Genomic DNA, 72,089 nt, shown 5'->3' on the forward strand with positions numbered 1-72,089 from the left:
GAAGGGACCCCATTTGCGATGAATAGAGTTGAAGACTGAAGAGTGAAGCTTCCAGTCGCTGTAATCGGAAAGATGGCGAGAATACCAGTCTGCAACTGAGTTGAGAGAACCTGGCAAGTATTCTGCTTGAACTGAAATTTTTAGATGAAGGCAGAATTCCCCAAAGTTTTTTGCTAGTTCTGCTAGGGGTTTGGATTTGGTACCACCGAGGTGATTGATGTATTTTACCGCTGTGAGATTGTCCATACGAAGGAGTACGGAACAAGAGACTCTGTTTTTGGTGAAGGTTTTGATTGCAAAGGAGCCTGCAAGCATCTCTAAATAGTTGATGTGCAATGAAGACTCCTGTCGAGACCATGTGCCTCCAGTCGATATCTGCCCACACCTTGCGCCCCAGCCTGTTAGGCTTGCGTCGGATTCTAATACAAGATCTGGGGCTGAGGCAAAGATGGTCCTGCCATTCCAGGCTTCAAGATGGTCGAGCCACCATTGGAGTTCTGTGCGGGATTCGAGGTCGAGGGGGATGAAATCTGAATAAGCAAGACCTTTGCGTAAGTGTCGAATTTTCAATCTCTGAAGAGCCCGATAGTGAAGAGGACCTGGGAAAATTGCCTCAATCGAGGAAGAAAGAAGACCTACAATTCTTGCAAGAGACCTGAGGGAGAGAGAAGTCTGCTGTAAAGATAGGTTTATCTCTGATTTGACACTTTTTATTTTTGAGGCCGGGAGTTGTAGGAGGCCTTGAGAGGAATTGATTAGGAATCCTAGGAATTCCATTGTCTGTGTCGGGGTAAACATAGATTTCTCGTTGTTGATTAGAAAGCCTAGATCTGAAAGGAGTGAGATTGTGTAAGAGAGTTGAGACCGGAGGGCAGAAATGTCTTGATGCATTAGAAGGATATCGTCCAGATAGATTATCATTCTGAATCCTTGAGATCGGAGAAGAGCTACAATAGGTTTCATTAACTTGGTGAAGCACCAGGGGGCCGAGGAAAGACCGAAGGGTAGGCAAGTGAACTGGTAGGTGTGATAATTCCATTGGAATTGAAGAAACTTTCTGTGAGAGTGATGTATAGGAACTGTTAAGTAAGCGTCTTGAAGATCTAGACGGACCATCCAGTCGTTGAGGAGAAGCAAATCTCTTAGATGGAGAATCGTTTCCATCTTGAAGTGTCGGTAGACAAAGAACTGATTGAATTGCCTGAGATTGATGACTGGTCTGATTTTCTTGTTTTTTCTGATTACTAAAAACAGGGGGCTTATGAAGCCTGAGTGAAGGGGACGAGCTGGTTGGATAGTACGTTTTTGAAGGAGATCTTGGATTTCTGTAGAGATAAGGTTTGACATTTGTTTTGAAAATCTGAGGGGAAGAAGGGGGGAAGGCTGAAAGGGAGTTTCGTAAAGTTCTATTAAATAGCCTTTGACGGTATTGAGAACCCAGGGGTCTGAGGTAATCTCTTTCCATTTGTGGAGAATTTTTTTTAGATGACCCCCTATAGAAAGATGGCCAGAAGGTTGGCTTACCTGAATTGTTATAGGACCTGCGTTGGTTCCTTCCTCTGAACCCTCTGGAACGCTGGGGATAGAATTGTGGACGAAAGTCTTGTTGCTGTTGGTAATTATAGGAGCCTCTGAAGCCTTGGTTCCTGAAGGACAGGCCGGTGGAGCGGCTTCTTCCTCTACCGGCCCTGGCAAAAACCCGTGAGCTAAATACTTTTTTGAGTGACTGCTGGGCTTTGTCAAGCGAAGCAAAGGTGGTAACGTATTTACTTAGTTCTTTGATAAAGTTCTCTCCAAAGAGTAAGCCATCGGCTTTAGCTCCTGGATCCATAGCTGCCAGATTCGCGAGCTTAGGATCTAGCTTGAGCAGTAGTCCTTTTCGACGCTCGTGCGTCATGGCTGAGTTCGCATTACCCAGCAAACAAAATGCTTTCTGAATCCAGAGGGACAGTTCTTCAGGATCAATTGATTCTTCGTTGATTCTAGCGGATTCTGCGAGGTCAAAAATGCGGGATAAGGGACCGACCAAATCAAGGACTTTATCCTGACACAGGGCCCAGGCTCTGTCCACCCCTTTACGGGGATCTTTCCCGAATTTGGAGAAAAAGGTTAGAAGGGACGGATCTATAGAAGGGGTAGCAGTAATGTGTAAGGGAAGGGAGGGTCTGGGACATTCTGAACGTAGCTTTGCTCGTACCTGTTTGTCTAGGGGAAGACGTCATTTTGCAAGAATATAGCTTGCAACATGGTCAGAAGGTAACCATTCAGTGGAATTGGGATGGTGGATTGAGCCAGGATCAAACATGGGGTTACCATCTGAATCTAATAGAGGGGCGTGGGTTTGTTCAGCTGATATTGTCTTAGATTTTTTAGGGGGGGGACCAATCCAAAAATTTGAGGTGTTGTCGTCCTCATTGTCTGAGGAAAAAACATTGATGTCACCATCATCATCAGTGTCTCTAATGTCCGCAATCACAATTTTATGGGTCTTAGACACATTTTTTGTTTTATTTTTACTTTTAGTACCCATAACTTTGTTCCCCTCTGTAGAAGGAGACCTTTGAGGAGCTTCGTCCTCCATCCTGTGTGAGTTTGACTCACCATCCATTAGCGCAGACGAGGCGTTAGCCTGATTAAAAGAAGCCTCCGAGGCTTTGCGCTTTCTGCTTTCCCCCGCAGAATGGGCCACTTGTGATTGGGATAAACAGGACGATACAGTAGATTGGATTTGTTTGGAAATCTTTCCCATAGAAGCAGAAACTGCTTTTTTAACTGAAGATTGAATACAATTATTTAGATTATAGGAAAAATTCTCTTCAGAATCATCATTTGCTGTGAAAAAATCTGAAAAATCAATTTTGCTATTGAAAGAAAAAGGAAAACTGGTAAGTAAGGGGTTAACTAAGAAGGGCAGGCTTTAAAACTAAGAGGCGTGTGACTCACCAGGAAGTGAAGGGATGAAAGGCTGTAACACGAAGCCAAGCCTCACTAAATAGTAATTAAAACAGCCGTCGACTGCTGAGAAAGACTCTGGTAAGGAAAGCTTCGTATAAAAACGTTGAAAGCGGCAGAAATAACACGAGCGCTTCACTAGGAATGCGCTCAGGAATGAAAACAATGAGCGTTTGAAGCTTGCGTCAGCCGGCGTTCAAGATAGAACGTTCACGGAGACGCAGCTGAACTGAGAAATGAAGGGAGTTCTCTCCGCGCGTGAGAGATAATGGCTAAATGCAGCCAGTGAGAATGAAAGCACGCGCATTCAAAGCAACAACATTAACGTTAGTAGTAGCTACACGTGAAATAATAAAACACATTAAAAATACATTAAAATTACATTAAAATTAACTAAATGTATGGAGCAACGAAAGATATATTTATCTTGACTGCGAGCAGCAAGAAAAGAGGGCTGCCTGCAGTCAGGATTGGTATATGTTACGTGCTATAATATACTGATTGGTTAACGTTAATAGTCTTATCCCCCATTGGCTGCTTGTTTCGCAAACCTCTGGGATTGGTGTTTTTCTCTTGGCTGCTGTTAAAATAAAGCAGGAAAAGAAAGCATAATAGGAGCCTCCAGTCTTGTCATAAAATTAGCGGTCGAATGGTAAGGCTGGACTCCAATTGGTTCTTACCCCATGTCATGACATTTCCTACCTTTGAAGGGTGCCTGAGCCTGCCATTGGTTAAAGGATCTGTGGATATGCAGTGTGGTCAAATTAATTACTTATTCTGGGTAGAGGAGGGGATGAAGTCAGTGAGCCTCATTTCCTGAACGCAGGTACACCACAAACAATCTTTAGTTCAGTGGTAGCAGCACTGCCATAATCATCAGACCTGTAGTGACTCGGACCGCGTTGTGTGCGTAGGCTGGGCTAAGAGAGAGGGCTCCTTCTAGGGAAGGCAACAGGAGCAGAGGTGCTTGAGGTCAGGGTGGCCTGACTATAACTTCACCGCACTGCTCTTTGGCTCACACCCTGCACCCATTCTATGTCTGATCTCAGGGACTCGACTTCAGTCTGATGGCCTCCTACAGTCCTCCTGTCCTGACCAACAAAGAACTGTGTCACTTGAGCACTGTTGTTAATTTGAGCAGGTAGGTGACAGTGATCCCCACAGGCACTTATTGGGAAGTAAGAGGGGCCTCCACCACCATCCAGGGTTCTGACCTCTCACTCCCTGGGAGAAAAGCGAGTGGAGGCTCTACTGCAGGTCTTCTTTCGTATATCATGTGAATGCGTCCACACGTGGCAGTCAAGAGAGTAAAACCTCCATGTAGCAATATGACATTTGATTCAAGGACCGTCCCTAATACCCACACCAAGAATGAAGAAGCCTCCACTGCAGTTCTATCCTTGAACTCACACTTAAAGAATTTTATCTAAGATAGGATGTTTAGTACCATATTCTTATCAAAGCATTATGATACCATACAAAAGGTACCTCCATAATCTGGAACAAGATTCCGTATGACGTTAGAACAGCAGCAACCCTTCTACAGTTCAGAAAGAAACTGAAAACTCACTTCTTCAACGTACACCATCTCAGGGAGGCTGACTTCCTACACCTTCCATTAGCTCTTCTGCTTCTCTCTGTCTCCTTCCCCATTATCCATCCCCACTGGGGCCTGAACCTGTAGAGACCTCACTTGCTAGCTTCAAAATATCAGAACTTACAAACATGAGTATGATGCATAAACAATGATAACATTTTGCAGCAAGCCTTTCTCAGCAGTGTCTCCTCTAGGGGTGAGATGGAGGCGCAATGTGTTTTTCCTTGGTCTTGCGGTGTGTGTTGTGGGGTAAAGGTAGTTCATCTGCAAGCGAGGGGAAGTTTGACATCTCTGCCCATTATATATGCATGACTACGAATGGTCACCTACAGCAGCAAAGTGAAAGATTGTGTATAATGATTGATTAACATTGATTTAAAATTACCTAGTTGAAAGCATTACCTTGACAAAAAGCCTGACTGCAGAAAACATCTGCAGTGGAAGCATTTATTCACTGGCTTTATATCAACCTCGTGCCCCAACCCCATTGCAATCTGGGGTGCTTGGACTGTCCCTAGAATGGTGACATCTCACATATATAGTGAGAGTGAGGGCACACACTGATGGGCTGCATGCTTGTACACTACTTCCCGTGTCATGTAGCAGTAAGTACTTAAGATCCGCAATGTATGTGGATGGACTAATGGTCTGTGCTAAACTGGGCTAGACAGGTCAGGCCTTGACTGTATTGTTTTTGCAGCTCTGATCTTTTTCTTGAGTTTTGTTCCGTTGCCCAGTGCCAGGCAATGTCCAAGGCTGTTCTGTGGTAGCTAATTCACAGTCTTTCCTGGCACGCTGAGGTCATTCTTCCTGCAAATCTGACTATATGCAGGTAATATGCTTGTTTCCTGCATTCTTGGTGCTATGGTGTAGGACTGGGAACATGGCAGACTTGAGCGATCTCGATTTTGAATAAAGGCTTTTAATTGCAACTGTTGTATTTCTGTGGCAAGATCTTGGTTTTACACACTGTATGTAGTTCAGTATTTATGATGCAAATCTGTGTGGTTGGCACACGGGGGCCAAGGCCCATAAAACTATGTGGAAATAGCAGAGAAAATTACGTGGTGTGGTGTACTAAATTATTCACGAAGAGAAGGCTAATTATGTGACATTCTGTGGCACATTTTTTGTGGCAGTATTATTTCACTTGTCATCTTAACACACATTAATACTGCCTGGGAAAATGTTTTATCTCATCAGTACTGGTTTGTTATGCCTTGTTATGAGCTGTGTGGTAGAAGCGGGCTTCGAAGGTAATACACCAATCTCCACCAAGTAGGGAACGTGCGAAGAGGAATAGGAAATCTGCAAAATACAGATTCATAATAGGGAAAAATGGAGAATGGACAGGAGAAGAAAAACACATTGGAATAGGTGACTCGTCTCACAGCAGGTGGGGTGTGTGACTCTTGCTCATGCTTTCTCCCACAGATGTTTTAAAGGGACCACAAGCATCACTGGTACAGCTAAGTCTGTTTGACGCTCCGTAGTAATGGCAGGCAATGACTCCAGGAGGTACCTGGAGACCTTCCCTGAGCTTGGGAGCACCAGGAGATGCTGAGACGTGGTGGTCACATTGAATTGCACAAAACAGGTGTACATCAAGTTGGAAGTTGATCTACAAAGCCATACGAACAACAGAAGAGGGACATACCGGGGAGAAGAAGAACAAAACAAAGGTGCAAGGAAACTCCAAATACAGAGGAGGAACTGAGCAAGTAGGAACCATACAACTAAGAAGTTGTGAGACAACTTGTTCCTGACACCACGTTGCTTAAATTACTTGGGATATAGTCCTTCTGTTAATCACATTGGCTGGCTTTCTCTGTTACATCTGGAAGATCTGGCTCCTGCATCTCAGCCCCGACCACCCATCTCTCCACAGTATCTATGACTCCAGCATTAAACTGCAGATGATGGATTATGTGGCTGATGTATATAGAATTATAGATGGGTTACAGTGAATTACGGGGATGTCTTTCACTGACTGGTTGTAAAGAAATGGCTCCCTGTTGCAGTTACCCCCCACTTTTTGCCTGATACTGATGCTGACTTGACTGAGAAGTGTGCTGGGACCCTGCTAACCAGGCCCCAGCACCAGTGTTCTTTCACCTAAAATGTGCTTTTGATTCCACAATTGGCACACCCTCGCATCCAGGTAAGTCCCTTGTAACTGGTACCCCTGGTACCAAGGGCCCTGATGCCAGGGAAGGTCTCTAAGGGCTGCAGCATATCTTATGCCACCCTGGGGACCCCTCACTCAGCACAGACACACTGCTTGCCAACTTGTGTGTGCTGATGAGAACAAAACGAGTAAGTCGACATGGCACTCCCCTCAGGGTGCCATGCCAACCTCACACTGCCTATGCAGTATAGATAAGTCACCCCTCTAGTAGGCCTTACAGCCCTAAGGCAGGGTGCACTATACCATAGGTGAGGGCATATGTGCATGAGCACTATGCCCCTACAGTGTCTAAGCAAAACCTTAGACATTGTAAGTGCAGGGTAGCCATAAGAGTATATGGTCTGGGAGTCTGTCAAAAACGAACTCCACAGCTCCATAATGGCTAACCTGAATACTGGGAAGTTTGGTATCAAACTTCTCAGAATAATAAACCCACACTGATGCCAGTGTTGGATTTATTAAAAAATGCACACAGAGGGCATCTTAGAGATACCCCCTGTATTTTACCCAATTGTTCAGTGCAGGACTGACTGGTCTGTGCCAGCCTGCTGCTGAGAGACGAGTGTCTGACCTCATGCGGTGAGAGCCTTTGTGCTCTCTGAGGACAGAAACAAAGCCTGCTCTGGGTGGAGGTGCTTCACACCTCCCCCCTGCAGGAACTGTAACACCTAGCAGTGAGCTTCAAAGGCTCAAGCTTCGTGTTACAATGCCCCAGGGCACTCCAGCTAGTGGAGATGCCCGCCCCCTGGACACAGCCCCCACTTTTGGCGGCAAGTCCAGGAGAGATAATGAGAAAAACAAGGAGGAGTCACTGGCCAGTCAGGACAGCCCCTAAGGTGTCCTGAGCTGAGGTGACTCTGACTTTTAGAAATCCTCCATCTTGTAGAAGGAGGATTCCCCCAATAGGATTAGGGATGTGACCCCCTCCCCTTGGGAGGAGGCACAAAGAGGGTGTACCCACCCTCAGGGCTAGTAGCCATTGGCTACTAACCCCCCAGACCTAAACACGCCCTTAAATTTAGTATTTAAGGGCTCCCCTGAACCTAAGAATTTAGATTCCTGAAACTACAAGAAGAAGAGGACTGCTGAGCTGAAAAACCCCTGCAGAGGAAGACCAGAAGACACCAACTGCTTTGGCCCCAGACTTACCGGCCTGTCTCCTGCCTTCCAAAGAAACCTGCTCCAGCGACGCTTTCCAAGGGACCAATGACCTCTGAATCCTCTGAGGACTGCCCTGCTTCAAGAAAGACAAGAAACTCCTGAGGACAGTGGCACTGCTCCAAAAGAACTGCGACTTTGTTTCAAGGAGCAGATTTAAAGACCCCTGCAACTCCCCGCAAGAAGCGTGAGACTTGCAACACTGCACCCAGCGACCCCGACTCGACTGGTGGAGAACCAACACCTCAGGGAGGACCCTCCGGTGACTCCGAGACCGTGAGTAACCAAAGTTGTCCCCCCTGAGCCCCCACAGTGACGCCTGCAGAGGGAATCCCGAGGCTCCCCCTGACCGCGACTGCCTGAACTCCATTTCCCGACGGCTGGAAAAGACCCTGCAACCGCAGCCCCCAGCACCTAAAGGAACGGAACTCCTGTGCAGGAGTGACCCCCAGGAGGCCCTCTCCCTTGCCCAGGTGGTGGCTACCCCGAGGAGCCCCCCCCTGGCCTGCCTGCAACGCTGAAGAGATCCCTTGATCTCTCATTGAAAACCATTGTAAACCCGACGCGTGTTTGCACACTGCACCCGGCCGCCCCCGCGCTGCTGAGGGTGTACTTTTTGTGCTGACTTGTGTCCCCCCCGGTGCCCTACAAAACCCCCCTGGTCTGCCCTCCGAAGACGCGGGTACTTACCTGCTGGCAGACTGGAACCGGGGCACCCCTTTCTCTCCATTTTAGCCTATGTGTTTTGGGCACCTCTTTGACCTTTGCACCTGACCGGCCCTGAGCTGCTGGTGTGATAACTTTGGGGTTGCTCTGAACCCCCAACGGTGGGCTACCTTGGACCCAAAACTGAAACCTGTAAGTGATTTACTTACCTGACAAAACTAACAATACTTTACCTCCCCCAGGAACTGTGAAAATTGCAGTGTCCACTTTTAAAACAGCTTATTGTGTTTTATGTGAAAAGTATACATGCTAATGTAATGATTCAAAGTTCCTAAAGTACTTACCTGCAATACCTTTCAAATGAGATATTCCATGTAGAATTTGAACCTGTGGTTCTTAAACTAAACTAAGAAAAGATATTTTTCTATAACAAAACCTATTGGCCTGGATTTGTCTCTGAGTGTGTGTTCCTCATTTATTGCCTGTGTGTATGTACAACAAATGCTTAACACTACTCCTTTGATAAGCCTACTGCTCGACCACACTACCACAAAATAGAGCATTAGTATTATCTCTTTTTGCCACTATCTTACCTCTAAGGGGAACCCTTGGACTCTGTGCATACTATTCCTTACTTTGAAATAGTGCATACAGAGCCAACCTCCTACATTGGTGGATCAGCGGTGGGGTACAAGACTTTGCATTTTCTGGACTACTCAGCCAATACCTGATCACACGACAAATTCCAAAAATTGTCATTAGAAATTGATTTTTGCAATTTGAAATTTTTCTAAATTCTTAAAAGTCCTGCTAGGGCCTTGTGTTAGTCCCTGTTAGCATTTCCTTTTAGAGTTTAAAAGTTTGGTAAAAGTTTGAATTAGAACCTAGAACTAGTTTTAGATTCTTAAAAAGTATTCCAACTTTTAGAAGCATAATGTCTAGTACAGATATGAATGTGGTGGAACTCGACACCACACCTTACCTCCATCTTAAGATGAGGGAGCTAAGGTCACTCTGTAAAGTAAAGAAAATAGCAATGGGCTCCAGACCTTCCAAACTACAGCTCCAGGAGCTGTTGGCAGAGTTTGAAAGAGCCAACCCCTCTGAGGATGGCAACTCAGAGGATGATGATAGTGACTTGGAGGGTGATTCCCCCCCACCAGTCCTATCTAGGGAGAACAGGGCCTCTCAAGCCCTGACTCCAAGCATAATAGTCAGAGATGCTGGCTCCCTCACAGGAGGGACCAACCTCTCTGAAATCACTGAGGATAACTCCAGTGAAGAGGACATCCAGTTAGCCAGGATGGCCAAAAGATTGGCTTTGGAAAGACAGATCCTAGCCATAGAAAGGGAAAGACAAGAGATGGGCCTAGGACCCACCAATGGTGGCAGCAACATAAATAGGGTCAGAGATTCTCCTGACATGTTGAAAATCCCTAAAGGGATTGTAACTAAATATGAAGATGGTGATGACATCACCAAATGGTTCACAGCTTTTGAGAGGGCTTGTGTAACCAGAAAAGTGAACAAATCTCTCTGGGGTGCTCTCCTTTGGGAAATGTTCACAGGAAAGTGTAGGGATAGACTCCTCACACTCTCTGGAAAAGATGCAGAATCTTATGACCTCATGAAGGGTACCCTGATTGAGGGCTTTGGATTCTCCACTGAGGAGTATAGAATTAGATTCAGGGGGGCTCAAAAATCCTCGAGCCAGAGCTGGGTTGATTTTGTAGACTACTCAGTGAAAACACTGGATGGTTGGGTAACTGGAAATGAAGTGCATGACTATGTTGGGCTTTATAATTTGTTTATGAAAGAACACATTTTAAGTAACTGCTTCAATGAAAAGTTGCATCAGTATCTGGTAGACCTAGGACCAATTTCTCCCCAAGAATTGGGAAAGAAGGCGGACCATTTGGTCAAGACTAGGGTAACCAAAACTTCCACTGGGGGTGACCAAAAGAAAGGGGTTACAAAGCCTCCCCAGGAGAAAGTGGGTGACACTAGAAACAAAGAAAAAGAGTCCTCTGTAGGCCCCCAAAAACCAGACCAGGTGGGTGGGCCCCGAGACACAACCCAAAACAAAGGTGGGTACCAGGGTAAGAACTGGGATGCCACTAAGGCATGGTGCCATAACTGTAAACAGACAGGACACCACACAAAGGATACTTCTTGTCCCAAAAACAAACCCCCTAGCAAAATCCCAGGGGTGACCAATGTAGCCATTGGAGATGACTCCTCAGATGAGGAGGTCTTCATAGCCTTCAACTGGAAAAAGGGCCCAACAGGTGAGTTGGAGATTCCAGAGGGAAGTAGACACTTCCACCACCTACTGGTGAATGGAATCCCAGCCACTGCCCTGAGAGACACTTGTGCCAGTCACACTATTGTGCACGACAGGCTGGTGTTCTCAAACCAGTACATCCCAGGTGAGATGGCCAGAGTAAGAGTTAGCCCAGACAGGGTTACTGATAGGCCTGTGGCTTTTGTGCCCATAGAAGTGGGTGGGACTTTTAGCTGGAGAAGGGTGGTAGTCAGTACAGACCTCCCCCTTGATTGTCTCCTTGGAAATGACTACCCAGAGGTTAGTCAGAGCCCAAGAGAGGAACTGGTCCAGTGCCAGTTCTCTCCCAAGGATTCTGGAGTTCCTGCCTCTGCAGTAAATGCAAGTAGGCCCCAGAAGAAAAAGAAAAGGAAACAGAGTAGGAAAGGTGGACAACCTTTAGCCAAGGTTCCAGCAAGCCAAGGAGATTCTGCTCCAGTAGGGGAGAACTCCAAAAGTGGCTCTGATAAAGTCCAACCTGACCCACAAGAAGTCCTGGCTAGTCAGGCAACTGTTAAGTCTGAGTGGGTGGCTCCTCAGCTAACAGAAGAAAGAGTGGAAGAAGGGTGTTTACTACAAGATGTGGTAACCCCCCACTCTAATACAGCAGACAGGCACCCTGAACCCAAAGAAGCCTGTAACTTAGCCCCTTCCCTTGTAGGTGAAGAGCTAAAGGTGTGGTTCTGGGCACTGACAGCTGTCAGTGGCCTCTGCTGGGTGTTAGCCTTTATGGCTGCACTATCCTTGGCATGGTGGTCTGACCCCATGCCAAATAGCAAGTTAGGCCCCCTGACCCTGTTGGTCATGGTGGGGTTACTCCAGCTCTGGGTAACCTCTTTGGGTAAGCTAGGGGTGACCCTGGCTAAGATAAGATTAGCAGAGGTGGATACCTCTAACCCCAAAATAGAGAGAATGGGTGAAGACATAAAAAGCACAGACAAGAGGCAGTTCAGACTAGGTCCTATCACTGTGGAAGTGGGTCAGTTCCCCAGAGGGAATGACCTGAACAGGAGGATGTAAGGCAGAGTAGGCCCTGCAACAAACCAGCCTATTTCCTCTACTCTTCCTCGCCTGACAGACTAGGAAGACTCTCCCAGCTTTGGCTGAGTCTCCTGGCCTGTGGGCTGGGGGGGCTTGTGTAAAGAAATGGCACCCTGTTGCAGTTACCCCCAACTTTTTGCCTGATACTGATGCTGACTTGACTGAGAAGTGTGCTGGGACCCTGCTAACCAGGCCCCAGCACCAGTGTTCTTTCACCTAAAATGTGCTTTTGATTCCACAATTGGCACACCCTGGCATCCAGGTAAGTCCCTTGTAACTGGTACCCCTGGTACCAAGGGCCCTGATGCCAGGGAAGGTCTCTAAGGGCTGCAGCATATCTTATGGGACCCCTCACTCAGCACAGACACACTGCTTGCCAACTTGTGTGTGCTGATGAGAACAAAACGAGTAAGTCGACATGGCACTCCCCTCAGGGTGCCATGCCAACCTCACACTGCCTATGCAGTATAGATAAGTCACCCCTCTAGTAGGCCTTACAGCCCTAAGGCAGGGTGCACTATACCATAGGTGAGGGCATATGTGCATGAGCACTATGCCCCTACAGTGTCTAAGCAAAACCTTAGACATTGTAAGTGCAGGGTAGCCATAAGAGTTTATGGTCTGGGAGTCTGTCAAAAACGAACTCCACAGCTCCATAATGGCTACACTGAATACTGGGAAGTTTGGTATCAAACTTCTCAGAATAATAAACCCACACTGATGCCAGTGTTGGATTTATTAAAAAATGCACACAGAGGGCATCTTAGAGATACCCCCTGTATTTTACCCAATTGTTCAGTGCAGGACTGACTGGTCTGTGCCAGCCTGCTGCTGAGAGACAAGTGTCTGACCTCATGCGGTGAGAGCCTTTGTGCTCTCTGAGGACAGAAACAAAGCCTGCTCTGGGTGGAGGTGCTTCACACCTCCCCCCTGCAGGAACTGTAACACCTAGCAGTGAGCTTCAAAGGCTCAAGCTTCGTGTTACAATGCCCCAGGGCACTCCAGCTAGTGGAGATGCCCGCCCCCTGGACACAGCCCCCACTTTTGGCGGCAAGTCCAGGAGAGATAATGAGAAAAACAAGGAGGAGTCACTGGCCAGTCAGGACAGCCCCTAAGGTGTCCTGAGCTGAGGTGACTCTGACTTTTAGAAATCCTCCATCTTGTAGAAGGAGGATTCCCCCAATAGGATTAGGGATGTGACCCCCTCCCCTTGGGAGGAGGCACAAAGAGGGTGTACCCACCCTCAGGGCTAGTAGCCATTGGCTACTAACCCCCCAGACCTAAACATGCCCTTAAATTTAGTATTTAAGGGCTCCCCTGAACCTAAGAATTTAGATTCCTGAAACTACAAGAAGAAGAGGACTGCTGAGCTGGAAAACCCCTGCAGAGGAAGACCAGAAGACACCAACTGCTTTGGCCCCAGACTTACCGGCCTGTCTCCTGCCTTCCAAAGAAACCTGCTCCAGCGACGCTTTCCAAGGGACCAGCGACCTCTGAATCCTCTGAGGACTGCCCTGCTTCAAGAAAGACAAGAAACTCCTGAGGACAGCGGCACTGCTCCAAAAGAACTGCGACTTTGTTTCAAGGAGCAGATTTAAAGACCCCTGCAACTCCCCGCAAGAAGCGTGAGACTTGCAACACTGCACCCGGCGACCCCGACTCGACTGGTGGAGAACCAACACCTCAGGGAGGACCCTCCGGCGACTCCGAGACCGTGAGTAACCAAAGTTGTCCCCCCTGAGCCCCCACAGTGACGCCTGCAGAGGGAATCCCGAGGCTCCCCCTGACCGCGACTGCCTGAACTCCATTTCCCGACGGCTGGAAAAGACCCTGCACCCGCATCCCCCAGCACCTAAAGGAACGGAACTCCTGTGCAGGAGTGACCCCCAGGAGGCCCTCTCCCTTGCCCAGGTGGTGGCTACCCCGAGGAGCCCCCCCCTGGCCTGCCTGCAACGCTGAAGAGATCCCTTGATCTCTCATTGAAAACCATTGTAAACCCGACGCGTGTTTGCACACTGCACCCGGCCGCCCCCGCGCTGCTGAGGGTGTACTTTTTGTGCTGACTTGTGTCCCCCCCGGTGCCCTACAAAACCCCCCTGGTCTGCCCTCCGAAGACGCGGGTACTTACCTGCTGGCAGACTGGAACCGGGGCACCCCCTTCTCTCCATTTTAGCCTATGTGTTTTGGGCACCTCTTTGACCTTTGCACCTGACCGGCCCTGAGCTGCTGGTGTGATAACTTTGGGGTTGCTCTGAACCCCCAACGGTGGGCTACCTTGGACCCAAAACTGAAACCTGTAAGTGATTTACTTACCTGACAAAACTAACAATACTTTACCTCCCCCAGGAACTGTGAAAATTGCACTGTGTCCACTTTTAAAACAGCTTATTGTGTTTTATGTGAAAAGTATACATGCTAATGTAATGATTCAAAGTTCCTAAAGTACTTAACTGCAATACCTTTCAAATGAGATATTCCATGTAGAATTTGAACCTGTGGTTCTTAAACTAAACTAAGAAAATATATTTTTCTATAACAAAACCTATTGGCCTGGATTTGTCTCTGAGTGTGTGTTCCTCATTTATTGCCTGTGTGTATGTACAACAAATGCTTAACACTACTCCTTTGATAAGCCTACTGCTCGACCACACTACCACAAAATAGAGCATTAGTATTATCTATTTTTGCCACTATCTTACCTCTAAGGGGAACCCTTGGACTCTGTGCATACTATTCCTTACTTTGAAATAGTGCATACAGAGCCAACCTCCTACACTGGTTCTGAGTGACATCAAATAGATAAGAGGGAAGTGCTTGTACCCATCAGGTATCTTCTCTTCTCTCTGCCTACTCTCTTATTTTCCATCTTTGGCACCAGCTCCTTCCACCTAGGTTAGCTTCGTTCTCATTCCCATGCTCTTGCATCTGCTTTTCCATTCTTCAACCCAGTGGTATAAAGGCTCTGCAGCGTCATGTGCAAGAATGGAGGGACAGGTATATATTTATTTCTTTATCCATAGCACTAGAGCCACTAGTTCTCTCTGGAGCAGCAGGTGATCAGTAGCTAAAACCTTTTCCACCACTAAGTCTACAGACTTGAGTTTAGTGCTTGCTGCAGAAGCATTACATACTTGTAACACTCTTTGACCACAGTTGGACCAGCAACCAACAGTCATGTGTACTGTGGAGGAACTGGACAAATGTAGTCATACAGGCTGCAGCACAGACATTTCCCACAATGAAAGATGCACTTCTTTATGTTCAAGAACATAGGGACTAGTTTGGGCAGCCCATGGCATGATACACAGACATTTTCAAACCTCATTCAACTGACCATAGATGGTCCATCAAAAGAGTCGAAAATAAAACCATTGGGTTCCATGATCTTGACAGTCAATATAAACACTGTTTAAAACGTATAGATAAATATGAAATTATTCTGGAAACCCTTGAAAAATTGTCATTGTTTTAAGACCAGTGGCGATGTGTCTGCGTGTGCTTCCGGGTTGTTAACACAAATTCAGAAAGGAATAGCTGACCTCGTAGTTCAGATTGCTGAGTCTTGAATGTTTTGAAAATTGACATTCAAGAATGCCAGAAAACAATATCAAGACTACTAGCAGCTGTGAATGCAAAATTTGGCTTCACTAAAGCTTAGCAGTGATCAATCTTTTGATAGTTTGTTCAAATGCAACAACCGCTTGTTTCCCAGGTATTAACTTAATGCCAATGAAGTGACAAAAATATGGCAGAAAATGCTCATCCTCACATCAGTATTATGAACTTCTTGATACCATTTCTGTTTAGACTCATTAGACGTTTTAATAAGAAAGACATTCAAATATAGGAAAACCACTGCTTTTAGCAAGCGGCGGCACTCAAACAATTGTTCAGTTCAACGAAACTGAGCAATCACTACTCTCACCCCAATGAAACACATTATCTAGAGTATATAATACTTATCAGTCTTAGGCCTGCAAGCATATTCAAAAAAATGCTTACAAAATAGGGCTTTCTTTACGCAGGTGGATTTTCTTAGCCATCCTGTCCCAGTGTCTCATGTGAGACAGAGAAAAGCTTCACTGCTGTCTATTAAGATGCCCTGCTTGGGTGAGGGTGGGCTTTATAAATCATACTTCATCCATTCATCTGTTGACTCAGAACCTGGCTAAGATAGACTATGTCCCAAAAAAGACTGGGGACCTGATTTAGAGTTTGGCGGAGGGGGTTATTCCACCACAAACGTGACATATATCCCATCCGCCGTATTACGATCCTATTATAGCCTATGGGAATCATAATACCGTGGATGGGATATTCATGACATTTGTGAAGGAGTAACTTGTCCGCAAAACTCCAAATCAGGCCCTGAATCAGGTTGCCATGTGCTACATATATACACTTGATATACAAACACTATTGAAAGGCTTTGTCTGCGTCATTGAATAGCACAAAACGTATTTGGTTATTTCACCAGGTTCCTGACTTTGTAAATATAGTAACAGCAAGGCCAGTGTTCTAGGACATAGCACAAAGGTTAATTTCTTGACGGGACAGAATTTAATGAGAATGAATATAAGATAAAATTTACTATTACAATTGGTTGTCCAAACGTACACATTCTGGACGTGGATAGACAAATTACACAAAATATATTTCATAACTAATACTTTTCGTAAGGTACAAACAGAAACAACATGTTGTTTCCAAACACTTTCTATTTTACTGGTTTGGTTAGAGGATTTCGTTAAGTCAAATGTTGCATCTAAAGGGAATTCTTTCTGGATGACTCAACAACAAGGATTGGACGCTTTCACAAGGGTTGTGAACACAACTCGCTAGATGCTTCTTAGCCCTCTGGCAAGCACAGATTTGGGCCAACTTTCCAATTGTGGAAAAAAGAACAAACAAGTTATGACTCATGCATCTCCCACAACTTACCTGGAGATAATGCTTTTAGGCATGTACTGGCCTATCAGTGACTATAAGCTATATTTGATTTATTGTTGTGAGTTCTATCAACTTTTCGCCACAAGTGTGCGCACAAAAAACACACTGTTATTTTGAAAGGCTGTATTTTAAGTCAAGTTTAGTACAGAATGGAAGAGCATAACTGCTGAAATAAGTAAAGTGTGAGAGCAAAATCCCAGAATGTAAAGATCAAGAAAGCAAACAACAAACTAAACGATGCATTTTTAAAGATCCATACATGCGTACTCTTTAGCAATTAAACGTTGCAGTATTTCAACACACATTCATACCCGTGTTCATATATTTTACCAGTCCGTGGGCTATCTGTTAGATGAAGCCAAATTGTGTCCCTGCAGTAGAAAAACATCAGGAGACATATGGCACTGATGGCCTAGGTGCATCTCAGCTCTGCTGGCGGGAATGTCTTCGAAGTCCTAGGCATTCCCAACGAGAGGATTGTGAATAGCTCATTTATACAATTTTGGAGAATATAAACCACCTGATTGTGCCTTTAAGTGAGAAAAATAATGTGAGAATTCTCTAGTACACTCATTTAGAATTCTAAAGCTAATATGCTTGCTATGGTGCTTTTTTTCAAAGCACCAGCTATTCAAATAAATACCTGAAATAAATAAACCAGAAGCTTACTGTCGAAACACACAATAAATGTAAAGCATATTGTTGCACAATAATGAACCCAGTGCATCAGTTATTCCAATTGAATAACAACTTAATTGGCACGTGGCCTCATTGAGCAACTAAATGAAGGCATGAGGGGGCACCTAAAATACATAAAAGCAATTATTAAAAAAGTACAAAAATGGATCATACCATGAGAAACTACTACAGGCAAAGGAAGTTGTATTTAGAGATGTTAAGACTATAACAAGTACATATTCTTTACTTTCAAGACAGATCTATAGAAGTATTTAAAAAAAAATAGAAAACATTATTTTATGATGCACAAACAACACTTTCAGAGCATAGCTAATCTCAAAAGCGTAATAAAAACTTAAGGCCCATATTTATACTTTTTTTGCGCCGCATTTGCGTCATTTTTTGACGCACAAACAGCGCAAACTTGCAAAATACAATTGTATTTTGTAAATTTGCGCAGTTTTTGCGTCAAAAAATGGCGCAAATGCAGCGCTAAAAAAGCATAAATATGAGCCTAAGTGTTTACCTTGTAAGAAGGGAAGATATAAAGAAAACATTGACACAATCAACTTTAAGAAAGCTTTTACTGTGTTTAAATCATTCAAATTGTTCTTTTGTCTTAAAGGCACCATCATTTTTCATCAGTAAATGCTATATTAAGCATTAACAAACGTTTAATTCCAAATATGTCATATACCCTGCAAGATGCCTGTGTGCTAGTTGTTAGGTGGAACAGAAATCCATTTCAGAAAAATTAAATTAAGCTTCAATGAGGATAGATCTAGTGTGAGGAATTATCTGCCTTCTTCATTGGTATCTTGACATGTGCAACATGATACACTCAATTTCAGCAAACTAATAGAGTTTGGTGGGCAGTTACTCTTTGACAAACTGACGGATATCCTGTTCATCCTATTGTAAGTACCATAGGAAATAATACTCTTGTAATAAGGCGGACAGGATATCCATCATGTTTGTAACAGAGTAACCTGTTTACCAAACTCTAAATGAGGCTGTAAGATTTCAAAACTATTGATTGTGTTCCACTGTTCAAGACTGGTGGCGACCCTGAAAAACACTGGAACAAACAGAAACTTTGAGATAGAAGTGTTATGTGCTGTTAGCCCCAAGGGGATGAATGCAAACATTAGTTTCCTGTGTTTATTGTGATGTAATTTTTGCCAAAGCGTGAAATAGAAGCTGAATGACATGTGAAATCAGTGAGATACTTCACATGAACAATGGAACATAATGAAAGAGGTTTAGAGCAGCATGAAAGAATAAGGGCAAAAAGTAACACATTTTATGGATGTCAGTATGAGGGCTCTGAAGATTAACATATTTGCCCTAAAGTACTCAGCAATAGTTTGACTGACATGGCTAATACTGCAAGACTGTGAGCTAACAGGCTGAAGCATTGAGCTACACAAAATGGCACTGATAAGGGAATATGTGAAACAACTATAACCAAGGGAGATGCTTGCGAGTACATCAGTTACTGATATAAAAGAAAGATGTTCTACAGACAAAAATATATTATGCAATAACAGTAGATGGAATTGCAGAGCAGCTGCAGTGAAGACTCAATGACACAATTAATGCAGATTAAAACAGCTCAAGTGGTAGCTGAAAAACCATTTAATATTTTACTTGAGTAATAACTTCGGGTGTAAATATGTGCCAGAGATATTCCAGGCATTTGGCTCTCTTATCAAATTGCTGTAAAATCAAAAATCAAGGGCTGAAGAGTTACCTTTTATATATACAGTGTCATTCCATATGTATTGTCAGAATGGAATTATGATCCTGATGATGGCAACCAGATCTCCACAATGCATTGGTCCATGATGAAATGTTCCATTTGATGATTTTGCCAACAACAGGTGATGTACTCATTATTGAAGAACTTTTAAGATCTGTAAACCATTTAGGGACAGCATGCGCTGAGAGCACGTAGCTGCATTGGGGTAATGCAATTGCTAAGTATTGTATTGGTGTGATGCAACTGCTATATATAAGTATTGTGCCCAGGAGTGGGCTACTAGTTTTCATGTTACCCAGTGAAGTTAATCAAAATATTGTGAGTATAAAAAAGGAGCCATTTTGTACAACAGAGTTTTAGATAAAGCAGTGAGGAGTACAGAACATTTTAAACATTTTGTTTGTTCCTTTCCCCCTCTCATGCCTTTATTTATTTTGTGTATGCAGAAGCAAATATCACAAGCATGTTTCTTTTTTACACAATTTTCTGTTTGCGGCCTCTAAGACCAATGGGGAAGATTTCTCCAAGGTTGTCCCTTCTCCACCTCCCACCACACACAATTATTATCTTCTATGTGTTTATGATAATAGCTGGGTGTAACATATGTGTGGTGGTCTCCATGCCTCCTAAAGTGAGAGCACAATCCCAACCACCTTGGACCAGGACCTGTGCCTTCCCTCTCAAAAAACATCTCATGTTCCAAGCTTTATTTGCTGGTACATGCAATATGCAATTTTGCACTCACATGTGAAGGGCGATACCCTGAAACTGGTCCCGGGACTCTTTTTTCCGGTCCAGTTGGAAGTTGGCAGTTCGGGCTGGACTGTTCCATGGGGAACAGGGTCAAGACTGATTTGCATATGGCTGGGTCCAAACAGGGGTGGCATGGTGAGCAGAAGAATTGATGGATTGAACCCAGATCTGTGACTGAGGCTGAATGTTTCATTGGTTCCGCATTCTGTCCATCGTTTGTGTTTGTTTACTTTCTAAAAGTGACATTTTCAAACACACAATCTAAAAAACAACTTTACCAAAAGATGTATTTTTAAATTGTGAGTTCAGAGACCCCAAATTCCACACCTCTATCTGCTCCCAATGGGAAACTGCACTTAAAAGATATTTAAAGGCAGTCCCCTTGTTAACCTATGAGAGAGATAGGGCTTGCAATAGTGAAAAACGAATTTGGCAGTATTTCTCTATCAGGACATGTAAAACACACCAGTACATGCCCTACCTTCTAAATACACTGCACCCTGCCCATGTGGCTACCTTGGACCTACCTTAGGGGTGCCTTACATGTAGTAAAAAAGAGGGTTGCTAGGTTGAATTGGCAGCTTAAAACTGCACACACAGACACTGCAGTGGCAGGTATGAGCCATGTTTACAGGGGTACTCATGCGGGTAATACAATCAGTGCTGCAGACGCACTAGTGGCATTTGATTTACAGGCCCTAGGCACCTCTAGAGCACTTTACTAGGGACTTACTAGTAAATCAAATATGCAAATCATGGAAATGTCAATTACTCATACAATTTACACAGAGAGTACTTGCACTTTAGCACTGGCCAGCAGTGGTAAAGTGCACAGAGTACCAAACCCAGCAAAAACGAAGTCCAGCACACAGTCAAAAATACAGGAAGCAGAGGCAAAAAGACAGGGGGAACCATGCCAAGGATGCCAGGTCTAACAAAGAGGTGGGGAAAAGAAGACACCTAGAGTTAGAGACCATATGATCAGTGCCCACATCTAGTTGCTAAAGCTGTAGTCAAACTGGACAACTGTAGGGGAGAAACGGGGCATGGAAATGTATTTTTCCCCATTGGCGTTTTTATGTCACAACTCGTGAACTGGAGTAGAAAGGGTCTTGATAGCATTGATTCAGTCATTAAAGTCAAGTAACAAGGTTGTTCAGAGTGTATAATGTTAAGCACTACTTCCCATGCAAGGATTGCAAAACAGTGTCACCACCTGAAGTCGAAATGTTTGACTAAACTATTAGAGTTATAGAAAACCTCACAAACAATATAAACTCAGCACCACGGTGTAGGCCACATTTTCAAATTACCAAGAAGGAAAGTAGCTATCCTGAAAGGCTCCTCAGAAATAGCAAGGGGGTGTTGCATAACTACTCGTTGATGCATGGTTAAAACGTCTTTCAGAGAAACAGGGTAAAGCCTAGTAGGCGGTGCATCTGTCTGAGCCTCTACCCTGAGTAATTGTCAGTATTTTCACTTGGAAGGTCTGTAGCCTCCAACATCACGGTCACGTAGAGAGCGATGAGTTACCAGCTGATCGTAGCCAAAGCATCGAGGACCCAAATATTGAGGAGATACGTCTATATTCCCTACTCGATATTCCGTCCCTACCACTTGGGTGATCGCGTGCCTCTCTCCAGGGGTCTGTAGGATCGCCCTTCCAGACCCTAAGTATCCTTTTGTGACCCAGCACAGGAATAATACGGCACTTACTATATAGAAGAGCGAGAAGGGGAAACTGAATGATTTCAATTTTGGGGGCGATACTTTACATTTATATTCGCCTCAACTGTTTGTGACACTGTCCTATTTGACTTGATGTGGAGTTTGTGGCAGAGACCAGAATGATATGAATCTACAGAGGTTTCTTCTGCTGTTAACTGGTTAGAAATGGCAAGCGACTGTGAGAATTTTTGTTCTAAACATGTATTGAGCCGCCTGTACCAGATTTTTTATTTTTATTTACAAATACCAAAAAGACGACAAGTATGACACAGAGAGTTTATAAGCATTCTTTCCACTTAACGAGTTCAAAGGTTGCTTATTGCAGGAGAAACATACTCAGCCATGGGCTTTCCACTTCTTAGGTCTGCCTAGAGGCAGCTGCTCACAGCCTGCCCTATGAGTACAAAGGGAAATGGGCAAAAGTTCTGCCCTGCTTAGCCACTGGTTGTTCTAAGCATCATTCACAAATTGATCCGCCCATATTGCTCACCCATTGGTTGAGTTAAACTGCGATGTATACAATGTTTCATCTTTGCCAACATGTAGCTGTTTCATTGAAACAGCAGTTGTATGAGTCCGCACAGGGTGGGGCATCCTGTGTTTCCTCGGTGTTGGGGGTACCCTGGAACAGGAATGCAGCAGGCTCTGGTACATCTGGTAATAGGTCACCACAGAAACCTCTGGTGCCACGCAGCTGCTGTGCCAGAGCTTGTTGCGTTCCTGCTTGAAGTCCTTCTCGTGCAACTTCTGGATTTTTCGTCTTGAAAACCATTGATGATACAGAACACCTCCCGGGCATCGAAGCATACAGCTTCTGCAGGGGTGGGCCAAGGTACACTGTGGCCCTTTCCTGCAATGTTTACAGTCCAGTCTCTTAGACATCTTGCCTTCAGGAGATGAGGGCACAAAGTGATCAGATTAACAAAAGTAGAGGCTCTGAATGGCTAGGCACAGGACTATAAATTGGTAGGTACCAGGGACACAAAAGAATTACAACGACAATACCTTTGGGCACAGAAAGCGGGCTACAAAGACACAACGCAAAGATGTTTCATGCAATTTGCTTCTTGTGATCACGTTTTGTATAGAATTTGATTCCCACTTTGCTAGTGTAGGTATGAGTGACTCATACCTTACCTTATATTCTCTATTCTGGTACTAGGTTCTGTAGGGTGGGTTTTCACTTTGTGAATGTGGGACTGCGAGGACCATAATGCCGAACATGAAACAACTAAAGGCAAATACAATGTTTCATTGGAGTTATTAGGACCAAAGGCAGAAGTTCAAATATAATAAAGAGAGAAAAGCATCTTATGAGGATGGTCATGCATACATGCCAAGTGGGTCCATGTCATGTATGACACTTTCAGCCATTCCTGGCTTTTTAATTCACAACACTTTGTGCCACAGGATTTCTAAATATAGATCTTTAAAACAAAAAAAAAAAACAAGTTCCATAAAGAAAAATGTGTTTGCTATAAATTCCAGGAGTGATGTGTTACACATGGTATGGGGCGGCTTGGCAGCTAACCTTTTTTTTTTAGATTCCAACCCATGGCACTGTAAAAGAGGCATTGCTTGGTATACAAGGCTAGAGATGCCTGAACACGACACAACTCCATTCTCTCTAGTTTTGGCAGAGCAACAATCAGAAAGGCTCAGGAAATGGGTCTAGAAGGAGGCCACTTAAGCATCATTGATTGTGGTGGGTTAACAGAAGGTATCCTTAAACACACGCATATCAACATACATAAAGACACAAATGCATACGACCAAGAGGCATACAGGCACGTAAGCATACTCAAGCACCCATGCACACAAAAAAGCAAGGGAGACACCTGTGAAACACATACCCTGTTGTGGAGTGCTTAAACAAAAAAGAAAAAAGTAGTGCTTCAGAAGTGAGCAGTGAAAGGAGACATGTAATACATCCAAGCTTCATCAGAGGTACAAACACAAGAAGAGGAAGTAAAGCCCACAAAAGTTGACACATAAAAGCAAGCAGATAGGAGTGACAATAAAGCCAACCAATGGTAAGCATGGAGCGGACGCTGAGCCCACTTTTCATAAAAAGCTGTCTTTGGTAGGTGAGACCTAAAAAGCAAACCTGACCTCTTGTTTCCTAAGGCAGCTAAGTGATCAGTGTCTCTGGGTAAACGCTACATACTGTATTTTGTATTTCATCAGCGTACACAACTACGAATTAAAAACTGCTCCTCAGAAACCAATTTCAGCCCCCAACCTCCTAAAAGCTTCTGACATAGCCTGTGGCCAACAACCCGTTCAGTCACCCACATACACAAACTTGCCAACCAATGAAGACGCGCTTTCATTTATTTAAAAGCAGACCTACCGGCTTTGTCAAATATCGCTTGGCATCGTGTGCATGGTGTTTCCTCTAGAAACACTAGGAAACAAGTTTTGCAAACATTGCAAAAACCGACCGACCCTTTCTGAAGGCTGGTTTATTGGCTGTAGGAATGAAGCAAGGGCGTAGAGACATTGTATGTCTGACTAGTTAAAACTCTGTTGAGATGAGGACATGTAATTTACCAGTTCCAAGTGCCATCTCCTTCCAGTCTCGTGCGGCGCTTTCTACAGAAAGCGTTCACTGCAGGTTGTAATTCTAAGTTCCATGTCACTGGGAGGAATGTGCCATTAGCAGCCTCACGGGGAGGTCCTTTGACTCAGTCCCACTGTAGGAAACATGACTTTTAAATGATATATCAGCTCTGCACACCTGCAAGCATTTACCTCCTCTGTCTGGTGCAGAAATAACTTGTCTCGCAGAATCGTGTATTTTGTTGTCAGCGCTGTACCACCCCTGGGGCAGGAGAACATTAAAGATTAGACATCGTTGGAGCTTTAATCTTCGCACAGACGGTTTGCATTAGAGCCTCAGAGGTCCTGCATTTCAACCAATGACGTGCTAAGGAGCCCGTTTACCACAGTGAATCTGTGTGCCTGCCTCAAGGCAAGCGGGGGCGGCCTGGGACAAAGTCCCGGCCCAGACACTGCTGAGAAAAGTAGGCCACGTTCGCGACTTGAGACTTTTTGTGACACTCATTTGGTCATACATGGACAATGCACTTTCAGGAAAGTATGTGACAGGTGTTGCCTTTCAAAGGATATCGGGCCAGTAACATCATTCAGGACTGGATCGACGTTTAGTGCATGTTTGTAGGGATTATCGGGTTATGTCACTAAAGGATTTTCTCCTCCCAGGCTTGCCCTTCATGTTGGCACACACCGGACAGCTGGCTGCCACCTAGTGCTGTGCATTCCTGCTAGGTGATCGACCGGTTCTCCATCACTAGGACTGGCAAATATAATATATTGCAGCTAGCTGCCTCCTCCTTTCGCAACCATTCCTCAAAGTGCCTTGAGGCCACACAGCAGGATTAGCAGCCCTTTAAAAACAAGCATTTGCAATGCAATGGGTCTCGCGTTAGAGCTATTAGCGTTGTAAACTCCTAACTGGACTTTTCTTGCCACATAAACTAATTATGAAAAGTAATACAGTTTCACATGTGCAAGCCGATGGTTACTATGAGCGAGAACGAGACACAGAAAAGGACAAGCGGTCCTGAGAGAGGACATTATAGGCGTACAGCAAGCGCCCACCTTTGATGCATGTCTGATAATAAGGGGACACTCCCTCTCCAGGACATCAGTAGCCTCTAGGGACAGGGCCCCCTCCCAGGTTGTTCCCTGGCAAGGTAGGCCCCCCTATATATTTAGATAACTTTTAAATTTTTTCTGCACTTATTCATACACTGAGCATGAGTAGCAGAGATCCTTCGCCCTGATGAATGCCCCGAGACTTTCCAGAGCTCATTACTGAGGGCAGAAACATGTTGGCTCCTTCCTCCTAGATAGGTGACCCTGTGAGTCCTTGCTCTCACAGAGGTGTCCCAATCTCCACTTTTTAACCACACCAAACAGAACCTTTTATTAAATATTTACACAGGTATCTGTTTAAGTGTTTTTATTCCTTAGTTTAGCTGCATCCCTCTATTTCCAGAACCAGAATTAATTTATACACTCCCTCCTGTTCCTTTAACAGTGAGGTTGAGTCCGCCCAGGTGGCACTGTCCTACCTGGGTGGGGCTAGGTGGTCATACGATGAAGCATGACACTATATAGTGTGTGAGACCACCTAGTCCGTAAAGGAAATTCCCCGCTCCTTTTGTTCCCCACCGTGTCCTCCAGACCCTCCACAGCACCGTATTTAACTGATACCTCACCTCTAATTGAGGATCACGAGGGATCTGGTGTTACAATTGATACACCACTGATCCATCCCTCGTTACGTTAAAAGAACCCCGTACTCCCTGTTGTGATTTTGACACAGAAAAGGAAACAGAGGTTTGAAACTTATTGGCAAAAGTGCAATTATCCATGTTATCGGCAAAAGTGCAATTATCCATGTAACCAGCAAAAGTGCAATTATCCATGTAACAGGGTTCGATGTCATGCAAAGCGCTTGACTTCTGCCCAGCGAGATCGCGCTGCACAGGAAATGAAAAGATAAAGTAATCCAGAAACTAGCTGAAAACACAGAGCCTCATATGTTTTCAGTAGTTTACCAGTGTGCCTGAGGAGGGCTAAACACCGGAAAAGGCATGACGTATGCATGCCTTTCACAAATGGAATCAAATGATTTTTAAAAGGCAAGCCCACGAACTAATGAAAGTGACGAGCGTGACATGGGCGTGGTTAGAAGCCCACAGAGAGCTTACAACATGGTCCATAGGGCTTGTACGTGCTCGACCCTAAAAACAGCACAAATGATCTGTCCCAGTAAATGCTCTACTCATCTGTTTACCCTTCACAGCAGGCATACATTAGTCATAAGATGACCAGCTCGCCAGCTACAAATACCAGCTAGAAAAGAAGGTCCTATTGTCCGGAAAAGCTATCCCACACTAGACCTTGTGTCTGCACTTTGGGCATCGCTTTATTGCCGTATAGGACAGTCAAACCCATAGATTGAGGCATTCATTCTTTTGTAGGCGTGCAGGAATTCAGCACTCAATAAATGCGCAGGTTTTAAAGCACAGAAAAGAAGACTTTTCCGTGTTTACCTTTTGGAAAGATGACCTGATATCGTTTTGGACACACTTCTAGTGAGAGAAAAGGCTCTTGTATTAGCAAAAGCTCCAATACCATTTCCCAAAGGAACGCCCCCAGTTTCTTCTGTACACTTTAATTTATGTGGTAAATGAAGTAATTACGTCCCCAATGGCTTAGTTTGGTTTTAATAGCCTCAACATGAAAATCGAAGCGCTTTGTCAGGGATATGAAGCACCATATAGGTGCTGCAACGCAACAAGCAGCATAATTTATAAAGACAAGAACATCAAATGAATGTTACATTATTGGCATGAGTGGTGCGTAATCTACAAGTGTTATGGCCTTGGTGCCTGCCGCATGATGATGGGGTTCAAACCTCCCCGAGTTTATATGTTTCAGATAATCGTGTTCTGGTCTGTGTACGGTTCTGTGTAGTCTAATCCAGTGGTTTCTAACCTTTTAACTTCTGTGGACCCACACTTTATCATTACTGGAACCCGGGGATCCCCACTGACTGATTATTGGAATCCGGGAACCCCCCACTGAGTCATTACTGAAAGCTGTGGACCTAATCTGTTAATATTTTTTAATTTTCTAAGCAGTTGCGGACCCCCTGAGAAGGCTTCGCGGCCTCCGGTCCACTTATTGCTGGCGGGAAGTATTATATTGAAATTCAGAAGGACCATCTAAGTTCCTGCAAGATGGCTGAGTGACTGATATAGGTGTGTGAGAGGTGGGACAGAAGGACTGGCTGATTACTTATGCATATCATAGGTCAAAAACATACCCCCTCTCAGCAGTTAGGGCTGGTGTAATGTTTTTCTCTACCTTGCAAGTCTGAGCTGCATTAATACAACATAATGTGCATTTGTAAAGTGCACATTCACATCTTGGGACATCTTGCTGATGTCTAATAGATGTTTAGCGTTACTGAGCTCAATGGTACTAATTCTATTGAACGCAGAACGATAAAAGACCTCAGATGGATGAGTGCAGGGCCAGCTTTAGCGCTGGTGGTGCCTGATGCAGCAATCTTTTTTGGCACACCCCCCCTGACCTCCCTCACCCCATGACCACCTCCTCCGATTCCCTCACTACCACCCGGCAAAAGTGCCCTTCATCTCTCAACAGCCCCTCTCACATACATTTCATTTGCTCTAAAGCACTTATAAAGGCTGGCTTTACTAATCAACTCAGCTATCCAAATAAAACATAGTTCTGTTGTTTACAGCAGGCATATTAACCTTCTGTGCTACTTTATATCAAATCAAAATCTCGATCTCTCTCTCTGGCAAGACCATTAATCACAAGAGTTATCTTGGCATTGTAATAGATTCCTGAAGGCTGGACGCACAAGGAAACTTTCCACAGGTGTTTTTAAATCACAAGTTTCATAAGTTATTGCTAAACACACCGGCCCCTGAGGTCAGCGGCCCTTTTCCAGATAAGCACCCGGTGCGGCCGCACAGGTTGCACCGCCCTAAAGTTGGCCCTGCATGAGTGTACCTACCGGTCTTTGAACCTGTGGCCACTGAGTGGCTACAAATGTCCTCTGAGCCGCCAGACCCAGAAATGTGCGAGTTCTGTCAAATGTGTTCTTTGTGTTTGTGAGGCAGTCCTCTTAGAGGTTGATGCTGTAGTTTTAGAGGTGTCGTGCAGTTGAAGCATCCATTTAGGATGTTCGTTCTAATGTGTTTTTTTGTGTATTTGTGGTATCTTGAAGTAACTGCTGGATTAGGTAGTAGTGTGCTAACCACGCCACATGTGAGTGGTGATGGGTGCATATGAAATGTTCAGTGCTAGCAGCAGCCCTGAACGATAGCATCTGTCTTCACCCCCTTAACTCATCCTGAGGTCTGTATCTACTTACAACACACAACAGTGTTGTGGGATCTGATGTGGTGATCTGGTTTGCAGCACACTTTTGCTCCAACGCTGCCTGTGAAGGCAGATTTCATCACTGTCTATAACACCAGTAAGACCTTCACTCAGAACCAATTCATTTGCAGTATTTCAGTTGTGAGGAGACAGAAAGAATTCAGAGTTTCACCAAAATTAGGAAACTGGAGACATAAGCGAGGGACAGTCAGAAGGCCAATCAATGGCTTATATTGGCAGTTCACTGGGTGCCCTTACTCATGGACCTCATTAAGGGGTCGCCAGGTGGCGCAGCTACAACCCCCAGCTTTCCCCTTGCGAACCCTGGCACTGCCTTTGCAACCCCTGGTCTTAGAGGTGGCAAAATCATTGAAGGAACATACAGGCAGCTCGTCCTCATGGACATTGCTTGGGGCTCCACTTCCTTGTTGTCTATCAGTTTTTTTAATTACACAAATAGTGAATAATACAGTATTTACAATTAGTGTAATAACAATGGAGTATAGTTAGCTTGAATATGACCCCTTATTGGTGGCTGAGGAAAGTAAAAAACATCTTTAAGTGTATGTGGTATGTTTGCTTGCTGGTGAGAGTGTGCTTATGTAAAAGAGAGTGTGTGCATGAGTGAAAGTAAGGATGAAATGGCGCGTGATGTCACTTCCGCTACCCCAAGCATTTTGGTGAATTGAGGTCCATGCCCTTACTGCACAACCCTTGTTGCTAAGAACACGTGGGTGGGCTCACCGAGGTGCGAGCAGCAGGGCAAGCCTCACCCCGGGGGACTGCCGGTAGACTTCCGGTCCATCTAGGTTAGCTAGAACTTATTTTCAATCATTAAACTTTGAGTCAGAGCAAGAGCAAAAGGCAGAAAGAACAAGAAAAGATACAAGAATAGTGGCAAAGAGTGAAAAGCAAGGACGAGCAAAAACCTGTAAGAGTGTGAAAAAGAGTAAGGGAGGGTTGGGTGGTGGAAGAAAATGGCATGGGGGGATTAAGAGGAGTCAGCTTTGGCATTTCTAAACACCGGCATTCACCAGTGCCAGAGATGGACTCCTATGAAAATGTTTGAGCGATTGCACCGTTCTTAAAATAATGTAAATGTAAAGAATGTTTACACAGTTCTGACTTATCCGACCACCTTAACAACTGAACCACATCATGACCACTTTTGTTTCTGCACCACTTACTAAAACGTCTGCATGAGCTGGTCCAAGACCCAAGGCATACAGATTCAACTGGCAGCTGAAAGTACAAAATTTTGAATACCGTGTGAGTGTTTCTCGAGCAGCTCTGGGTGTTTGCACAATGCCACCTTGATGTGCTCAAGCAATAAACAGTGACAATATGTTTTTTAGTTACCATATACAGGGCCAGATGTATCAAGATTCCAGTTAGCGATTCCTAAATTGTGATTTGTAAGAAATTGCAATTTAAGAAAATGCAAAAAGCAATGTATCAAATTTGAAAATCGCTAATAGCGATTTCTTAAAATTTGCAAACGCAATTTGCGAGATGCAAATACCGAATCGCAAAAAAAATTGCAATTTGGTAATTGAAAATTGCAAATTTGGAAAACGGCAAACCGGAACAGCCTGATGACATCACAACCAGGAAGTGAGTCAGTCCATGCTGTTTCCAGAAGCCACACCCACAGGAGCAGGGAGAGGGACACAGCCCAGCACCAGGGAGTCATCATTGTGAGTAAGCCAGGACCAAACTGCATCATGGGCAATGCTGGAAATGGGAAGGAGAAGGGAGACAGGAAGAGGAAGCTAAAATTCAGTGAGGCAGAATTGGAGGTGCTCATTGAGGAGGTTGTTGGGAACCATGATAGTCTATTTGGAAAAAACTCACTCCAAGTACCTGAGAGTGAGAAGCCGAAACTCTGGTCTGACATCCAGACAAAAATATGCGCAGTGGGTGTTGCACAGCGCTCTGTGGAGGAGATACGCAAGCGATGGTACGACTTGTGGTCCCATGCCAAGGAGAGGGTGGCCAGCAGGCTTATGGAGGCAAGGAGCGCCGGAGGCGGACCATCCACCCAGACACTGCCCACCCCTATGGAAGACCTGGTGGAGTCCACATTGCTTCCAGAAGCTGTCAGTGGTGTTACTGACATTGACACCTCAGGGACACCCAGCACCAGCAAAGGTAAGGCCAGTAATTATGTGAATCCCCGCATGTACAAATGCCCCTTAGGAAATAGAACATAGCTTGATGCACAGTGAAAAGTAGTCCATGTCACATCTTACATACAACACAACAGTGCCTCATGGGAGTGGTAGTACACAACCTTAAGGTGACTACACAACATAAATAGCAAGATAGTGGTCAGTCACATAGAGAAACACCACAAACGACTCAGGGTGACACACTTTAATTGTACATTTAAAGCAACACTGTGGAAATCTGTGAAAAATGCTAGAAGAGACATGCTGCACATTGTCCTTGCAGATGACTCGGTCCCTGCTGCTGCAGGATCTGAAAAAGTGGGGAAGCAGAAACACAGGCACAGTCTGACTCAAATACCAGTGAGTCCTACAGTATTGTTCCGACTAGACGCAGGGCAAGGGTGTTACCACTGCAGAGTATAAACTGGACTCAGATGAGATGCCAGAACACAAATCCACACCACCACGAGAGGCGAGTCCCACAGGAAGACAGCAGTCCCTGCACCAGCGCCAGTCAACTCCCCTCAGGAGGTGCCACGATGCAGGCAGACATGTCACAGAAGAAGGAGTGGGCCCATCAATCTTTGGCGGCCTGGAAGCTTCCATGCTGAAGGTGCAGCGCCTGCAATGCAAACATTTGAAGTCATTGCTCAGACAGTTTGTGTCTCACAATAGCAATATGGGGTTACTACAAAAGCAGTTGGAGACCCTGCTGAAAACACCAAGGAGTTGACACAGGCCCTTCGATAACTCTGCACTGAGATACGGCAGGAGCACATCAGCCAGCGCATGCGCCATCACCAATATTTGGGAAAGTTTGACAGCTTCTGTAGATCAGTCAATCGGCTTGCAAGTTCAACAGCCCTGATATCACGGCGTGCCGTTGCCACGCAGGTGGAGATGGCACATTGCAGTAGGGACATTGCACAGGGACTGATGCAAATTACCAACGTACTGGATGCCATGGAAACAGCACGCAGTGCCACAACCAGCTAACTGGGTGCTGGGGACAGTGAGGAGTCCTCTAGCCTCAGCAGTCTGACAGTCCCTGTGAGTGATCCGAGGCGTCGCAGTGCCAGACACAGTACTGCATGTGAACCTGCTACTAGAGGTGACAGCGAGGGCACTGAGCACTCAAGTGGAGTGCGTGGACGTAAGAAGTGATGTTGAGGGCTACAGGGGACCACCTAAACATGCAGAAATACAGTCATGCCATAATGCTAATAGTGTTGTGAATAGCTATGTCCTAATGACACATTGTTTACCTGGAGTCAAGGTAATAAAGATGCTAACTACAGAAATACATTTCATTTAAGTGGATTTGTCATTACTTACATAAAAAATGGTTGCGTGTGATGTCAGCACGTCTTTGCCTACCATCTGCTGCACTGGTCCTGTCTGCTGGTAGAAGGGGTGGTAAGGGATCATCATCCTCATCTGAGTCTGGCTCTGTGAGTTCCACTGGTATGCCCCTGGTGGTTGCTATGTTGTGCAAGATAGCACATGTGGCCACAATTTTGCATGTCGTCTCTGGGCTGTACTGTAGTGCACCTCCACTTCTATGGATGCACCTGAAACGGCTTTTCAGCAGCCCAAAAGTGCACTCCACCACATTGCGGGTTGCCCTATGTGCAGCATTTTACCTTCTCTCTACTGGAGCTGCAGGGCTCGGGTAGGGTGTTAGCATATAGGTGCGCACTGCGTAGGCACTGTCTCCTGAATGCACAGGGAGTAAAATGAGTACATGTGCTGTCTGACGTCACGCTTACATCAATGCATTAGTCTGAACTATCAAATTACCTAGTAGATACCCTTCACAAAACTCCCCAGCTAGCAGTCTTGTGTGTATCCCGCTGTGGCGAAAGAAGTAGGAGTCATGTGTGCTCCCTGGGTATCTGGCCACAAGACCGGTAATGATGTAGGAGGCATTGCATATAACCTGTATGTTCATAGAATGATGGTTTTTAAGGTTGCGATACACATACTCGCTGGCCGATGGTAGACAGATTGCTACATGTGTCCCATCGATGGCACCTAGGACATGTGGGAAATGTGCTATCTGGTAGAAAATAATTATAGTTTGTTGTAATGCCTGTGGGGTTTTGGGGAATCTTATGTACAGTTGTATTCTGCTCAGCATGGCATTGAGAAATGTGTTGAAAAATCTAGCGCAGCTATCAGGTCAAGTATCATGGCTGAGCTTAACCTGTACTTCTCATAAATTTCCTCCTCAGTCTGGTGAAAAAGGGTTATGCGCACTCTGAAAGTGCGCTCCTGTCTCCTACTCTCTCTCCTCAAACCTGCCAAGAACCTCATTCTCCTTGCCATGACGTAGGGTGCAGCCATTGTGGAAGAGGCGCTGAGGCATTCCGGGCCTATAGGTTACACCTAGATACCCCTGGTTTCACTTTGTGGTAAATTGCATGTGCAAACAGCCATTCTGCGAATAATCGCAATTTGCAAATTTATGATGCATCACTTAGCGAATCTGTTTTTGTATGTCGCAATCTGAGTATCGCAAATAAGGGCACGATTTAGCGGATCGCTATCTGCTATTTGCTAATCTGTATCGCAATTAGTGTTTCGCAAATTGCAATTCGGTAAATCATATCGCTATTTGCGATACGCTGTTTGCAACACGCTAATTTATGTCTCAATCGCAAAAATTCACAATTTTTGCGATTTCTTATTTTCGCACTGCAAATGCCTTTCATACATCGGAAAACGCATTTTTGCATTCGCAAACGGACATTTGCACCGTTTGCGAATGCAAAAACGCTTGATACATCTGGCTCATGGAAAGCAGAGTTGTAAGAAGTGTATGTTAGGCAAGCATTGGCTAAGCTCCCTTAGCAAGCCGGATATATACATATTTATTTCAAGCATAAGTCACAAAAAATAAAATAAAAGGGGATACAAAGTGAAAAAGTTGCTGCCTAAACATGGTGGCCTGATACTTCCAAATAAACCTGTAAATTTCAAATATTGTAACGATTCCATATCATTTTAAAAGAACATTAAATGTACATCTTAGCAGGCAGGTGTACTTGGAGCAGGCGACAATACCCATTACAGAAAAATGTGATTCTTATTGCCTCAAATAAAAGGCACTATTGGCTTGGAATTCCTGTAAACTATAGACAGTTTAAACACACAAAAAATAAACAAGCATTAGCAATACTAACAGGTCTGGCTTTAACAAGCTAGGATGGAACAAGAATACACACAGTGAAAATTTTAGAAGCAGGAGGATGAACTGCCAGTGCCTGCGGTATACAAAGCCTCGGTGGAAAGGATCAATGTTGTAGTCCATGACGAATTCATCAGCTACCACGATGATGCAGAGTGTTTAGGAACTGGTCTGAAGTCACACAGCAATGCTGACCGGCACTCAGGACAATAGCAACACAAAAATTAGGGGACCAGGAAGCAGAGGATGCACTGCCAGCCCCTCTGTAAGCAGCTGTTATGTGTATATATATAATGCAAACCTCACCCAGGGGGTTATTCTGGTGCAGAAGCAGAAGTCGGGCTAAGTAAATAGCCTGGTCACAACTAAGGAGAAGGCTCTGATGTTCCAGGCTGTCAGAGCAAGGTAGGCGAAGGCATGGCCGCTGGATCCGTTTCTGCTTATGCATGTGTGTGTGTGTGTGTGTGTGTGTAAGAGTCTGGCTGAGCAGAGGTGTCTGGTAAGTTTGTGGAAGTTTTATGCAGTTGTCGTGGTACGTGGGACCAATATTGTGCAAGGCTTAGTACGTGTGCATGAGGAGTTTGAAGAGTGCTTGTTTGTGTGTTGGAGGCCATTGGAGCTCTTTGAAATGTGGGTTGATGTGAGTGCAGGATAGGAGGTCGAGGGTAAGCCTTGACGCAGAGGTTTGAATGATCTGGGCTCTTCTGGTCAGTTGAACATTAATTTCAGGATAGAGTGCATTTCTGTAGTTCATCTTGGGTGATGATTCTGCATGTGTTGTTGGGGAGCCATTTGAAGATCTTCCTGAGCATTTTCAGAGTGTGGAAACAGGAGACAGACACTGTATTCACATAGCCAGTCATGGTGAGTTGGTTCTCGATTACTATTCAGAGGTTCTTTGCTTGGGTTCCTCAGATGAATGTGGGTTTAAGTTCAGCAAGCCTCCAGGTAGAGACCCAGCAGTAGCTGTCTTTGCTGAAGATTTCTACTTCTGTCTTGTCTGTGTTTTGCTTGAGGCAGTTGGTTTTCATCCATCTGACTACTTCAGTCATAAGGGTGAAGGAGTTTGGTCTGCACTTTTGGCGTCTTGTTGGAGAGGGAGACTATGAGCTGGTTGTCATCAACATAAGATATGATGTTGATTCTGTGGGTGTTGATGATGCTTGTGAGTGGGGTCATGTAGGTATTGAACAGAGTGCAGCTGAGTAAGGATCCTTGATGAATTCTGCAGACCAAAGGGACATTGTCTGAGGTGAAGGGGGCAGGCTAGCTGACTGTATGTGACCTGTCAGGAAGAAACAAATGCAGTGGTGTGTCACCGTTAATGACAGCTTTGTCCAGCCATTGAAAAGGGAAGAAGTGAAAGATGGTGTCAACGGCTGCAGAAAGATCCATTAGGATGAAGTTTGCAATGTCACATCTGTCCATGAGCATCCAGATGTCGTCCTTGGTGGTGATGATTACAGTCTTTGTACTGTGCTTGGACTGAATCCCAATTGAGTGGGATCGAGGAATTGGTTGTCAGGTGGGTGGGTAGGCGTTTGTCATATTTTCCATTACTTTTGCCGGGTACGGTAGCAGGGAGATAGAATGGTACTTGGCTAGTACCATTGGGTCTGCTGAGAGTTTCTTGTAGAGGGGTAGTACTGTGGCATGTTTCCAGGCATCTGGGTAAGTGGCTGTGATGATTGAGCTTTCATAATCAGGGTGAGGGCTGTGCTGATGGGGTCCAGTCTTTCAATGAAGACGTGGTGAGGGCAGGGATCCAAGGGTGTGCCAGGGTGTATGAACGGAATGGTTGTTGCAGTTTCTTTACTGGTGATGATGGGCCAATTGGTCAGGGTGGTCCTCTGAGTGTTGGTAGAGATGGGCAGGATAGCTGTGAGGATGGAAGGGTCTGGTGGGGCTCAAAGTTTTCAACGATGCTGGTTATCTTGTTGCTGAAAAATATGGACAGCTGGGTGCAAATGTTATGAGAAGGGGTTATGCTAGTGGAGTTTGGAGTCATGTATGTGACAGAGTAACCCACCCCCCAAACTCTAAATCACGCCCTTTGTTTCCATCTGCATTCAAGTTGTTTGTAGTGGGGTTTGGTGAGCCTGAGCTGTTCTGTATCCCATGTTGCTTGCAGTCTGGTTCTTGTGGCCTTGTTGGCTTTGACATGAGCCATGGAATCTGTGTAGGTGGTGGCGGTGGCATTGAAGTTTGAGGTGGATTTGGGGATGTTGTAGTTGTGTCAAGGCCAGTGGTGTAGGAGTTTGGAATACCAGGATACTTCTGAGATCTTGTTCCAGTCCCATTTTGGATTTGGTGAAGGTGGTTCTGCAGTGCTGTGAGATGGGTATGCTGAAGTTCATGAGGGTGTGGTCGTACTAGGTGACCAGTATGGGCTTGTCTACTGTGATGATGCTGAATCTCGTGAAGATGGAGTTTAGTTGGTATCAGGCAATGCGGGTCCTTCCACTTGTTGAGTGAGTCCAAGGTTGGACAAGTCCTCCAGGAGTTTGCTTGTGTTGGGATCAGTGGGGTCCTCCAGGTGATAGTTGACATTTCAAAGGAGGATGAATTTGCTGGAGTCTAGAATCAGTGGGGAGACAAAGTCTGCAATAGTGCTACCGAAGTTTGCTTGTGGTACAGGAGGACTGTAGATGAAGGCACAGCTCAGGGTGTAGTTGACAGTGGTGAGGAGTTTGAAGGTCAAGTGTTCCATGTTGCTGCTGATGCTTTTTTAAGTGGGGGAACATTGGATATATTCTTTGAAGATGATAGCAATTCCCCATTCAGGTGTGTTTCTCCTGTCCTGTCTTGTGATCTTGTATGCAGTGGGGGGATTGCCATGGCAATGACATATGAGGTAGTCAGTTAGGTTTCGATCAGAAAGAGCTAATTTAGTGAGGGGTCATGTAGCAGAACCCAAATTTCAGTGGGGTGTTTAGTGAGGGAGCGAATGTTCTGGATTATGTATGACAGGGAGGTATGTGATATAATAGAGGTTGGGTGTGTGTGGTTCTGTGTGTTTTATGTGTTGGATGTGTGAAGTACATGTGCAGAGTGAGGTAGGTTAGGGAGGGTGCATGTGAAATGGCAAGCGGGCACCTTCAGTGTTGGTAGCACGGCAGCAGTGCTGGATGATATGACCAGGTTGCACGGCTTGGAGGGTCACGGTGAGGTAGTGATGGAGGGTTATGGGTAGAAGGAGGCCTAGAAGTCCACAGTTTTTTGGGGACTGGACCAGAGACATAGCTAAAAAAGAACAAAATATTTTGCAACTATTTTGTTAGCCTTTTTACTTCAGGTAAATGTATATGAGCTTTACTGCACACACCTTGAATGAAAAAGAAATGTAAGTTAAAGTAAACAGTAGGGAGTGCATTAGTTTATGTTACTAAAGCCCAGTTAGTTAATGTGCTCACTCCTATGTTTGTGTGTGTAACCAGTGACAGGGAAATAATGACGTGTATTTATAGTGCTACAAGGTCACAGACTGTGACTGAAAGCACTGTGAGTATGCAAGTCATTATTTTAAAAGTATATAACGCACAATATAAGGCTGTAGCAAAATATACATAGAGATTTAGTGGTTAAGATAAAAGAATCGTGTTCAAATATATATATATATATATATATATATATATATATATATATATATATATATTTGAATACAATTGTATATATATATATATATATATATATATATATATATATAGGTTGACAAAGGCAGTAACATGGCGAAATGCATTCCTTCGTGTCCCTGCGGAGTCTGAGATAGAGACCTCATTCCAAGGTAACGAGGGTTGGGGGCTCCTCTCATGGACATGGCCTTGGCAGATTAGGATTAACAAACCCAGCTCTCCTTTAGGTAGGAGGTTAGGCCTTTCACATTAGGGTATTAGGGCATATTACATCGCATATATCTTTTCTACGTATTGCAAGATGGTGGGGGTCTTTGTAATAATGACTCTCGTCTTCACAATTCTGTTTCTTGCATTATTCATTATCCTAATCATTGCAGCCCATGCAACTTATCGCAAATTGCAGTTATGTTAAATACAAACTATTGAAACTCTACTGCATCTTTGTCATTGCCTGTGTTTGTATGAGACATGATATACTGTATCTGTGAGAAAGGGGTAATCTCCGTTTAACCAGGACACTCCCTGAGATGTCTTATTCTCGAGTCCATGCGTAAACGGCTGGCATAAATCACCTTTTACTATTGTGTTTCTGGTGAGGTGCTGCTAGTGAGCCGGTAAGGTTGGGAAAACAGTTGCAACTTGTTGTAGGAAAGGCGTAGTCGCCTACAAACAAAAGTACTGTCATCCTTAAACCAGCAGTCTTGCTCAGAGCAAGAGTCCAAACTACAACAGTTATAGTTAGGACATAGTTTCTATAGAAAAAGTTTTTTTTTTACTTGCCTATATCTGGTGCCAGTTGACGAATCTTCATGAAATTTCCTCCCAAAATTTGGCGCTCACGTGAGCTGCTGTCTGGAAAGTTTTGGGGTGATCTGTCAAGCGGGCTGAGAAAAAAGGGGGTCCCAAAAAGCTTTTTCCCCATTCATTTTTCCATAGGGATTTTGAACAGTGAAAGCACCCAAATGACAGGACGGAATTACACCAAATTTGGCTGAAAGGGAGCCCTTGGTCCAGAAAGTGACCCTTTGTTATTTGGTGTAAATCTGTTCAGTACTTTTTTTTAGTAATTAAAGTAAAAACAAATTTGTATATATAGGGTTGCGAAGGTGCCGCAAACCCTCCCAATCTTGTGCTGAGATCTGATTGGCTGCCAACAATTCAACCAGGAACTGTTGGCAGCCATCTTGGGACTCAGCTTCTGCAGAGTCCCTGAAAAAAAAGTTAAAAAAATAAGAAAAGGGGTCAGAGAATGGACACCCTGACCCCTTATCCCTGGTGCAGGGATCCCAGAGAGACTCTCCAGGGCTTACAAAGCATCAGCAGAGCTGGCAACAATTTAAAAATAAAGCAAGCTTGGGTTCCCACGCTTGCTTTGTAAACAGCTCTCAGGTGGGCCAGGTCCCGGGGACAATTACATTTTGCTTGGGGGGGCTGCCCAGACCCCCCTCTACCACAGCCCCAGGGACCGCCACCTCCCCGGGGCCTGGAACTGTTATGATGTGGGGGCTGCCCTCGAGGAGCCAATGATGACCCAGGGGATCACCTCCCCCACCCAGAGCCAGCTCCTGCTTTGTCCTGGCATACTCACCCCCGGGATATAGCTGTTTGCTTTTTGCTTGGTGGGAGCTTTGACAGCTCCCAAAAAGCCAAAAAAAAACAAAGTCCTCTTTCTAACAGTGAGAGCTGTCAAACAGCTCCTGTTGGCAGAAAGCAGAGTTTTCATCTGTTTCCCTGCACACAAATATGCGTGCAGGGAAACAGATGAAAACATTGGTCCCACAAGCAGGGAGCTGCTAATTAAAGCAGCTCCCCGTTGGGCGCAGCTCCACGCATAATATGGCGGGCCCTTTAAGATGGAGCTAGTTGCCTTTTTAGGCTACTCGCTTCATCCTGATGGCTGCTGGCTGTCAGTTCCCTTCCCAGCACTCACCTGTGTGCTGCACATTGAGATTACCCGAGCACTCTGCGTCCTCTGCGTTTTTTCTTTTTTCGTCATCCTCGTTGGGTTTCCCTGCTCCGGTCCTCTGCATTTAGTCAACCAAAATCTAAGGAAAGAGATAGAAATACAGAGATATACAATTCAGCAACCTATGGATTGGTTAACATTTCTAAGAGTTATACAAGTCAAACATAATTTACCTAATTAAAGCTTCTGTTGTCTGGTCATCTTCTGTTCTCTGCTCCCCTAGAACCCTGAAAAAGAGAAAAAACACAACAGACATTACTTTATGCACCAATTCGCTCATGGGTAACTTTTATGGGTTAGTCTACCAACAAGAAGTGTACTTATCTGATAAGGGTTGGTGATTCTATCCATTTTTTGTTGTTGTGCAATACTTCATCCATAAGAAAAAGTGAAGACATTTTATATTTGTTTTCAGCAATGCTGTGTAGAAGTAATCAAGGACTCATTGCAAAGTATTACAGTATATGTACAAACATAATTATTATAGAACGTTCCTTAGCTAGCTTGATGGTATATTGCATATCATGATTACAGGAAAAAGCAAACTGATTAGTGGTGAACTGGTACTTGAGCATCTACACTTATAACGTATGCACTTAGGTAGGTGTTAGCGTGATCTATTATATATTATATGCATATGTGATATTACCTGTGGAAGTAATTCTCTTGCATTTATTTCAGAAGTATTTCATAACTAATTCCGATATACAGGAACTAGCATGTAGGTAACTATAACTCTGCCTACTTAAATTAGGGAACAGTATTTATCTGAGTGGTTCATACTACGGCCATTCTTAAATGTTTTTCAGATACCTGAGGACACTCAGTAGTGCACAGGGAAGATCTGGTCCTGATCAAGGTTTGTTCCTTCATCCCAGTGGATCAGGCTTACTTCCTTGAGTTTGCTTGGTTCATAAGGAGGTTGGGAACCATTGTTGCGTTCATTTCATTCCTGCGGAAAGGTAATCCTGACAGTATGACGAGCCCACGTGAACATTCCACCTGAGTGAAATGGAGACACGGGAGGATACATTGGCTGACTTAGCCCAAATGATTGGCAATTTGCAAAAAGAGAATCAGGGGGTCATTACGACCCCAGTGGTCGGTGCTATAGTGGCGGTAGCACCGCCAACAGGCTGGCGGTACAAACCACGACTATTGTGACCTTGGCAGTTTGGCTAAAGCCAAATCGCAAAGTTAACACATCGACTGCCACAGCGGTAAGGACCGCTGGGCTGGAGAGTACAGTCTCCAGCCCGGCGGCCGTTACTAGGCTGCCCATGGTATTTGGACCCCGCCCACCACCATGGTTTCTGTGGTTTTTGTGCCGCCACGAAAACAATGGCGATAGGCACGATCAATGTAAGGGCAATCCTTCTCTGGCACTGATAGGGGTCTCCTCCGCCCCTCTCCCACTCCACAGAGTCCTTCCCCTCCCCCTACCGACCCCCGACATATACCCACATGCACGCACATACATGCACACCCATACACACACGCATGCACACGTTCACACCTGCATGCATACATTCATACACACTCACAGCAGCACTCATGAACATACATCGAGGCACACATGCAATCACACGACACAACATGCACGTACGCACACACCCATTCATGCACACACACATTACACATGCATGCAAGCATTCAAACACAGTGACACACCGCCCCCACACATGCACACAACGCCCCATCCCCCCTCCTGTTGGAGAACCCAACTTACCTGCTTGCAGGGGGTCCTCTGGCAGGAGACGGGAAGCGGCGCTGCTGCCAACAGCAACTTCCGCCAGCAAGACACCGCCAGGCCGTATCATGGGACATGATACGGTCGGCGGTGTTTTGCTGGTGTGGCGCAGCTGCTGGCAGCAGCACCACCTTACCGCTGTCCGCTGCCATGACCGTAGCCGGAATTCCACCAGCCTCATGGCAGAATTCTGGCTACAGTCATAATTTGGTTGACGGTAAGTAGCCACGGTGACGGTATGTGGGCGGCCGTCACCGTGGTGGTAGGCGGCATTTGCCGCCAATGTCATAATGAGGGCCTCAGTCACTTACACAAAGACTAGATACCTTACAAGGGGGAGACACAGCTACGCCCCCAATTTCTGGTGTGGACCACGGGCATTGGTCATCGGATGGTGCTTTTTCACAATATGGGTGGATGTTACCACTCATAGTGAAAGTGCACCAGTAATACTGCACAACAAGTGTAGAAGCCTAAGAGCGCCTACGACAATAAGGAAACAAGCTTATAAACAAGGTGCATTATGTACAGGAAAGATTATTTGTTCTCAGTTCAGTGCATTACATTGGTGTCATAATCATATATTGGTAGGACACCCAGGTGAAAAGAAGACACTAGAATTGATTAGACATTATTTTTGGTGGCCCACATTGGTTCACAGACACTGAACAGTTTGTACAAAGGTGTATAATTTGTGCTTAGAACAAGAATTCACATCAGGCTCCTGCTGGAGTATTGCATCCCTTACCCACTCCTCCATGATGCTAACGATGTCCGTTACTGATGTGGTACTCACTTCAAGGGTGTTAAGGATGTTTGTGGTGTTGACAGGTTCAGGGGCAGGACTATTTAACTTGTTGTGATTGTGTATTACAGGCTTATATGAGCGTGTGAGAAGTCATTAGGCGCAGATATGTACATTATATATAATATATACAAAAGGCGGGACAATGCCCACTCAAAAGTTGTCTGTGGCCCACTGGGCCAAAACACATATGCCAAACCCACACTTGACTCCTGCCTCAATACAGAGAGAACACTGCAGGGGCATCAGGTCGAAAACACACAGGCACCTCAGAGGGATGGGGACTGGGGGGCACCTCAGCCGGAAGATGGTACAATGCCAAAGCTCCTGGAGGGGGCTCCATGTCCACTGCTTGGTCCTGGGGAGTGCAAGGCCACCCCAGTCTCTCAAGTGGGTGGTTTGTCCACTGCTTGGTCCTGGGGAGTGCAAGGCCACCCCAGTCTCTCAAGTGGGTGGTTTGTCCACTGCTTGGTCCTGGGGAGTGCAAGGCCACAGTCTCTCAAGTGGGTGGTTTGCCCACTGCTTGGTCCTGGGGAGTACAAGGCCACAGTCTCTCAAGTGGGTGGTTTGCCCACTGCTTGGTCCTGGGGAGTGCAAAGCCACAGTCTCTCTAGTGGATGCCTTCTTCAACTGGTTCTGGAGGGGGCATTGTGCCCAGTCTGCTTCATTCTGGCAAGGAGGGGCTGAGTGGATGCCTTTCTTCCACTGGTTCTGGAGGCGGCCTTGTGCCCAGTGTGCTTCATCCTGGCAAGGAGGGGCTGAATGGATGCCTTCTTTCACTGGTACTGGAAGGGACCTTATGCCCAGTGTGCTTCATCCTGGCAAAGAGAGGCTGAGTGAATGCCTTCTTCTACTGGTTCTGGAGGGGGCATTGTGCCCAGTGTGCTTCATCCTGGCAAGGAGGGGCTGAGCGGATGCCTTTTTCCACTGGTTCTGGAGGCGGCCTTGTGCCCAGTGTGCTTCATCCTGCAAGGAGGGGCTGAATGGATGCCTTCTTTCACTGGTACTGGAGGGGACCTTATGCCCAGTGTGCTTCATCCTGGCAAGGAGAGGCTGAGTGAATGCCTTCTTCTACTGGTTCTGGAGGGGGCATTGTGCCCAGTGTGCTTCATCCTGGCAAGGAGGGGCTGAGCGGATGCCTTTTTCCACTGGTTCTGGAGGGGGCATTGCGCCCTGTGATGCAGATGTTTTGGAGTGCAAGGTCACAGTCTCTCACCTGGGTGTCACAACAACAGCTTTTGCAGGGGCCAGGACGCACTGCAGCACATCTAGTCACCACTACACACTGCTCTCTGGCAGTGACGGCTGCTCAGTGAATCGCAGTTGCACTGCAGGTGGCGGTGTTGGCAGTGGTGGTTTTAGCCTCCAGGCCTTCACCTCCAGCCTCGGACGGCTGCCCACTTTGGCTGCTGCTGCTGGCAGTGGTGCTGCTTGCGGTGGTGCTGGCCGCGGTACAGGTGGCGATACTGGTGGTTGTGGTGATAGCCTCCAGGCCTTCACCTGCAGCCTCGGGCGGCTGAAGTGGCATGGCTGGTGTTCTGTGCCCCTTCCTGCCCTTGGCAGATGGTGGTGCCTCCTTGCTTCTGTGAGCTGGAGTCTTTGACTTGGCCTTGCTGGCTGGTTGTGCCTCCTTCCCCTTGCAGGATGCTGTCCCCCTCTTGCCCTTGCCAGGTGGCGGCACCTTCTTGGCCTTGGCAGGTGTTGGTGGCACACTGGCTGGGCTGACGGGTGCCTCCTTGGAGCCTCTCACAGCTGCAGAAACCAAAGCGGACTTGGACTGGGTGGCTGAGGTGCTGGGCTGGGTTCTGGTCACCCTGGCCGGAGGTGAAGCACAGGGGTGGTGGGGAGGGGTAGGGAAGAGGTCAATGTTGGTGAGGAAAAGCTTCTTAGGGACACTGAGGCGGGAAGAGGGTGAAGGTTTGGGAGTGGAGGAAGAGGGAATGGTTGTAGGAGGTGTCAGTCTGCTGTGTTTGGGTGCAGGTGCATGAGCTGGATGCTGTTGTGAGGTGGATGGCTGTTGGGAGGGTGTGTGCCTGCGTTTGTGTACTTTAGGAGGAGGGGTCACAGACACAGTGGGAGAGGACACAGGGGACGTGTGCATGGATGTGGGGTTGGTGACTGCCAGTGAGGGGCATGTAGTGATAGGCGTGCTGGTGATGGAGGTAGTGGACGAGGAGGTAGTGCATGCAGGCGTGAGTGGAGACGCTACTGGGAGGGAGGTGGATGACGAGGAGGAGGGGGACACAGTGGAGGCAGTGGATGTTGGTGTGTCTGCATGGGATTGGTGCTTGTGTGAGTGCCTGTGAGATGAAGTGTGGTGCTTGTGTTTGCCTGAGCCACTTCTGTGTGTTGATTTGGGTGCATGCTGGTCTGAAGGTGAGCTTGGGATAGGTTGGGGTTGAGGGGATTGGGACTGGGTAGAGGAAGATGGAGGGGGGAGGCTGGAGACAGAGACAATGGCTGCCATCAGTGCGCAGGCCAGAGCCTGGAATGCTCTCTGTTGGGCTGCCACACCAGAGTGAATGCTCTCCAGGTATGCATTTGTTTGTTGCAAATGCCTTTCGACACCCTGGATGGCATTCAGTATGGCTGACTGCCCAACAGTAAGGGATCTCAGGAGGTCAATAGCCTCCTCACTGAGGGCAGCAGGGCTGACTGGGACAGGGCCTGAGGTGCCTGGGGCGAAGGAGATGCCCACCCTCCTGGGTGAGCGGGCACGGAAAACACGCTGAGGGGCTGCTGGGAGGGCGGCGCTGGTACGGGGCTGTACCTGTTGTTGGGGTGGGCACAGAGGTGTCCGCCACCGCCAGGGAGCTTCCATCGGAGGAGGAGTCGCTGCTCGCAGTGTCCCCTCCTGTCTCAGTCTTGGTGCTCCCCTCGCCCTCCGTCCCACTGGTGCCCTCACCATCGGTGGATTCAGCCTCCAGGCCCATGTGGGATGCAGCTCCCTCTGTCACCGGTGCCTCTGCTCCTCCACCAGATGATGCTAATACACACAAGGACAGGGTGACAAAACAAAAAGGAGGGGAGAGAAAGAGATACACTTGGTCAATGCCAGCAACAACACTACAGTTGGCGTACACAACACACAGGGATCAGCCCTATGCACTAGGCCATGCACTACCAGTTACAAAGCTAGTCACCAGCCCATGGGGTGCAGTGCCTAACGCCATTAGCTGCACACCTGAAACCAACAGGACCCTGCCCAGTAGCAGATGCCCACTAACACTATTGGGGTTCGAATGCTTCAGAGCCTGCCCAATAAGGGATCTACCCCGCCAGTTCGCCCTGGCCTAGGGGCACCCACAGCCCACATCCCCTACCCAGGTAAAACCTTAAAGCGCGCGCAAAGTCATGATTCTTAATCTGTACTCACCCTCTTGTGGCTGCTGTGATGCCTTCAAGCGCCCATCCAACTCGGGATAGGCCACCGCCAGGATGCGGAACATCAGGGGGTCAGGGTACGATGGGCACCCCTTCCTCGTTAGGAGACCAGCCCCAACTGGGCCTCCGCCGTCTTCCTTGCCCAGCGGCGCAGGTCCTCCCATCGTTTGCGGCAGTGGGTGCTCCGCCTGACAAAGACCTCCAGGGTCCGCACCTCCTTGGCGATGGCACGCCAAATACCCTTTTTCTGATAAGCGCTGACCTGCAGGAAAATATGCATTAAAAAAGGGATTAGTCATATGGTCCAGACTGTTACACTCATGTCCCACAATATCCCTCCCATCCCCTTAAGCACAGGCATTGACCACCAGACATGCAGCACTCTGCACAGGACCCCTCAGCCTCCCCGTTCACGAGGCTTACACACACAGCAATCTATACATTCATGGCCCACGCATCATGCTGACAGTGTACTCACCTGTTTGTCTGGAGGACCATAGAGTAAAGTGTACTGGGGTAGGACCCCATCCACCAGTCTCTTCAACTCCTCTGAAGGGAAGGCGGGGGCCCTTTCCCCAGACACTCAAGCCATTGTCGCTTCCAGACACAGGTCACAGCAGCACTTGCAGTGTAGGTCCTCTCCTGTTGAAGGTCAGGTAGCAAGTGAGTGAACAGATAGAAAATGGCGGTCAAGTCCATGGCGGTGCGTACCGTCACCACCGGCGTACATCGTCATTGGCTCCTGGAACCCATAGGGCCCAATGATAACTAATGCAAAGTGGCGCGGCGGTCATCAACCTCTGACTGCAACGGCGCACAACGCCAGCGGAATTACCTAATTTCCACTTGTCTCTCCTCACAGGTCAGGCAGCCGCCATTTCAGGGGGGCACAGGCCATGGCACCTAACTGCATTACAGCAGACATTGGCAATCAACTTACTCTTGAATTCACATACTGTTTCTGTAAAGGGAGAAATGCATTTTTATTTTCACATATGTGTGAATATGACACTCTGCTCACCCTTTTTCACGCAAGAGTTCAACCGCTGAGGATCAATAGGAGATGGAGACATTCCCCCGTATACAGATCCCTGGTGGCGACAATGGAGGACAGGCATATTATCCTGACCTACAGACTTGATAGGGTCACAATCCAAGAACTGTGTGCCCAATTGGAGCCAGTCCTGATTTCAGCTATCCGCCACCCCACAGGTATCCCCCCTCTAGTGCAGGTCCTGTCAGTGCTCCATTTCCTGGCAAGTGGTTCCTTCCAAGCAACAATAGCCATAGCATCAGGGATGTCTCAGCCAATGTTCTCCAACATGCTGACCAGAGTGTTGTTTGCTCTGCTGAAACACATGCGCAGCTACATCGTATTCCCCCAGGTGGAGGATTTGGCCACAGTGAAGGCTGACTTTTATGCCCTGGGACATATCCCCAACATCATTGGTGCCATTGATGGTACACATATAGCATTTGTCCCGGCCCCCCCCTCCCTCCCCCCCGGAGAAATGAACAAGTGTTCAGGAATAGAAAAAGCTTTCACTCTCTGAATGTGCAGATGGTGTGTTTGGTGGACCAGTACATCTCCCATGTGAATGCCAAGTATCCTGGCTCTGTGCATAATGCCTTTATCTTGAGGAATAGCAGCCTTCTATATGTGATGTCTCAACTCCAGAGGCACTGGGTGTGGCTAATAGGTGAGCCCATGGTCCCCACCCAGTTGATGTAGGTATATGGGTTTGGCCCTAAGGGTGAGTGTCTGGCTAACAGGTATCCCTCGATATTTACAGGTGTCTCTGGTTACCCCAACCTCTCATGGCTACTGACCCCAGTGCGGAATGCCAGGACAAGGGCAGAGGAACGTTACAATGAGGCACATGGGCGAACAAGGAGGATAATTAAGAGAACCTTTGGCCTCCTGAAGGCCAGATTCCAGTGCCTCCATCTGACAGGTGGATCCCTGTGCTACTCACCCACGAAGGTGTGCCCGATCATCGTTGCATGTTGCATGTTGCACAACCTGGCCTTGAGATGCCAGGTACCTTTTCTGCAGGAGGATGATCCTGGAGATGGTCTTGTGGCAGCGGTGGAGCCTGTGGACAGTGACAAAGAGGAGGCAGAGGAAGAAGATGTGGACAACAGAAGTACACTCATTCAACAGTACTTCCAGTGACACACAGGTAACTCACTGTAACTTCACCTTCCATTGCAGTTTTGTGTTTGACATTGAACATGGCAGCCTGATTTCCCTATGTCTATGGCCACTTACTGTACCCTTTGGCATCTCTGTTTTCAGATCTCTGTGCCCCACTCTGGCTCCTGGTGTGTTTACTGCTGCCCACTACAGGTTATAACTATGTTAATATTACAGTACATTAGAAATGCAATGTTTACAGTTTGTGAAACTAATACATATGTCAAACAATTGACAATCTCCATACTTGAATTTGTTCAAAGGGTGTTTATTTATGTGCTATTAAGTGGAGGAGGTATTGGAATGGGCTGGGTTGCTGATGGAGGAAAGTCCAGGGTAGAGTCCAGTCTATTTCTATCACATGTGCATTGTCCAAGGGGACATAGGAAGGGAGCAATGGCAGTTCAAGGTGGACAGGGTGACAGAGTGGGACAGAAGGGTGACAATCAGGAGAGTCCTATTTCCTGGCGGGGGTCTTGCCAATGTTCTCTGGCTTCGGCCTGGATCGCAGGGACCGTTTGCAGGGTGGTTCTCCTTCTGCAGGGGGTGGGATGCTGGTGGCCTGTTGGTCCTGTGGCAGGGCCTCCTGTCCACTAGCGCCGGCAGAGGTGGAGGGCTGTTCTTCGGCGGGGCTAGTGTCAGGGGCCCGTTGGTGTGCTACTGGTGTTGGCCATGTCTGGCAGCACCACTGCAGTGGTCACCAGGGTGGTGTGGATGTCTTTTAGGTCCTCCCTAATCCCCAGGTACTGTCCCTCCTGCAGCCGCTGGGTCTCCTGCAACTTGTATAGTATCTGGCACATGGTCTCCTGGGAATGGTGGTATGCTCCAAGGATCCCTGCAAGTGCCTCTTGGAGAGCGATTTCCTTTGGCCTGTCCTCCCCTGTCACACAGCAGTCCTCCCAGCTTCCCTGTTGTCCTGTGCCTCTGTCCCCTGAACCGTGTACCCACTGCCACTGACCCCAGGTCTCTGATTGTCTTGGGTTTGTGGGGTTGCCCGGGGTTCCTGTAGTGGTGGACACACTGCTGATTGACGTGTCCTGGGGACAGAGGTATGGGCCCGCTGGGTGGGTGCTGTGCTGGTGTTTACTGAGGGGGGAGGCTCTGTTGTGGGTTGGGACTGTGGCAGGGTAACCGACTGTCCAGAGGTCCCTGATGGGCCAGGTTGGTCATCGTGATCCAGGCGTGCAGAGCTGTCATCACTGTGGGCCTCTTCTGGGGGAGGACTGGGTGTTGGGGGCACCTCCTCTCCAGTGATATTGAGTGGGGGTCCTGTGGGGATGTAAATGCATTGTTATTGTATTTGTGTGTGCCATCTTGTGCATGGATCCATTTCCCTCTATGGTTGGTATTAGCAAGGCAGGTTTGGCTTGTGTGAGTTGTGCTTGGTTTGGCTAAGTGATTGTCACTAGTGTGCATGCCGTGGTGATGGGTGTCCATGCAGGTCTGTGATGGGTGTCCATGCATTGGTTTGGCTGCAGGGCTTGGTATTGGGATGGGTGGGTTGTGATAGTGGGGTATATGTGAGGTGGTGGAGTGATGGGGTGAGGGTAGGGGGCCTACCCACCCTACCTGCATGTGATGGCATGCAGGTAGGGTGGGGGATATAGTAGTAAAGATTTGACTTACCAGAGTCCAGTCCTCCTGCTACTCCTGTGAGGCCTTCAGGATGCATGATCGTCAAGACTTGCTTCTCCCATGTTGTTAGTTGTGCGGGATGAGGTGGGGGTCCACCGCCAGTCCTCTGCTACCTGGTGTCTTGCAACCATGGAACGCACCTTCCCCCGTAGGTCGTTCCACCTCTTCCTGATGTCATCCCTTGTTCTGGGGTGCTGTCCCACGGCGTTGACCCTGTCCACAACTCTCCGCCATAGCTCCATCTTCCTAGCAATAGACGTCTGCTGCACCTGTGATCCGAATAGCTGTGGCTCTACCCGGATGATTTCCTCCACCATGACCCTTAGCTACTCCTCAGAGAACCTGGGGTGTCTTTGTGGTGCCATGGGTGTAGTGTGAGTGGTATGTGTGAGGGTGTGTGGGGTGATGTGTTGGGGTGTGTGCTGTTAGGTGCATGGATGGTGTATGGGTAATGGTGTTATGTGGCTCAGATTCAGTGGGTGCTCATGGCTTGTCTCTCTTTCAGTTGGCAATGTTTTTTATTGTTGTAAGGGATTGAGGGTATTGTGGGTGTGTGTTTTATATTGTATTGGGTGTGTGGGTGTGGTGTGTGTATGTGTGTCAGGTGTGTGTAGTTTGAATTGTCCAATGTGGTGCAGTTTTGTTCGTGTGTGTATTTTGAGCATGGCGGTGTGTACCGCCAATGTTTTACCGCGGTTGAATGACCGCCACGGTGATTCGTGGGTCATGATGCTGTGGGCATATTTCTGTTGGCGTAATGGTGTGGGTTTTGGTACTGCCAGTTTATCACTGACCTTTGGGCTGGCGGACTTGTGTGGGTATCTGTACAGTGGCGGATTTCTCTGTGCGGATCATAATACCCATAGCGGTATACCGCCGCGGTCACCGTATATTGGCGGCCGTCAGCACGGCGGCAGGCAGCATTTACAGCCAATGCTGGAATGAGGGCCGCAGTTTCTTTAGATTTCATAGTGGAATTACCAAAGACTGATCATGGCTATATTGTAATAATGGTGGTAGTGGACATGTTCTCTAAAATGACTCATTTTACACCATTGTTAAGATTACCTACATCTAAAGAACTTGCAGACAACTTTTTGCAATCAATTGTGCGTTTACATGGTATGCCTTCAATTATTGTGTCTGATCGGGTTCATCAATTTGTTTCAAAATTTTGGAGTGCTTTATGTGATTGTAACGGGAACCCTGTTACAGGGATACTCCCGACAGAAACTGTTGGTGGAGTACCCGCAGCCGGTTTCATGGAGAAGTGCCCCGGGGGCACTTCGATGGAAGGAGATCCGATGAAATCGGAGTACTTCCGAGGTCAGAAAGGGAAGAGAAGACGCAGAGAGGAACGAGGACGAGGAGGAGAGAGAAGACGCGAAGAGGAACGAGGACAAGGAGGCGGAAGAAGAGGCTGAGATTAAGGAAGATGGAGAAGAGGAAGAAGACGTGGAGAGGAGTGACGACGGAGAGGGGCCGAGAGAAAAAGGGAGGACAGAGGGAGACGTGGCACCAGAGGCGGACAGGGAGCAACGCAGAGAGGAGCCCACATCGAGAAGACCACGCAACCTTCCTGGAGGAACGTGGCTTCACAAAGTACAGTCTTATTTAAGTAAAACAGCTCCTATTGAACTAGGGGGACACAAGAGAAGGGTAGGAGAACCCTGAGAGAGGATAACTTCCTAGATACGGTGGGACAGGTGGTGAAGGAGGAACCCCATAAACCACTGATGGATGCAACTCATGTGTGACTCACTTGGAGTGATCCCTACCTCACGTCCTCCACTTACACCTTCCCTGGTGAACCCTACACTATACCTTAATATAAAATCAGTTACCTGATACCTGCTTTCTATCTCTTCCTCCCGAGGCACATCGGTCAGGAACTTGACCCGGGGCGGCCGGTTCCAATCCAAGGCAATCCGGTGGACTGAAGAAACAACCTAGAAAAAAGAAAAGAATAAAGAAAGAACTTTAGTAGATTAAAATATATATATCTTTAGAACACTCTAAAAGAAAAATAAAAAAAGCACAAATACAGACCGTGGTACCCACAATTATTTACGATATCAGCCTCCTACAGTGATGTATTACATATAAGTATTCATTTGTCTACTGACTATCGCCCAAAGTCAGATGGTCAAACGGAGAGGGTAAGCCAATGTCTGGAACAATAAATTAGATGCTAAGTGTTGAGTGACTTCACAGAGTGGGATACATTCCTCTGGGTCGCAGAGTTTGCTTACAATAATGCACAGCACAGTTCTACCAAGATAACTCCATTTCAGTGTAACTGTGGTCGCCACCTTTGTTTTCTCTTTTTGCCCTCTGCATTTGGTACTGATGTTCCTGCTATTCAGGACTTTATGGATTAAATACGGAATATACAACGAACAGCACAAGAAAATTTGGATCAAGCAAAACTATCATATAAACAGGATGCAGATGATCACAGAAGGGCAAGTCCTGACTATCAAGTGGGAGATCAAGTATGGTTGGCAACAAAACATCTTAAGCTAAAGGATCCACGAAAGTGTCAACCCTGCTTCATTCGGCCTTATCCGATCCTCAAGAGGATTAGTGATGTTGAAAGACACTGGAATTACCTCAGCCGTTACAAATGCATCCTGTTTTTCATATATTTTGTGTTCAAACATGTTGCTCCGGGTACAGTTCTTCCTCATAAACCCCCTGTGGTGTTGATAGATAATGAACCTGAATTGGAAGAAATTCTGGATTCCAAACATGTGCAACACAGACTATGGGCCAGGTGTATGAAGAAACCACTTTGCGAATCTTTAATAGCGATTTTTAAGAAATCGCTATTTCAGATTCGCAAAATGGTATGTATCATATTTGCGATTCGGTAATATCGATTTCTTAAAAATCGCAAATGCTATTACCGAATCGCAAATAGTGATTCTGAGCCCATTCGCACCTATGGGCCTGTAGTCCCATAACTGTGATTTTTTTGCATTTCCCAAATTGCGAATTCCTAACTGGAATTCGCAATTTAGGAAATGCAAAACCCCAGGGTGCTGGGGGCTTAAGGCCCCCTCTGCTGCACCCTAAAAAATATTTGAGGACATGTAAGGCACACACATGCCAAAGGGGCATGTGTGCGTTACATGTCAATTTTAAAAAATGCATTTTTAAAATTTGCATATGGTTACCGCCAAGTTTACTGGCCAATTCGCATTAAGGAAAATCTTGATTCATGTGCTTAAGAAATCGCAAATAAGGATTCCTTATTTGCAATTTCTTATTTAGAGAATCGCAATTTGCGATTCTCTAAATGGCCTCGCAATTTTAAGGAATCGCTATTGTAGCGATTCCTTAACATTGCATAGCAAATGCCTTTCATACATAATGAAAGGCATTTTTACATTTGCAAACGGCCATTCGCGTTTGCGAATGCAAATTCACTTGATACATCTGGCCCTATATTACTTAATTCGTTGGAAGGGCTATGGCCCCGAGGATCGCACTTGGGAACCTGCACATCATGTGCATGTCCCCTGTCTTTTTGCACTTTTTTTCATCAACAGTACCCTGACAAACCTGTGGGTGGTGCCTTGGAGGGTTGTACTGTCAGGCGCCACCGCACACATAACGTGGCTGGCCCTTTAAGATGGAGCAAGTAGCCCTTTTAGGCTACTTGCTGCATCCTGACAACTGTTTGTTGTCAATTCCCTTCCCAGCACTCACTTGTGTGCTGCGCATTGTGATTACCCAAGCGCTTGCATCCTCTGCATTTTTTCTTTTTTTGACATCCTCGTCGGGTTTTCCTGCTCCAGCCCTCTGCATCAAGCGAAACCTAAGGAAAGAGATAGAAATACAGAGACATTATGCAATTCAGCAGTCTATGGATTGGGTAACATTTCTAAGAGTTCTACAAGTCGAACGTAATTCACCTAATTAAGGTTTTTGTTGTCTGGTCATCGTCTATTCTCCGCTTCTGTAGAACCCTGCAAAATAAAAAACACCCAAAAGACACTAATTTAAGCAGCAATCCGCTCACTGGTAACTTTTGTAAATTAATCTACCAAGAAGAAGTGTACTTATCTGATAAGGAATGGCGAACCTAACCATTGTTTATGCTGTACAATATGTCATTTATAAGAAAAAGAAAATACATTTTATATTTGTTTTCAGCAGTGTTGTGTAGAAGTAATCAAGGACTCATTACAAGGTATTACAGTACATGTACAAACTTAATTATTATAGAACGTTCCTTAGCTAGATTGATGATATATTGCATATTATGATTACAGAAAAAAGAAAGCTGATTAGTGGAGAACTTATACTTGAGCATTTAGATGTAACTTATGCACTGAGGTAGGTGTTATAGTGATCTATTATATATTATATGCCTATGTGATTATTACCCGGGGAAGTAATTCTCTTGCATTTATTTCAGAAGTATTTCATAACTATTTCTGAAATACAGGAACTAGCATCTAAAGAAAGGGAGAAGGGACATTAGGTAACTATAACTCTGCATACTTAAATTAAGGAGCAGTATTTGAGTGTTTCATACTAAGGCTGCTCATACACTTTTTCAGATACATGAGGACACCCGATAGTGCACAGGGAAGATCTGGCCCTGATCAAGGTTTGTCCCTTCATTCCTGTGGATCGGGAGTACTTCTTTGCGTCTGCTTGGTTCATAGGGAGGTTGGGAACCACGATTGTATTCATTTCACTCCTGAGGAAAGTTAATCCTGGCACTCCCTGTTTATGGGAGCAATGCCAGCTCCCACAGGACGTGGGGAGCCGGCTAAGATCACTGGAGCCTTGAGGATCCCCCCACAGTCCTGTCACTCTCTCTCTCTCTCTCGCTCTCTCTCTCTTCCATCCCATAGTGGTATGGAAGAGAGAGAGATTGTCATTGCCATGGTCTCTCCATGCAATGACTCCAAAGAGTAAGACTAGCAAGATGTTTGGTACAAATATTATAGACATGTTTGGATGCACAGCAGAACATAGCCACTTCTGGCCTAATGGTCAAGGTCTTGTGCTGTCACTCAGTAGGCTAAAGGATCAAATTCTAGTATCGCTTGGCAGTGTGTTTGTATATTTACTAGTGTTTTGACTGTTAAACCTTCCTAGTGATGGAACATTCACGTTTCTTTCCAATCACATGCATGGGTTGACAGCCATAGGTATGTCTAGAAACATCACAGTAAAGAGTCACCTATTGCCTAAAGGTTAAAGTCACAGACACTCACACTGAAAGTTGAGGGTTGTACTCCAGGTGTCACTTTCCTTCTTTATTTTTAGTTTAAAGTTCATACCATACTGAAAGGTGATCTCACTCTTGTTAATTGACAAATACATTTGTCTTTTCAATTTTACCAGCAATATCTCATTCTGAGTATATCATTCATCAAATCCTAAAAACTCTCTATCTCTCTCACTCTCTTTCTCTCTCTCTCAATTTCTCTTTTTCAATCTCTTTCTCCCACTCACGCACCCTCTCAGACCCTTACGCAGCCACTCACAGACCTGCTCAGACATTCACGCACCCACTCACAGACCCACTCAGACCCTCGTGCACCCACTTACAGACCCACTGAAATCCTCACGCACTCACTCACAGACCCACACAAACACTGACTCACCCACTAAGACACTGATGCACCCTCTCTCACACACAGACAGACACTCTCACAGCCTCTCTCACCCCCAGATACACCCTCTCACACCTATTCTCACACCCAGAGAGACAGGCCACGGCCAACTCCCACTGCGCACAGCCAAAGGGTCATACGCAGCGTGGGGTTGGGTGGTTAGGGGTGTTAGCTGCAGCGTCTGGCCACAAACCATGCTTTGCGGGCAAACCCCACCACATACGGCAAAAGGCCTAACATGACGCAAAGTTGGGTGCTTATAGGTGGTTGGCCTCTGGGCCTGGTTACATAACTCGTGTCTTAAGGTAACTCTTACTTGCGCCCTCACCATGCACTGCAGGCCAGGCCCTGCAGCCAACTGCCGCTGCGCACAGCTGAAGACCGTGTGCAGCAGTGGTTGGATTAATGTATAGTAATGAAAATTTCTATATGTAAAAAAAAACATAGAAATTCACTGAAAAAAAACAAAGGTTACAGGGACGTTATAGTTAGTAAATAGAATGATAAAAAAACATAGAAATTCACTTCAAAACCAAAGGTTACAGGGACGTTATAGTTAGTCTCACATTTTAAACGTGCCAAACCATAGAAATTCACATGTTACAGTTATAGTTATTTCAAGTAACTATAACTTGTGTCCTAAGGTAACTGTACCTCGCGCCCTCACCATACACTGCTAATTACCCCACAAATTATGGCACTCAGGATATCTTTGATAACTGCAGTAAAATCTTTGACAAAAATACTGTGCATGGCGGGAGCGGGAGTTATAGTTACCTTAGGACACGAGCCAACCTATAACCTTTGTTTTTTTCAGTATATATATGTATATATATACAGTATATACATACATATATATTTATATATCAATAGACCATATTGTACCTAGTGGAAACCTACCTCTTTTTATAAGTTTCCATTAAAATAACACACTCAGCTGTTAAAACCCTTACATTACCTCTCAAAAAGAATACATTTAGTCACCATGCAGACTTAAACGACTCTATCAATTAAAGCCACATACTGCAGCCATTTGCTGATTAACAAATTGCACACATATGCATTTCTTTCAGGTAGCAGCCATCCTGCCGAGAAGGCTTATTTCTCTTTTGCTGTCTGCCTCTCTCTTGGCTCCACAGCATAGGAGACCCCTGGTCTTCCCTTGCAACCAGAGCCACCCAAAGATCTGTGTTATCCATACTGGAACAGTTTTTTAAACAAAAAAAATATGAGAACTGTTATTGTAAAATTGAAAAAATGTGCAATTTCATTCCCACTAGACCCTACACATTTCAACCTTTGAGATCATCCGAAAGGCATTTATTGATAAAATCACTGTGGGAAACGGCTGCATTGTACATGACCCCTGCTTAAGCTCAATCCTCAGACAATGCACTCCACCGCCCAACATTCTCCTCTCCTTCCTTCACCCACCTCATCCCCTCCCTCCACCTTACAAGAGCCTCCTGCACACTTTTACCACCTACTCAGAGCAGGTGGTAAAAGTATGCATAAACCTCATGAAAAAAGGAATACTATGCAGAATGCTGCCTGAAAAATCTGGCTCATAACAGTTATTCCCCATTCTTTGGGTAATAAATTGTAATTGGGCAGCATTGGTAATTTCTGGTCCAGAAGGTACTGTGCATCTGATATGTGGTTCCACAGTGGTCTACTTAGAGTGTCAGCAGAAAGATCAACAAGGATCACAGGCCCAATTCTCACATCCCACCAGATCTACAAATAAACATCAGGGGTATTTCACCACACTTTAACTTTGCCAAAAGACACAGAATACAAGATTATAGCAGAAGCTAATAGAGAGAAACAATGATGTTACATTGTACTGCCATTTGTTCAGCACTTTCCCAACCAGTTAGACACCCAAAGTGCATGCCCAACAGAAACATTGCTTTGTTTTATTTTCTTAATACTTTGAACCCATTTATAAATCATAACATCAGAACCATTTAAACCAGAACCGAAAGAAAAATAAATGTATTCTGTAATCAGATTTTAGCAATTATTCTAATTAACTCCTCATCCCTCTGAAGGCTGTCTGCTTTCCTGATCCAAGATAATTGTTGCCTTAAACAAAATGTTTTGTGGGTGCTGTAGGTCCCATTGAGAAGTTCATACTGCTGTTTCCTTCCAGAAAGGCTGTTTTGGGGTTGATTGGGTGCATGCTTAGACCTTATAACTGCCTGACTCTCTGCATTTATACCTCCCAAGGGTAGCTTCCATCATCTCTGTGCAACTTTATCCCCGTATTCCACGTGGTGTGAACTGTACATACACAGACCACTCCATAGATGGCAGGTATTGGCTTGTGCGGCTGTGCCTATCCTCACACTTCTCTTCTACAACAATGAGTAAGCACAGATACACCCTTGTTTATGACACAGTCTCAGCCATATATACACACTGAAACACTTCAAAGATGGGCCAGACTGAGCACATCCACTTTTGTCCATCTATTTAAATTGAATGCTTAAGAAACCTATCTCTCACTCATTTCCTCTTCAATTCACTCAGAGACATAACAACAAAACTTAGTAAGTGCATAAATCTGGTCCTGACACATTACATAAAAACTCCCCATATAAGCCTCACAAGAAACACACACTGTTCCATCTATGACACTCCACAGAATAGCAAGCTACTCTCCACAAAGTTGCTTTGGCGCCTCATTAAGATTATGAAGCACTGTATAAAAACAACAACAATACAATGCAACACATTCAGACCGTATATCACTGTGATGCCATATTAATGGCAATACAGAGATAGGCAAATCACCATTGATACAACCTATGCCTCCCTTCTATAAGCAGGCTGAATTTTTAGATTGGGATTCAAAGTTGTGTTTTAAATTCAGATACCTGCACAAATGGATGGTTGCACTCAGATCAGAATTCTGAGTTGTGCATCAATTGTCATCTTTCTCCTGATTGATTTGATCAAAAATGAAAATCAGGAAATTTAACAGTATAAAATGCTAAGACATAAATGTGAATTACCAGTTCCACATATTAGGCTTAATTCTGTGGTGGGGAGCTCAGGAGAAGTTAATTATGTTACCCATGAAATACACCATACCGAGGTAGCATCATTTACTATTTACACTAATCTTCCCCTGATATATAACAGGGATCATCCTTTTTTTTGCCAGCCGTAACTAAAATTAGTTCTGCATCTCCGGCTCTCTAACCATCTTGAAGAGCACTGGTTACTATATGCTAGCTGGATGAGTTTAAGGCCCTGTGGCTGTATTCAGAGGTCAGACAAGATTACGATAATGGCATTTCCACTTGCCTCATCTTGCCTCCTACTTTGTTGACCTATGCCAAAGCTTCCTACGTTGGCCATTCTCAGTCAGTTATTTACAAGCATCAAGTTGTTCGGACTACGACAGCGTAACTGGTCATGAATTTCAGGAAATGTATTAGGCTCTCCAAGGCTTGCCGTAAGATTCTGTTACTACCACTTTCTAGAAGGATCTATTATAGAGTGCTCTGCGATGCCCACAGTGCCTATTATGAAAAAGACTGCATGGTGCTTATGTGTTTGCTGCAAAGTCTAAGTGGCCCCTTCATTTTGGCTCTTCCTTCCTTCTATCAGTCCCCCTTTTTCAATTCTGTGACACCATCGCCAACATCGTTAAGTGCCAACGCCCTCGACTCCACAGAATACATCCTCCTCGGTGACCTGAACTTCCACCTAGAAAACAACAACGACACCAACACCACCAACCTGCTGGACAACCTCGCCAACCTCTGCCTCAAACAACTCGTCACCTCACCCACCCACTCCGCAGGCCACACACTCGATCCCGTCTTCTCAGCCCACAACCATGTCTCCTTCAGCCACACCACCGAACTCAGCTGGACAGACCACCGCTGCATCCACTTCTCCTACCAGAAACCAGTCACTCACCACCACCACACACAACCCCCCCCACGCAACTGGAGCAAAATATCAATGGATCAACTGATTTCCACCCTCACCCAGGCCCCACCCCCGGACCCCAGACTCCAACACAGCCACCACCAACCTGCATCGCTGGATAAAAGACTGCGCCAACACCTTTGCACCGCTCAAAAAACCTCCAAACACCCTCCACAGAATCAAGGCCAGCTGTTTCACCCCAGACCTACAGGAATCAAACGGCTATGTTGCAGAATGGAAAAAACCTGGCACCTTGAACCTACCAACTCCAACCACATCGCTTTCAAGGATGCCATACGCAAACACCACCAACTGATCTGCAACACCAAAAGGACCCACTTCAAACACCGCATTGACACCAACGCTCACAACAGTAAAGAGCTCTTCGGCATCATCAAAGAGCTCTCCACTCCCAGGACCTGCTCCAACGAACCCCCGCCATCACAGGAGTTCTGCAACTCACTCGCAACCCACTTCCATCGAAAGATAGAAGAAATCCACATCAGCTTCAACCCCAGACCCACCAGCTGACTACAAACACCCACAAACCCAACGCCCCAAGCAACACCCACCTCCTCCACACCTGGACCCCCGTCAACATAGAAGACACCGCCAACACCATGGCCTCCATCCACTCCGGAGCACCATTGGACCCCTTCCCACACAATATCTTCAATAAAGCAAACATCATCATCACTCCCCACCTCTGCAACACCATCAACAGCTCCTTCGAGTCAGCCACCTTCCCAGAAAGATGGAAGCACGCAGAAGTCAACGCCCTGCTGAAGAAGCCAAAGGCAGACCCAGATGACCCCTAGAACTACCGGCCGATCTCCCTCCTCCCCTTCCCAGCCAAGGTCATCGAAAAAATAGTGAACAGCCAATTATCCTGGTTCCTGGAAGACAGCAAGGCGCGCAACACCACCCAATCCGGATTCCGCAAAAACCACAGCACCGAGACCGCACTCATTGCTGCCACAGACAACATCAGGACCATGCTCGACAAAGGAGAAACAGCAGCACTCATCCTCCTGGACCTATCTGCAGCCTTCGACGCGGTATGCCATCACACTCTCCGCACACGCCTCCACAACGCTGGAATCCGCGACAAGGCACTCAACTGGATCTCGTCATTTCTCGCAGGCAGAACCCAGAGAGTCCGCCTCCCACCGTTCCTGTCAGAAGCCTCCAGAATCATCTGTGGCGTCCCCCAAGGATCATCGCTCAGCCCCACGCTCTTCAACGTTTATGTGGCCCCAATCGCCAACATCGCACGAACCCACCACATCAACATAGTTTCCTACGCAGATGACACTCAACTCATCCTCTCCCTCACGAAAGACCCTACAACTGCAAAGATCAACCTCCACAACGGACTTCACGCCATCGCCAGCTGGATGGAATCAAGCCGCTTCAAGTTAAACACAGACAAGACAGAAACCCTCATCTTTGCCACCAACCCCTCAGCGTGGAACGACTCCTGGTGGCCCACCTCCCTAAGATCCGCACCCTCACCCACCACTCACGCACGCAACCTGGGATTCATCTTGGACTCCACACTCAGCATAACTCGGCAGGTCAATGCCATCTCCTCTTCCTGCTACAACACTCTCCACATGCTCCGCAAGATCTTCAAGTGGATGCCCGTCAAAACCAGGAAAACCGTCACCACCGCCCTGGTCAGCGGCCGGTTGGACTATGGAAATGCCCTATATGCAGGAACAACAACCAAACTCCAAACAAAGCTGCAAAGAATCCAGAACGCATCCGCCCGCCTCATTCTTGACGTCCCACGCCGCAACCACATCTCCCCCCACCTCAGAAACCTACACTGGCTACCAGTATCAAAGAGGATCACCTTCAAACGCCTCATCCATACACACAAAGCCCTCCACGACACAGGTCCAGCCTACCTCAACGTCAGACTCACCTTCCACACCGCCACCCGCAATCTTCGCTCCGCCAGCCCACCTGCCTCCGTCCCCTGCATCCGCCGCACCACCGCCGGAGGAAGATCCATCTCTTACCTAGCCTCCAAGACCTGAAACTCCCTACCGCTCCACCTTCGCCAGACCGAAGACCTCTTGACGTTCAGGAAACGCCTCAAGACATGGCTTTACGACTAGTAGCTCCCCCCCACCCAGCGCCTTGAGACCCTAACGGGTGAGTAGTGCACTTTATAAATCCTTTGATTGATTGATTAAAAACTGAGAGCCATTCTATGTTTAGGAAGGCTCCTAAAATCCATCTATTTTATTGATGTTGTTGAGTTCTGTGCAAGGATGCCTTAGGGTGCGTGTTGCCCTCTATAAGTAATATAACAGCTCTACTTAACTCATATTGTGCATGTATAGGTTTTAAACATATTTAATACGTGCCCTCAAGCACTAAACATAGGGCCGGGGCAATAGACAAATTGATAACCATGTTGTCAATTGTGTCTCTCTTGTACCACCATTCACGTTTGTTGCATCCTCTGTCCAGAACAGGCTAATTGCTATTCATAACACTATCACGAGGCACTCTTTCTTTTTCTGTTGGGGTGTTCTCATTGTAGGCGTTACCCTTCAGCCACACTTGTTTGTGTTCTGGAGGTTGAAGAAATCCTTGTATCACTTGTGTGCTAGAACACCATTCATTGACAAGTTTTTACCAGTTCCTTAGGCCTACTCTGCCAGCTAATATGAGAACTGCTGTGCTAGCAAAAAACTATTTTATTTGCCATTTGATTGTCACTCACTTATTCAATCTCAGGAGGATTGGAAGATGCATTAGTATTCAAATCTAAGACTTGGTAGTTACATGTCCTGGAATTTGCTGTGTTAATCCAGTAAGGTTCAGAATTCTGTGCACACTTAAACAATGTCCTGATAAGCAAACTGCAAAACGTATCTTTGGTCAACTGTCAGACAGAAGCATCTTTCTGGAGATGAATTAAAAATATTTTATGAGCTCATTGTCATTTCATAGAAGGAATTCTTGGAGAATTGTCAAAAAGGGTTGATGCATTGAACACACTTTGTGAAAACTTTTTTCTCCCTGACATGTGGTGTTCTACAGGGCTCATCACTGAGCCCTACACCTTTTAACATTTATATGGTCTCGTTGGTAAAGACCGTGGAACCCTATGGGTTATCACTTATCTCCTATGCTGACGATACTCAATTGGTCTTTTCTTTTTTTACTGACAGTAATTCGGAATTTGCTGTCCTCTCTTCATGCCTGTCGGATATTGCTGGTTGGATGGCTGATAGCAAATTCAAATTAAATGATGAAAAAACAGAGGTCATGCTGATAGGGAATTCTCCGTGCTTGTAGTCCCCTACGTTAGCCCCAGCAAGACTAAACAACCTCCCCCCACCTAAAGATATCAGTAAAAGCTTAGGCTTTTGGTTGGACACACACCTTACAATGGAATGCCATGCAAAGAAACTAGCCTCCTCTTGTTTTTATATCTTGAGGACCTGTAGGAAAATCTTCATATTTCTGCCCTTTTTAGCCAAACGGCTCATTGTTCAGGCACTAATTCTATCTCGGCTGGACTATGGGAATATCTTATTCATGAGTTCTCCTAAATATGTTTGAAGAGGCGGTGGTACAGAATGCTGACGCCCATCTTTTGATGGGCACTCCTAGACATCTTTCAGCGAATCCCGCTCTAGCCTCCCTTCATTGGCTACCCATTGAACAGCGCATCAACTTTAAAGCTGCCTGCTTTGTCCACCGAGCTCTTCATAACAGAGGTCCAGCCTTTCTTAGACAAAATATAACCCCCTACATTCCCCAACGCCTACTTAGATCCTCTTCTGCATCCCTGATTAACATACCTCGTGTTAAGCAAGGAAGATGGGGAGGTAGATCTTTTGCCTTTAGGGCAGCCCATCTATGGAATTCTCTTCCAGCTGAACTTCGCTTAGAAAACTCTGAATTCTCTTTTTGTAAACTGTTGAAGACTTTCCTGTTTCCTCTATAGGGTGCCAGTGTTGTCTGCTTAATTTGGTCCTGTATTAGCACTGGGAAGCCTTCGGGCAGCCATGCGCTCTATAAATTACTGAAATAGAAATAGAAAACTGGTTCTAACATCCTTTGTACGGAAATCTATAGAAGTTACTTTCTAGTTGCCAATTCATGTATTCTCATTTTTAAAGATCTGTCAGTAGCCGTTAAATATAGTCAGAATTTACTAAGACCTGTTTGTTGTAATCATATCAGGTTTGACCAATATGTTTAAAAAGCACAATTGATCACTCTTTGTTCTTGTATATGCTCTAAGAATAGCTCCACCACATTGTCTAAAGTCCTTCGGTTGACCTGTTATCCCCCCAAAGTTGCTCCCCTGGAGCAGACATACCAGAAGACATTTGAAGAGTCTATGGTGAGTCATGATCAGTGGCTGTAAGAAGGTGGGATGGGGGAGCCCTTCGTTGTGTATGTCTTTTTGAGGGGCAAGTTGCACCACTACTTCTGAAGGTAGAGGAGTGAGCAGCTAAGAGATGGACTGCAGTTCACATAATCTGGGAGTGAGGGTGTCTTGTGTTCTAACATGAAGAAAGTAGCAAACACGCAAGGTCAAGGTAGCAAGGTCTAGAAAACAGAAATGCAGCAGCCTTTTGGGAGCCAAAAGGAGTGCAATAAGCACTTTTTCCAGGTGCAGTACACAGTTTTTGCCCAGTAAATCCTTTATTAAAGGTGTGGGCAGAGCCAACAGCATTCTGTCAGAAGCTCTTTTTAAAGCTTGTTTTCTGTTAACTATGTAAGGTATGGCGGCTGTTGTACTGTCAAACCAGACCTAAAAGTGATAAATAATGAAAAAAAATGTAATGATTTGGCCAATCAGCCCCAGCACTTAAATGCACTTCTTTGTGGATAGATCTGTACATGTGATCAAGCACAATGCCATCACTCACAGTGCAAAAAGATCTAGTGCTTAAGTGGGCTGGCCCATTTCCCCATGCTGCTTTAAAAATATCAGAGGTGTTGTGACATTTGACAAGATTAAAGTTGAGTTCCTTAATAACATGTGGCAGGAAAATACTTCCAACATGGCACTCAAGAGCCGGCAAAGCGATGAGACAAGACACAGACAAGATTTTCTGGAAGTCAGATTTGTTTCATGTGATGTGGGAGAAAGTAGTTCATTTGAAAGTTATATTAAGAGAACCATTCAGCAGCTACTTGCTTCCCAAACCAGTTTATCGATTTTCTCTGACTGCTCTCTCTATTTGTACTCTGCAAAGGACCTTTCAAGTAGTGGCGTAACGAAACTTGAAGGGGTCCCCCTGCAAAGTACAATGAGGGGCCCCTCACAGGATACTGTGCTGAGGTGGCCCACTGGAGCTCAGTCCCCCGCACTGTGGGGGCTGGATGGGCTTTTGTTACACCACTACTTTCAAGTAAAAGATATACTTCATGTTATCTTGGTTTGTAACCTTGACCAGGAGACGCATGATTGGACTGTTTTGAATTATTTTTTGGCGCAGAGTTAAATGTGTGAACCTTCAGCAATTGGAGCAATACACTTAAACTAAACATTTCTGATTTCCTGAAACCCTTGTTTAAAATATAACATTTTTTAACTAAGCTGTTCCAAAGTGAAAGAAACCGAACAGAACATTCCTGAGGCTTCTAAAACTTTGTTTTCCGTGGAAGGACACTAAAGCCCTCATTACAACCCTGGCAGTTGGTGATAAATTGGCTGTAGTACCGCCAACAGGCTGGCGGTAACTACTGCCAAATTATGACCATGGCGGAAATATCTCAGATAGACAGCCACTTTACCACACCGACCACCAGGGCGGAAACAACAGGCACCATGGCGGTAGCTGCCTACAGCCAGGCTGAAGTTAATGTTCAGCCCACCATATTATGACCCCTGAAACTGCCACCTTTTCTGGGGCGATACCAACGACATCAAAAGCCTGGCGGAAACAGAGCTCAGATGGGAAAGGACTCACCTTTGGAGACACAGAGAAGAACCACTATGCCATGGAGCCTGAGCTGCAAATATTTCCCATATTTTACATCCTGCTCCACCACTGTGAGTACAGATGTCTAGCACAAAGGGGAAGGGGGGAGGAAAGAGAGAGTGACACACACGCACAACATGCCCCCCCACCCCCAACACCATACACATAATCAGATGCAGTAAGACAACATATTTACCCTATATCCCTCATGAATAATGCAAGGACAACACGAATAGATGAAGGTGAGTGTAATAATATAAATACAGTAAAAATATGAACATTCAGTCCAAAAGTATATACATATGTACAGTTCAAGGGACACTGCCCAGTCCTCAATGTGTGTGAGCCACAGGGCCACAGACATAGTCCCAGCCCCCACCTGTCTCCTGCACCAACACGGAGAGAACACTGCAGGGGCATCATTTGGAAAATAGGCAGTCACCTCAGGGGAATGGGGAACGGGGGGCACCTCAGCCGGCAGATGGAACAAATCCACTGGTTCTGGAGGGGGCAACATGCCCTGTTCTTGGTCCTGGGGAGTGCAAGGCCACAGTCTCTCAAGTGGGTGACTTGCCCACTGTCTCTGGAGGGGGCAACATGCCCTGTGCTTGGTCCTGGGGAGTGCAAGGCCACAGTCTCTCAAGTGGGTGACTTGCCCACATGCTCTGGAGGGGACAACATGCCCTTTGCTTAGTCCTGGGGAGTGCAAGGCCACAGTCTCTCAAGTGGGTGACTTGCCCACATGCTCTGGAGGGGGCATCGTGCCCTGTGCTTCTGATCCTGGGGATGATGGGATGAGTGGGTGGCATACCCACTGGTTCTGGAGGGGGCAGGCATTGTGGCCTGTGCTTCTGATCCTGGGGAGGATGGGGTGAGTGCGTGACTTGCCCACTGGTTCTGGAGGGGGCATTGTGCCCTGTGCTTCTGATCCTGGGGAGGATGGGGTGAGTGGGTGACTTGCCCACTGATTCTGGAGGGGGCATTGTGCCCTGTGCTACTGATCCTGGGGAGTGCCAGGTCACAGTCTCTCAGGTGGGCGTCATACCCACAGGATTTGCAGGGGGCAGGCCGCATACCAGCCCATGGAGGCAGGGCTACAGACCGTCCACCGGCGGTGACGGCTGCTCAGTGGTGGTAGTGGTGTTGCTGCAGCCCCTGGTGGGGGAAGCTCCTGCCCATCCCCTGCAGTCTTGGATGGCTGCCCACTGGTGGTGGTGGTGCTGCTGCTGCTGGTGGCGGTTGTGGGGGAAAGCTCCTGCCCATCCCCTGCAGCCTCGGATGGCTACCCACTGCTGGTGGTGCTGCTGCTGCTGTGGGTGGTGGTTGTGGGGGGAAGCTCCTGTTCATTCCCTGCAGCCTCGGATGGCTGCCCACTGATGGTGGTGGTGCTGCTGTTGTGGGGGGAAGCTCCTGCCGATCCCCTGCAGCCTTGGATGGCTGCCACCGTGCTGCTGCTGGTGGCGGTGGTGGGGGGAAGCTCCAGCCCATCCCCTGCAGCCTTGGATGGCTGCCCACTGGTGGTGGTGGTGGTGCTGCTGTTGCTGGTGGCGGTGGTGGGGGGAAGCTCCAGCCCATCCCCTGCAGCCTCAGACGGCTGCACAACCATGGTTGGTGGTGGGGGCTCCGACTGAGTCCCAGCACAAGGCCCCTTGTCCTTCCTGCCTACTGGTGCAGGCCCCTTGCCCTTCCTGGCAGCAGCTGGGGATTACTCCTTGCTCTTCTTTGTAGCACTTGGGGCAGGCTCCTTGCCTTTCCTGGCAGCAGCTGGGGATGGAACCTTGCCCTTGTTTGCAGCACTTGGGGCGGGCTCCTTGCCCTGCTGGGCAGCACTTGGGGATGGCACCCCTTCCTCGCGGCTGCCTGGTGCCCTGGATCCTTTACCACCACAGGTGGCTGGATGCTGTTGTGAGGTGGATGGCTGTTGGGTGTCTGAGTGCTTGCGTTTGTGTACCTTGGGGGGAGGGTGACATAGTGGGAGAGGACACAGGGAACATGTGCATGGCTGTTGTAGTGGTGTCTGCAAGTGAGGTGTGTGTCCTGCAGGTGTGGTGGTGATTCTGGTAGCGGATGATGGTGTAGTGGATGCAGGTGTGAGTGTAGACGCAACTGGGAGGGAGGTCGAGGAAGAGGGGGACACAGTGGAGGCAGTGGATGTTGGTATGTCTGCATCTGGATGGTGTTTGTGTGAGTGCCTGTTGGATGATGTGTGGTGTTTGTGTTTGCCGTGTCCACCCTTGTGTGTTGTTCTGTGTGCATGCTCTTCTGCCTGTGTGCTTGGATAGGTTGGGGTTGAGGGGAATGGGATTGGGAATAGGAAGTTGGAGGGGGGAGGGTGGAAACAGGGACAATGGCTGCCATCAGAGAGGAGGCCAGAGCCTGGATTGATCTCTGTTTGGCCGCCAAGCCCTCCAGGACTGCGTTTGTTTGTTGCATTTGGGCTGCCAGCTCCTGGATGGCATTCACGATGGTTGACTGCCCTACAGAGATAGATCACAGGCGGTCAATAGCCTCCTCACTCAGGGCAGCAGGGCTCACTGATGCAGGGCCTGAAGTGCCTGGGGCGAAGGAGATGCCCACCCTCCTGGGTGAGCGGGCAAGGGCAACTCGATGAGGGGCTGCCGGGAGGGCAGTGCTGGTGTGGGGGTGGCAGATGTACCTGTTGCTGGGGTGGTCACAGAATTGTCCACCACCACCAGGGACCTTCCATCAGAGAAGGTATCTGTGTCCGAACTGTCCCCTCCAGTCTCCGCCGTGGTGCTCCTCTCACCCTCCGTCCCACTGGTGCCCTCACCGTCGGTGGACTCTGCCTCATGAGACCTGTGGGATGCAGCTCCCTCCATCGCCGGTGCCTCTGCTCCTCCGCCAGATGATGCTAATGCACATAAGGACAGGATGACAAAACAAAAAGGGGGGGGGAGAGACAAAGGATTCACATGGTCAATGGCTGCACCAAAACCACTGTTGGCGTACATACCTCACTCACACACAGGGAACAGGCCTACGCACTATGCAATTCACTAACAGTACCTATGCTAACCACCAGGGCATGGGGAGGGACACATGCCGCCAATTGCAGCATACCTGGGGGACACACAGTCCTGCCCAGTAGAGGATACCTCCAAGCTAGGTAGGAGGAATATCACTTCAGAACTCTGACCATATTGGACCTACTCTGTAATGTCAGGCCTGGCCTAGGGGCACCCACTGACACACATCCCCCACCCGGATACCACCCTACCAGGCATAAGTTGTAATGACGGGCACTGTATTCACCCCCTTGTGGCTGCTGTGATGCCCTCAAGTGCCCATCCAGCTCAGGATAGGCCACCGCCAGTATGCGGGCCATCAGGTGGGGTCAGGGTTCGACGGGCACCCATTCCTCGTTGGGAGGTCATTCCCAGCTGGCCCTCTGTGGTCTTCATGCCCAGCGTTTCAGGTCCTCAAACCGTTTCCAACAGTGGGTGCTCCGCCTGCCGTAGACCATCAGGGTCTGCAGGTCCTTGGCAATGGCACACCATATACCCTTCTTTTGATGGGCGCTGACCTGCAGAGAAATACACACAGGGAAAGTTATTGTACCCCTTCACATCGCCATTTGCACACACAGGGCCCAGCTCACAAGCTGTATGCCACCCAGGGGACATCCACCAACCCCCCCCCCCACACGAGCCCTTCATACACACCATTCCAGTGCATTCATGCCCCATGCATCGTACTCACAGTGTACTCACCTGTTGGTCTGGAGGCCCATACAGCAGTCCGTACTGGGGCAGAACCATCCACCAGTCTCTCCAACATCTCCGAGGTGAAGGCAGGGGTCTTTCCCCAGTCACACGCTCCATGGTAGATACCAGACACAGGCCACAGCAGCACATGCAGTGTAGCTCCTCTCATGTTGAAGGTCAGGTAGTAAGTGAGAGAACAGATAGAAAATGGCGGTGACATCTGCGGCGGTGCATACCGTCACCACTGGCGTACATCACCATTGGCCACTGTACCCCATAGGGCACACTGTTATCCAATGAGGAGTTGCACGGCGGTTCCTGACCGCCTTCTGCAACGGTGCACAACGTCAGCGGAATTACCTCACTTCCACCTGTCCTTCCACCCACACAGGACAGGCGGATGCCATTTCAGGGGGTGGGGGGCCGGGCCATGGATTATAACTGCATCACAGTTCACAATTGGACATACAGGACAAATGCCACTTATACATTTAAAATTGACATCATGTATTGTACTGTTGTAGTTACAATGTTCCGTTTGTGACCAGTTCCTCACTCCCTTAGACTGCAACCGCTGCGGATGAATAGGAGATGGGGACTTACCCCCGTGTACAGAACCCTGGTGGACTTGGCAACAATTGAGGACAGGCACATTATCCTCACCTCCAGACTTGACAGTGCCACAATAACGATCTGTATGCCCAACTGGAGCCTGACCTGATATCTGCTATCCGTCACCCCACTGAGATTCCCCCTCTTGTGCAAGTTCTATCAGTGCTCCATTTCTTGGCAACTGTTTTTTTCCAAGTGACAGTGAGCTTGACAGCAGGAATGTCACAGACAATGTTCTCAATAGTGCTGCCCAGAGTGTTGTCTGCTCTGATTAAACACATGTGCAGCTACATTGTTTTCCCCCAACTGAATGATTTGGCCACAGTGAAGGCTGACTTCTATGCAATGGGACATATCCCCAACATAATTGGGGCAATTGATGGAACACATATTACATTTGTCCCCTCCCCCCGGCAAAATGAACAGGTATTCTGAAATCGAAAAAGTTATAATTCCATGAATGTCCAGAAGGTGTGCCTGGAGGACCAGTACATCTCCCATGTCAGTGCTACGTATCTGGGGACTGTGCATGATGCCTTTATCCTGAGGAATAGCAGCATCCCTAATGTGATGGCCCAACTACAGAGGCATAGGGTGTGGCTAATAGGTGAGCCCTGGTTCCAACCCAATGGATGTTAGTGTATGGGTATGGTGTAGGCCATATGGGATGGTGCGTGGCTAAATGTTGTCCCTTCATATTTGCAGGTGACTCAGCTTACCCCAACCTATCATGGCTACTGACCCCTATGAGGAATCCCAGGACGAGGGCAGAAGAACAATACTATGGGGCACATGGGCCAACAAGAAGGATTATAGAACGTACCTTTGGCCTCCTGAAGTCCCGGTCTCGGTGCCTCCATCAGGTGGATCCCTGTGCTATTCACCCAAAAAAGTCTGCCAGATCATCGTGGCATTCTGTATGTTGCACAACCTTGCCTTGAGAAGCCATGTGCCTTTTCTGCAGGAGGAGGAGGCTGGAGATGGCCGTGTGGTAGCAGTGGACCCTGTGGACAGTGAGGATGAGGAGGCAGAGGATCAAGATGGGGACAACAGAACTGCAGTGATCAGACAATACTTCCAATGACACACAGGTAGGACAGTATTACTTCACATTTCATTGTCATTATTTAGATTATCTTTGTCACTGGCATGCTGTTATTTCCCACTTCCATGCCCACTCACTGTACCCTTTGGAAACTCATTTTGCAGATGTTGGTGCCCCACTATCACTCCTTGTGTGATCACTGCAGCCAACTACAGATCTTTCCAATATGAACATTACTGTACATTTGAAATGCAATGTTTGAATCTGGTTAAACAAATACATACTGAAATCATTTAACATACTCCATACTTGTATTTTTTCAAAGGGTGTTTATTTAAGTGCTAAGGAGTAGGGGGGTAAGTGCATTGGGTTGGGGAGATGATGGACGAAAGTCCAGGGTATAGTTCCAGTCTATTTGTAGCATAGGTGCATTGTCCATGGCGACATAGGAAGGGGAGCAATGCCAGTTCAAGGTGGACAGGGTGACAGAGTGGGACACAAGGGTGACAATAAGGAGAGTTTCATTTCCTTGTGGGTGTGTAGGCAATAGTCTCTGCCTTCTGCCTGGATGACAGGGAACGTTTGCGGGGTGGTTCTCCTTCTGCCGGGGGTTGGGTGCTGGTGGCCTGTTGGTCCTGTGGCTGGGCCTCCTGTCCACTAGTGGAAGCGGAGGTGGAAGGCAGTTCAGATGTCAGGGGCCCACTGTTGTGAGGCTGCCTCTCTCATAATGTTGGCCATGTCTGCCAGCACCCCTGCAATGGATACCAGGATGGTGTTAATGGCCTGCAAGTCCTCCCTGATACCCTGGTACTGTCCTTCCTGCAGGTGCATGTTCTCCTGCACGTTGTCCAGGATCTGGCCCAACGTATCCTGGGAATGTTGGTATGCATGCAGGATCTGGGTGAGTGCCTCCTGGAGAGTCGGTTCCCTGTTGTCCTGTGCCTCTGTCCCCTGAACCGTGTGCCCTCTGCCACTGACTCCAGGTCCCTGATTGTCTTGTGGGCGAGGTGTGCCCTGGGGTCCCTCTAGTGGTGGACACACTGCTGATTGACGTGTCCTGGGGACAGAGGGGTGGGTACACTGGGTGGGTGCTGTGGTGGTGCTTCCTGATGGGGGAGGCTCTGAGGTGGGGTGTACTGTGGCTGGGTTACCGACTGTCCAGAGGTCCCTGATGGGCCAGGTTGCTGTCATCACTGTGGGTCTCTTCTGTGGGAGGATTGGATACTGCTGGCACCTCTTCTCCGGTGACATTGGCTGGGGTACCTGTGGGGATGTGAATGCAGTGTTATTGTTTCTGTGTGTGATATTTTGTGCATCGGTGGGTTGCCCTCTTTGGTTGTCATTGCCCTGGCAGCTTTTACTTGTGTAAGTTGGTATGTGGTGGGCTAGCTGGTTCTCTCTAGTGTGCATGCTTTGGTGATAGGTGTCCATGCAGGTCTGTGAGTGGTGTAAATGCATTGGTATGCCATGCAGGGCTTGGCATTGGGATGAGTGAGATGTGATGGTGGGGGGTGTGGGAGGTGGTGGAGTGATGGGAATCAGGGTGAGGGTGGGGGTATGTGATGCCATGCAGGTAGGGGGTTAGTAGTAGTATAGAGTTGACTTACCAGAGTCCAGTCCACCTGCTACTCCTGCCAGGCCCCCAGGATGCATGATTGCCAAGACTTGCTC

The sequence above is a fragment of the Pleurodeles waltl genome, chromosome 5, assembly GCF_031143425.1.
Source record: "Pleurodeles waltl isolate 20211129_DDA chromosome 5, aPleWal1.hap1.20221129, whole genome shotgun sequence".
In the NCBI taxonomy this organism is placed as follows: domain Eukaryota; kingdom Metazoa; phylum Chordata; class Amphibia; order Caudata; family Salamandridae; genus Pleurodeles; species Pleurodeles waltl.